Consider the following 60,948-nt stretch of genomic DNA (forward strand, 5'->3'; position numbering starts at 1 on the left):
TCAATCTACGTCCTGATTTGAAAAAAAATATTCTCTGAAACTGACCTTATCAAGATGAATGATATTTTGTATTGCAACATATCATTCGCGATTGTTTCACGTGTTTTCAAACAGACACACATTTAACCAAATGTGCTCCACTATTTGTTGATTTATATCCTTTCGCTCTTCTAGTGATTTCCTCTTACTTTTTTGTAATTATGTTGATCACATCATACCAATGCACTTGAATAAAAGATACCATTCATACTGTTAAAAGATAAGAAGATGTGTTATGATTACCATAGTGCAACAAACGACAACCACTGAATTACAGGTTCCTGGCATGGGACGGGCACATAAAGAATTTGGCGGGGTTGCATAATTTAGTGTCAGCTTCACATCTAGACTTACATCTTGAAATCGATAGTTGAGGCTCAGTTGAAAACTAAACTGTATGACAAAAAAGCTTTTCTCAAGGCGGCCATTTCTTCTCTGTGTAGCAACATTTCAGCAGCACTTGAATATGGAGTATTTATCTCCCAGGTGAGACGATATTCCACGGCACCCGTTACCTGTCACTATTTCTCATGTAGAGGATTGCTGCTACATGAAAACTATTGGAATGAAGGTTCATAATGGTTAAGCGGAAGCCATCTTTTCGAACTTTTAAAGGACGCCATAATTATTGGTTGACCGCTATAGAATATCTGTGTCACAAATGACCTATATGCACCAACTTTCTTGTAGCCATTCTCATATACTCTAGTACTAGTCCTCGATTGTGATCTCGCCAAATGCGCCTTATTACCTAGTTTTAACTTGCCATGAGCAACACCATGGTTGCTACTAATTGAGCAGTTACTGCTTCCGTCTCTGGATCACTTGATTTTTTTACAGGATTTTAGTGGAGTTCATGTTGCTTAATCTTTATCTTTTCTGTGTATTGTTAAGTAAATTGTTTGTTTGTGTTTTCAATGTTTTTTCTTTTGTCCATGGTGTTGTCTGTTTTTTGTTTTCGCGTTATGATTTTTGATTGCCCTTTTTGATATTTTCTTCTCCTTTTTATGTCCAATAAAATGCTAATGCACCATGCTCATTTAAATATAGATATATTACAGAAAGATCTGACACATACCAGGTGAGGGAGAAAGGTTGCTTCGAGGCTATAGTTTTGATTCCCCTGTTGTTTTATCACGCATGTAATTTATTTGTTTTAGTTTTTTACTCCTATATTTTGGTATCTTTAATATTTTGTAAGAATAAAAGGATGTTCTTCAGTTGTGCAGGGGGTTTCAGAACTCAGTTTTAAACGATTTTTACTTTTAGGCACTGGTTATTTAATTATTTTCTTGTGGCTTATCTGAAGTCCACATAAATTATTTTCTGTTCAAAGTACGTGATAATTGTTCTATTATGACAAAAACTCCCGGAAAATTCATCTTCCGGCAATTGACGTTCCATCCATTGGAACGAGAAGGTATCCCGTAAATGAACCATATATTTCATTGGCAGCTCCAAATAATCTTGTACTGTAGTCTTTCATGTCGATATAAACAATGTCCCTATATGCAAGTTTCAACACTGCGGCATTGCTGCCGTAAGAGAAAAGATGACCTTTGCCATATAAAGAATTAACATAGACATAGTTATGATACAGTTCAAGCCACATCTGTTCGCCTTCCTGTGATAGAGCATGATAGCTAAAGATATAAACACCTGGAACCGATGCAGTGAAAATGCCTGTGCTCATATTGAAATTGCCGCCATGGTTAGAGTACAATTTATCCCATACTACTTTTGTCGTATGTCTTCCATCATTTTGGTTTTTTGTTAAAACTGCGGAAAAGGCTTGGATCTGATTGGCATGATGACCTAAAATTTAAAGAATCATTAACTTAGAAATGCTATTGTCATTCTCATTCTCACATTCGAATAAATGCGTATGCTTTTAAATAATAACTGTTAATACTACCTTTCAAATGCATCAGTAAAAATATCACAAACAAGCGCGCCCATCAGGCAAAATAGAAAGAAAACACAAAAACTACACTACCTCAGAGATCAGCATTTCTCGTGCATTCATTATATTGTTAATTTGATTGGTTCTGATGTCACGTCAGATTAAGTGTTTGATGACGTCTCACCTCTACGTACAATGAAATTTACAGTCAGTGGACTATTAGGAGTGCATACACCAAACGAAATTCAAAATGGAAAATTCATTTTGCACACGGCTTCTCTCTTTGCCACCAGACATTTGGATATATTGATGACGTTATTTATCAGAGGAAGCAGCTGAATTTAAAAGGAACAGAAAAGGCCCCCAATCTCTCTTCTTAAATGAACGAAATACGCATACTTAGTTTGTACTTGACCATTAAGGATCAGCCTCAAGCAATTGGAAAAATGGGAATAGCTTATAATACCACCTATTTAAAATAGCTCGTAGGAGCAACTCGGTTTGTTATAGAATTCCTTTTTTGATAGATTATGATGGTTCCACTGCTAGACAGTTTATGCAATTTTCAGACAAATGAAACAAAAGCATCTAAATTTCATTTGAAAATATATATCAATGCTTTTAGAAATTATACTCAAATAGACGTTTCTATATCATTGGCTTTCAAATTTGTGGCTTTGGGCGTTTCTGATGAAGATAAATCTAGAAAATTGTCTCAGATGCACGCAATTTATAATTTGCTATTTGCTTTTACTAGAACAGGGTCTATACAACTGCTGACGGACTGTTAGTCATAGATTGTCTCATCAGCCCAGTAGACAGTTTTTCGATACTGACATGATTAACAACATACTTTTCTAAAATTCCCTGTTGGTTAATCAACAAATTATTTAGAAACTAATGTTATACTCCTTCAGACAAAGTTGACCTTAGATCAATATATTCTTATTTGGTACCTTTTGGTCATAAAGTTCCTCACATTTCGACGTATTTATACATCCAGTTCTAAAAATTTTGGCTTTGAGCCTTGCTGATGAACATCAATCTAGAAAAGCGCTACGGATGAACGAAATTTATAAAGTGTTAACTTTATTTCTCAATTATCATAGATTTATGCAAAAGAAACGCAGACTCCATCTATACTACTATTTAGAAACTTAAATATATATAGGTATATAACTAATTACAAGGAACATATAGTATTACACTACCTGATACTGCGGTGTTCTGTTCAGATAATTTCATGATTGAAAATGTGCAGTAAACATCATTAGGCTGTCCAGACAAAACCACACTTTCTCCAGAACGACTATGAACTCTTAATCTCTCTCCAGTTCTCATGTCCAATATAGCGCTGTTTCCTGCATTTGCTTCCCTGTGCGACAGTTGTCCAAACGCCGAGTTCACATATTTATTATTCAGATATAATTCTAGGAATATTTTCTGAAAGAAATGGGGAATACGTTATCACTGGCTAAGCCAATGGTAAATATGCAACTAAACATTTATAAGTCGTATAATTGATTCCTAGTATTCTTTTAAAGTACTCAGCAGTCAACATCAGGGATGACTATTTTGTACTTATATGAGAACACGACGGGTGCCACATGTGGAGTAGAATCTGTCTACCATTTAGGAGCACCTGAGATCACCCCAGGTTTTTGATGGGGTTCGTGTTTTTCAGTCTAGTTTTCTATGATGAGTTTGGTATACTGTTGTTTGTATTTGGTCGTTTTTGTTATGCCATGATGTTGTCAGTTTATTTTCGACTTATGAGTTTGAATGTCCCTTTGGTATCTTTCGCTTTTCGTCCATATAAACTAAAATCACGGGAAAGTTAGGGAGCGCATGGCAATCTACCGCAGGTCATGACAATATTTTCCCCTTACAATCTGTTCACGTACTGCAATTGTAGAATGCTGTACACTTATCCAAAGTTTTAACGTGCGTGATAAAGGATCTGAGGAAGGCAGTGGGGCGCATAACATTATAGTCTAATCATGAAACCATTTTTTCGATGCCCACTGTGCTGCTATTGCGATATTCACTTTGCGGAATGTACCATATTATACACATTGAAATTTTAGTAAGAAGCAGCAGAGGTATACATATGTTAAGAAATCGTAAATTCATTATTAAAATATAAATCAGAATTACAATAAATTGAGGGAAACTTTGACATGGTAAGAGTCACCTGTTGTATCTTTAAAAAAAGACGTTACCTGCTTATGGAGTAAAATCCACGGAAATATATTGATCACATTACGCTTAAACAAAGCTCATGGAACAATTTTACTCATTGCTCTATGTACAGTTTGTATGAATAATGAATCTAAAAACTAGATTTGCTGATTGGCACAGAATAACTAGTTGACGACCACAAAATACAAACTCTCAGTAAATATAACATGTTCTTGGCTATTTCTGACCAGGGGATTGAAAGCAATGACAAACTGTTTCCTATTAATCATTATATATATATATGTACACGGATAATGTTCACAAACATCATAAAGGCGTTTCATCAATATATTTAATGCTTCGCCTGACTCTGAATAAAAGATAGGCGAAAGATACCAATGTGATATTCAAACGCATAAGTTGAAAACAAACTGAAAATGCCATGGCAAAAAAATTAAAAAAAACGACCAAGACAAGCAACAGTAAACAAAACACAACATAGAAACTAGACTGAGCAACACGAACCCACCAAAACCAAGGGTGATCTCAGGTGCTACATAACGTGATAAATAATTAATAACATTAATTCAGTGTTAGTGAAAATTTTTCGGGTAAAACCACTTGGATGAAACATTGCTTAATTGATTTTTTATTTTCTACAGCTCCTAACAATTCTGATTGCTATTTGTCATTTATTTTTTTGTTTGCTTATTGGTCTGTTAGAATTAACTCCTGTTCTAAAACAAATACCTACATGTCCAGGTAGTGAACGTGCAAAGTAATGAATTAAGAAAGTTCCATCTATCGGTGCCTCAAAATATCCTGTGCTGCTATCATATCCATTTCCAAGGTTTGTGAAGACTTTATTAAAGACAACAGTGCCACCGTGGGGGAGGGATATGTCATGAGTAAGTCCGGCCGTGACGGCAACAGGGTTTGAAGCACCTGAAACAGTTCGGAAACCATTTGTAGATTACATGTAAATAAGAAGAAATAATTGTTAACCGATTTTCAAATCTCATAAATCAATTAAGAAGATACAAATCAAGACAAAAGAATAAATCTGAGGGAATCACATGTACATCAAAATGAAAGAGACAAGTGCGTCGAAAGGGCAAAGTCTGTTATGTTTGCATCATACACTCCGTCAAAATATCACAATCAGGAATAAATTATTAAGTAAAGACTTCATTTTAAATGTGAAGCACGTTTAGCAAAAAAGTTGTTAATCTCTCCTGACGCCCTCGTACAATAACATAACTAAACATTAATGATATCGATAAATACAAATCTATACGCAGACTTTGTGATGAAAATCGTAATGCTTCTAATGTTCATTCATCGTTGCGAGAAACTTACATTGAAATTATTGACAAGAAAATGCCGGAGCCTGGTTTTCGAAAGTATCCTAAGATTTTTCCTGAGATATATCTTATGAAAGACTTTGGAACTATCATTGTACCATCCTATAATACGTATTAGACTCTTAATCAAAGCTGTCCTAAGGTAGGCATTATCAGACTGGGTTATGGATAATCCTTAGTTATTGTTAAAAGCATTGTGTGGTCTTTTACATTAAAATGATACATGTACTATGTATCAAAGTAAAAATACATATCTCATCAGTAAATGTTTTTTCTTCTCGATTTAATTGTAATGGAAACCCATTCTGATTATCCTGAGACTATCTAAAGACACGTATTTTGATTCTCATTTAAAGAAATTTTTAGGATGCATCCTGACTTAGGACAATTTCAAAAAAAAAACTTTGGACTAAGATATGTCATACGATTCTATTAGGACATGGTTTATTCCTTAGATATCTTTGAAAGCCAGAGCCCTGATTCATATCCATTACTGCTTGTTACGTTCAAAATATGTTTGGCATATACCAGCATTTTATCATAATAGCCATTTCGTTTATTTGATATAAAAAATAGCCATTTCGGTTATTTGATATAAAAATTGTTTCATAACATTAAAATCACAAATGGCATGTCTGCAGTTAAGGACTAAATTATTTACTGTTATTCATAATGCGAATTGTGACCTTAACTATTCTGAATATTGTTCCATACCATTGAAATCACAAATGGCATGTCTGCAGAAAAGGACTAAATTATTTAATGTTTCATAATGTGAATTTTGACGTTAACGATTCTGAATGTTTTTGTATTGTAGCATTGAATAATAGTTACGTTTTTTCAAAGTTTTCTCCTTCGTTTATTTATTAAATGTACATGTTTAAAAATAAGGAGATGCTGTACAATTGCAAAAGAGACAACTAATCACCAAAGACCAAAAGACAAAGACGTAACCACCTATATGTCACCAAAGAGCCTTAGTTTTGAAAAGATAGTTAGTTTTATCATTTCATGATTTCTTATACCTTTTACTTTGCAAAGGATTTTTAAAAGAAAGGGCCTACTTAAAATACATTCATAGTTTAAGAAGAAAACAAATACTCCCAACACAGCATAGATGCATTTGCCATCATCGTTTTTTTTTTCTAGTTTGTTTTAAAAGTAAACTAGAGGCTCTAAAGAGCTTGTGTCGTTTACCTTGATCTATGTGCATATTCAACAAAGGACACCCTCCAACATTGTAGACGAGAATAGAATTCATGACAAAAATCTCTGTTTAGTTGATCTTGTATTGCTGATCATTTAGTCTGTTTAGTTTCTCTCTATCTTCTTTAGTTTTTGGTCAAAACACAAAAGAGGGTTAAAAAAATCCCCATTTAAGGACAATCACTCCTATGAAGAGTGACAGTCTACTAACTGTATCGGCAAAATTTGACTTGTTAGTAGATCTTGCCTTGCTGATCATTTTTTGTGATTTAAAGTGTCTATTTATCTATTATAATTTTTATCATACAAGCCAAAACGCAAAAATGATTAACATCGTCATTAAAGGGTAATAACTCCAATAAGAAATCGTCAGCCGATTTCCTCCATATTTCTTTATTGCAGGTCTTGTTTTGCTGATGATTTTTGCTTATTTAAGTTTCTATCTATCTATTATAAATTTCAAGTTATAAGGCAAAAACGCAAAAAAATGGTAAAAATTGCCATCAAAGGGCAACAACTCTAATGAGGAGTCAACTGACGATTTCAACCATTAGACTTAGTTGTAGAACTTGTCTTGCTGATCATTTTTGCATTTTAAAGTTTCTTTCTATCTATTATAGTTTTCAAGATAATATGCAAAAAAAAAAAACATGGTAAAATTTGTCATTTAAAGGCAATAACTCCTATAAAAGAGGGGCGAAAGATACCAGAGGGATATTCAAACTCATGAATCGAAAATAAACTGACAACGCCATGGCTAAAAAAGAAAAAGACGAACAGACAAACTATAGTACACAAAACACAACATAGAAAACTAAAGACTAAGCAACACGAACCCCACCAAAAACTGGGGGTGATCTCAGGTGCTCCGGAAGGGTAAGCAGATCCTGCTCCACATGTGGCACCCGTCGTGTTGCTCATGTTAGTACAAACCCGGTAAATAGTCTAATTCATTAGGTCACATTCGTGAAAAGGGAACGGGATTGTAGTTACGACATCAGGAACATATCCGCTATCATCTGTGAAACGCATATTCCATAATGGTCAACCAACTCGTGATGGCGTCCGTAAAATTTACGAAGGGATGATTTCAACTTCACCATTTAGAACTCTTGGTTTAATAGCTTCCTTGTGAGCAGCAACCCTCTATCAAGGAAATATAAGAAGTCGTCTGACAGTTTTGACGTATATGGACAATTGGTAGAGCTCAACATTTTAAACATTTCTGCTCTGGTCAGATTTCCCTATTGATAATGGTTTTCAAAATAATAGACAAAACTTGCATTTTCTCCCTATGTTCTATTTTTAGCCATGTCGGCCATCTTGTTTGGCAGGCGGGGTCATAAGAGGTCATCAGACACATTTTTTCAACTAGATACCCCAATGATGATTGTGGTTAAGTATGGTTAAATTTGGTTCAGTAGTTTCAAAGGAGAAGATTTTTGTAAAAGTTAACGGACGACGACGACGACAGACGACGGACGCCAATTGTTTAAAAGCCCACTTGGCCCTATGGGCCAGGTGAGCTAAATAGGGGTAGAATATTTTATTTTGAAACGTATTGTTTGAAGATGACATAGAGTTCAGATATTTGTTATAAATAAATAAAGGATTGTATAAACACCTTGGCAGATTTGCATTTATTTTTGCTTTGTGAACATTTGAAGAAATACATGTCGCCATCAACACTACAATTAAACTCTCACTTAAAAATATCAAAAACTCACTAGACCTTCCAGAAAATGTAAGTCCTCCAGTGAATGTGGCATAAATCTCTGCAACTCTACCAAAAACGGGGAAGCTAAAGTGATTTGTGGCCTGAACGTAAACAGTATCTCCTTTTTCCAACTGTAGTATTACTGTGTTCCCAGCTGTATCAGATTCATGGTGTTCTTTGTCGGCGTAGATAGAGACAAGATACATATCATTTCTGTATAACCTCATCGAATTTTTATCAGAATTACTAAATACGAAGAAATGGAATACATATATTCCTGGAACTTGGACCTGGAACTTACCATCACTTTTAAACAAAACATTGATATTGGTAATGTCTTTTGGATATGTAACTATTGTACTTTTTGTAAAATGTCCATCCTTGTCAAAACCTTTTGTGAATGCCACAACGTCTTGGCCGTAAGCTGAAACCAATCACAATATATGATGATATTGATTGAAAGTTTAAAAGAATTGCTATACGTATCCTGAATATTTATCAAGTCTTTAAAACCGAATTCTTGAAATGATTTTGTAAAACATGCATATGTAAAAAAATGTATTGATTCTTTTATCGTTGGTTAACTGCATATTAAAGTAAATACATATCTATACATAGGTTTATATGTTTTTTACAGACTTCCCTTCCCGGTTTACGTTATAAAGGAAATAACTCTTTTAACAGCCGACCTACACAAATCTGAGTACTGCATACATTCACGAATAATGAAACTGATTTCATTTTATTCCAATGGAAATTGTAAGAAACAGTGCGCTTCCCGATATGCTCAGTCTTTAGTTTTTCCATGTAGTGTTTTGTAAACTGTTGTTTGTCTTTTCGTTGTCTTTCATTTTATACAATGGCGTTGCCAGTTTATATTCGACATGTGAGTTTTAGATGTCCCTTTCGTATACTTTGCCTTTTTTTTTTACAACGGTTTTGATCGTAACCAAAAGTATGAGAAGCTAAGAAAACGGATATGTTATTACAGAATCAAATGAAAATGCCTAAATAGAACAGTTAAATTCGGTTAAGTTAGCGTTGTCAGTTTGTTTTTGATCTATGAGTTTGACTGTCCCTCTGGTATCTTTCGTCACTCTTTTATCTATGCCAGTGCATAAATTTAAATCTAAGTTGTTTTCCATTCGTTTGATGGTTTGAGCTTTTGATTTTGCCATTTGATAAGGGACTTTCCGATTTGAATTTCCTTGGTGTTCGGTATTTTTGTTATTTTACTTTTTATATAAATAAATCAATTTATTGTCTAGCTTACCGACTCCGAAACTAGCTGCACAAAAAATCCATAAAAGCATAGTGAATATTCTAGTACACTAAGAAACATGTTCTAATAAAGTCACTTGAAAGAGGTCAACATGATAACACAGAAATAGATCAAAGCAGATAGATATTAATAAGTACAAAAGAAATCCTTTGATAATCAACAAATATTAGTCCCTTCAAAGATTCTGCATTGTGTACAAGAAAATTTTAACAACCAAATTGAAAAAAAAGGAAAAGAAGCTCAGGTAAAAACTAAAGAGACCTATTAGATCTTTATGTAGGATACTGTCCTATTTATATGACAAAAGAAAATGTGGAATATCCGTCAATATGTTAGCAAAACACAAGCAAAATACATCTCTATGTTTACTACTTGGACCAAAAGTGTCTCGGTTCCTTAGTTCAAATTTAACATATATCTCAAACCTTCCCATTTTCAGATATCATGCTCCTTGTGGAGCGCTTATCATTGTTTTATTGTGTTCTTTAAGGCTAGTTCAACAGCACCAAGAAACCACAAAGTCGTCAATATTTCAATTCAGATCAAGGATAAAACGCGATAAAAGTTTTCGTATGACAAAAAACATGAAATAAGTTATCAAACATACCTGTTCGTCTAATATTATTTTAAGATCACGAAACTTTCTTAAATTGGATGAAAGCTTGATATGTATAAGCAATAGAATTAAAAGAATCGAAATTTTAGGTTAAATTATTCATCAATATTAAGTTGCATTATTGTTGCTACAATTAGCAACGGCTTATTTAGGTCTTTTCCCTACGTTATTGTTTTCCTAATTTATAGAATAATGTTCTGTATAAAATTGACTATTCGAAAACAGTAGCCAATGGGAGTGCACTATGTCTTCAACCGAATCTACTATTTCGCATGGGCAATTCTAAGTACAGATTTATTATATTTTTTTTATACTGATTGTCAATTTTCAACTTAACCAGTATACAAATAATCTCAAGTATAACTCTTTTTTAACTATAGCATGAAACGAAAGATACATTCTCAAATGATTTGAAGCCGCTATACAACATTTGTTTCAATCAAATTTAAATTTTTATTTCGGATCGATTGAAATATTTTACTTTCATTTAGCGGTTTGAAGATACAGAAAACAATTATGCTATGTCCCGCTAGCTCATGTGGATATACTAATGACTATTAATAAAAGCTTTGCTGACTATCAGTATGAATCGGTTTTACGATTCTATAGCTAAACAATGACCATCGATTTGTAAAGAAACTCTTCATAGTTTCAAATAGGAATGTGTATATTTCTTATCAAATTTAGGCAACATTAGTTTACCAATGTTCAACGCTCACCAATCGAAGAAAATAAATGAAGATAACACACAAATATTGAGGAAATTGCATGACCGAGCCCGGATGTGTCGACAGGGTAACCCGGAAAGCATGAACAAAGTAAATATATCATTTTCGTGCACTCAAATTAAAATTTATTGGGCAGCCTTCACATCAAGTACAGTCGAGTCAGGACATTTTTCTGTGGAAGCCTTCATATCAGGGACAATCTGGTTTGGATGTTATTGTGTGGAAGCCATAACACCAGGGACAGTCGCGTTTGGATATTATTCTGTGGTAGCCTTCATATCAGGGACAGTCGAGTTTGGATATAATTTTGTGGAAGCCTTTACTTACTACAGGTACAGTCGAGTTTGAATGTTTTTTATGGTAGCCATCATCAGGTACAGTCGAGCTATGACTTTTCCCTGGGTAGCCTAAACATCCGAGACAGTCGCATTAGGATGCTTTTCAGGGGTAACCTTCACATCCGAGACAGTCGAGTTAGAAAAACAAATATGTAAAACGTTTGATCAAAAAAATTTGAAGACGTTCAAGGACATATAAAGGAGAATTCATATAGAAACTTGTCAAAGACAAAAGGAAAAAGCATCTTGAAAAGTTCTTTAATTTCACTTTTAGATATATTGATGATGTTTTGTCACTCAGTTTCCTCACTTGAATGAGTGTTTACATCTTATATATCCAAGGGATTTTCGGATTTAGGATACTATCACAACTAGAGGGTCTGCTTCATATATGGATTTTTTTCTTGATATTGACACACACGGACGACTTTAAACAGGCTACCACAAACGTGATGTTTTCAACCGTTCCATTTCTCAGCAGTAACATACCCGTCACATCGAATGGCGTTTAAATATCTCAGTTGATACGTTATGCTCGATCATGTTCCCACTTTACGGACTTTATTATTAAAAAGGGTGTGTTCATTACACAAAACATGCTCCTTACAGAGTTATGGCAAAGAAAGACTGAAATCGACACTGCATTAGTTTTAGGGTCATCATCACGAATTGGTTGACTGGTATTATGTTTCGGTGGTTCAACTCGATACCGACATGTTTTTGCTGTCTTATATGTTTATATACCAGTATCGTCGTCTGATCTGCAATTTTACCGCGTCCTATTCCTGATTGTGAAAGTTTGACTGATTATGGATTCGCATAGAATACCTTTAAGACATTATTCCGATGAACTGTTCCTTTTGTGTTCTTACAAACCAGTTGAAGGTCATCGCGAAACGTAGTCCATATTACAATATAGATAAATTATACAGATAGAATAAAGGTTAACGTCATATTGAACTTAGAGAAGATAACCTAATATACTGATTATATTCGTGTGGATTAAAATGTTGTCTTGGATAAATTTACAAGGTGTTTGAATACTTAAAATTACCATATTTCTTAGTATTTGAAAAACATTTTCAAATAGCGCGCAAGGCAAATCTTTGATAAAAAAATCATTTAGATATAAACATATATAGGTAAACTCATCATATATACCAATACTAAAATTTAGTACGCCAAACGCCCGTTGCGTCTACAAAAGAAACGCGCGTTTGGCGTACCACTACTTATGTGTCCTACTCTACTGCGACTGTAGATAACAACTACATATGCATAGTACTCTACTGTAACTGTAGATAACCACTACTTATGCATAGTACTCTAATGCAACAGTAGATAACCACTACTTATGCATAGTACTCTACTGCAACTGTAGATAACAACTATATATGCATAGTACTCTACTGCAACTGTAGATAACCACTACATATGCATAGTACTCTACTGCAACTGTAGATAACCACTACTTATGTGTACTACTCTAATGCAACAGTAGATAACAACTACATATGAATAGTACTCTACTGCAACTGTAGATAACCACTACATATGCGTAGTACTCTACTGCACTAGTAGATAACCACTACTTATGCACAGTACTCTACTGCAACTTTAGATAACAACTACATATGCATAGTCTTCTATTGCAACTGTAGAGAACCACTACTTATGTATACTACTCTACTGCAACTGTAGATAACCACTACATATGTGTACTACTCTACTGCAACTGTAGATAACCACTACATATGCATAGTACTCTACTGCAACTGTAGATAACCACTACATATGCATAGTACTCTACTGCAACTGTAGATAACCACAACATATGCATAGTACTCTACTGCAACTGTAGATAACCACTACATATGCATAATACTCTACTGAAACTGTAGATAACAACTACATATGTGTAGCACTCTAATCTTGTGTTTCTATCGTAGGTATTACATGTATGACTACTACATATGCGTAGGACGACTTAACTGTTACTATAGCTATTACTTAGATCACCACTAAATATGCTTAAGCGAGCTGAAGCCTGTTTCTGTTTGCGGGATTTTCTCGCTATGTTGGAGACCCATTGGTGACCTTGGGTTGGTTTCTGCTCTTTGGTCGGGTTGTTTTCTTTTTGACACATTCAACGTTTCCATTCTCAATTTTAGTATTCTACTGTTGCTGTTTCAGCTTCTATTTCTTCTATTTCGACTAAACATCGCAAGCAAATCCTTAATCAGTGCATTGTATCATCCGACTTTTTTTTTAAACATCTGATCATTATGAGATATTGAAATTTTGTGTTCTTACAAACCAGTTGAAGGTCATCGCGAAACGTAGTCCATATTACAATATAGATAAATTATACAGATAGAATAAAGGTTAACGTCATATTGAACTTAGAGAAGATAACCTAATATACTGATTATATTCGTGTGGAATAAAATGTTGTCTTGGATAAATTTACAAGGTGTTTGAATACTTAAAATTACCATTTTTCTTAGTATTTGAAAAACATTTTCAAATAGCGCGCAAGGCAAATCTTTGTATTTTTTTTAGCAAATCACTTGGTATTTAGAACAAAATTTATCTTTGGAAAAATGTTGACCATCGAAATATAAAATTAAATTCTTAAATATTTCCCATCTTTTTTTGATAAAAAAATAATTTAGATATAAACATATATAGGTGAACCCATCATATATACCAGAACTAAAATTTAGTACGCCAAACGCCCGTTGCGTCTACAAAAGAAACGCGCGTTTGGCGTACCACTACTTATGTGTCCTACTCTACTGCAACTGTAGATAACAACTACATATGCATAGTACTCTACTGTAACTGTAGATAACCACTACTTATGTGTACTACTCTACTGCAACAGTAGATAACAACTACATATGCATAGTACTCTAATGCAACAGTAGATAACCACTACTTATGCATAGTATTATACTGCAACTGTAGATAACCACTACTTATGTATAATACTCTACTGCAACTGTAGATAACAACTACATATGCATAGTACTCTACTGCAACTGTAGATAACCACTACATATGCATAATACTCTACTGCAACTGTACATAACTACTACATATGCATAGTACTCTACTGCAACTGTAGATAACAACTACTTGTGTGTCCTACTCTACTGCAACTGTAGATAACTACTACATATGCATAGTACTCTAATGCAACTGTAGTTAACCACTACTTGTGTGTCCTACTCTACTGCAACTGTAGATAACAACTACATATGCATAGTACTCTACTGCAACTGTAGATAACCACTACATATGTGTACTACTCTACTGCAACTGTAGATAACAACTACATATGCATAGTACTCTACTGCAACTGTAGATAACCACTACTTATGTGTACTACTCTACTGCAACTGTAGATAACAACTACATATGCATTGAACTCTACTGCAACTGTAGATAACCACTACATATGCGTAGTACTCTACTGCAACAGTAGATAACCACTACTTATGCACAGTACTCTACTGCAACTGTAGATAACAACTACATATGCATAGTCTTCTACTGCAACTGTAGATAACCACTACTTATGTGTACTACTCTACTGCAACTGTAGATAACCACTACATATGTGTACTACTCTACTGCAACTGTAGATAACCACTACATATGCATAGTACTCTACTGCAACTGTAGATAACCAGTACATATGCATAGTACTCTACTGCAACTGTAGATAACCAGTACATATGCATAGTACTCTACTGCAACTGTAGATAACCAGTACATATGCATAGTACTCTACTGCAACTGTAGATAACCACTACATATGCATAGTACTCTACTGTAACTGTAGATAACCACTACATATGCACAGTACTCTACTGCAACTGTAGATAACAACTACATATGCGTAGCACTCTAATCTTGTGTTTCTATCGTAGATATTACATGTATGACTACTACATATGCGTAGGACGACTTAACTGTTACTGTAGCTATTACTTAGATCACCACTGAAGATGCTTAAGCGAGCTGAAGCCCGTTTCTGTTTGCGGGATTTTCTCGCTATGTTGGAGACCCATTGGTGACCTTGGGTTGGTTTCTGCTCTTTGGTCGGGTTGTTTTCTTTTTGACACATTCAACGTTTCCATTCTCAATTTTAGTATTCTACTGTTGCTGTTTCAGCTTCTATTTCTTCTACTTCGACTAAACATCGCAAGCAAATCCTTAATCAGTGCATTTTATTTTTTTTTTTAAACATCTGATCATTATGAGATATACAATCAACATTTTTATTTCTAGTTTTTTTGTCGATGCTTTTTTCTCGTGAATATATAAAAGTAAAATAACAAAAATACTGAACTCCAAGGAAAATTCAAAACGGAAAGTCCCTTATAAAATGGCAAAATCAAAAGATCATACACATCAAACGAATGGAAAGCAACTATCATATTTCTGACTTGTTACAGGCATTTACTTATGTAGAAAATGGTGGATTAAACCTGGTTTTATAGCTAGCTAAACCTCTCACTTGTATGACAGTCGCTTAAAATTCCATTATATTGACAACAATGTAAGACCAAAACAAACAGACAAAATAGGTAAAAGTGTCAAAAATTGGTGTAGAGCAGTCAACATTGTGCTATAATCTTAATCACCTAAAAAACAAACAACTATGGCAACAAAGAAAAACAAATTGGTATATAAACACTTAAATCATCTTTTACATGCATTCATATTCGTCTCAAGAGAAAACAAAACATCAAATGCATTCATAGGAAATGCATGCACAGTAAATAGGGAAACCTTATAACTAGATTAAATAAAATAAATAAAATAAGTAAATGAAACATATCGACAGAAAGCAGAAGGAAAGAGCAAAATAAACCACAAAGATTGAACAATATGAATCTAATGTCAGAGGGACGATGAAGTCGAAACAAGTTCCTGCACTACTAGTAGCACATTTCGTTGTGTAAAGGACAAATCAAATGATGTGCAAGTCAAATGATTTGCATGTCAAATAATGTGTAAGTCATGAACGTCGAAGAGTTACATGAATGTCACTGACTGTATGAACATAATCATGTACCGGATAAGAAAACATACCCTGGATAATAATATCAACAGCTGTGAAATATATAGTCTATATTCAGGTAAGGCTACAATGTTAATACACAAAAATGAAAGTTCAGAATAGAAAAATTGAAATCATCTTCTTCTTGCTCATTCTTGCTTTTAAAAGTTTAAAACATATTTATATCTGTGGTATCTTTCATTTTAGGTTCAGTGGGATAGATTCAATCTACAGAAGCAGTTAACAGTAAAAAGGACACTATCTTTATAATTGAACGGGAAGTCTAATAATTTTGCTACTCATATTTCAGTCTTCAAGAGATCCATGAATGAAGACTGCCTATGCGAACAAAAGTTGACGAGAAGAGGAATAAAAAATGAAAACAACACGTGATAAATTTCATGCGTCTGCAGCGCTTTACTGGATTTACCGTCATCAGCTGGAACGCCCAAAGCCGAATATTTGAAAGCATAGGAATTATAAGAACAGAAACAGGTGAAGAGCTATATGTCAAAAAAGAAATACAGTTGATTTCCATAGGAGATTGGACTATCTATACTTTCACGAAGTATAACAAGTGCCTAAGATATAATATCAAGGATTTAAATAAAGGCAACAGTAATATACGGCTGTTCAATAGTCATAAATCGATTAAACGAAAACAAATCCTGGTTACAAACTAAAACCGAGGGAGACACATCAACTATAAGAGGAAAACAACGGAATAACAGAAACACTGAATGCAACAAGAATAAACGCCAACATACATAGAAACGGACTATTTGATAACAACTGCCATATTCCTGACTTGGTACAGGACATTTTAATTAAAAAATGGTGGGTTGAACCTGATTCTTGGCTAGCCAAACCTCCCGCTTATATGGCAATGTTAAAAATACCGCTAAAATGGCAACATTACGTGACAGGAATACAGTACAAATAAACGTAAGATCACTCAGGACAGATATATACATAAATAAATAATATAATAGTACATTACAACATTTAAACCGCAGAATAACAACGGACACTTCCCATGAATTTACGACAGTAAACCAGGACACCACAAACGAAGTATAAACTGCGTGTCATACGAATGTATCAACGCCACAGAAAGTGACGTCATTTTTGTGACGTTTATATTATCACAGGTAAATTTCTAAAAATAAAATAGATATGTTTTATTATAGACACGTACAAGAATATGAAATTGGGATTAAGTTTGTTATGGTTTTATTTTATGTATTTTCTAACCATGACAAGAATATTAAAATCGAATGTGTTTGTAATGGTATTATTATTTGTATTTTCTAACCTTGTCGGGTTTTCTTCTAAATCAAAACTGTGTATAAACAAAAAAAATCCTGTGCATATATTTGCTTTAAACTTAAAATCATATAAATGAAATAGCTGATTTATAATCTTAACTTTTACATACATATAGAAAATAATAATAAAATAACTGTAATATAAGACAAGATCATGTAAGACCGAACATTAAACGCACTTGGAAACAAACAACATAAAACAAAAACACTATAGACGAACCACGAGTAACTCGACTATCCTGACAAATAAGACATATGTGAAATGTACCGAAAATACAGAATTCAAACCACAAACATGACACAATATCTAACCAGACTTACAAAAGAAACATCGTAACTAAATACATGAATGTTGGATGTATAAATACCGAGACACGTCGTATAGCAATGTGAATTCACACTCGGCAAAACAATCATATTCGGGAATAGGTCACGTTCGGTACTTAGCAGACCAGACGACGTAGATGGTAAACCACAATCTGAGACGTGGTAAAAATGTCGTTAGTTAGTTTAGACAAAGACACATCCTATAGATCAACCAATTCTTGATGGTGTCCATAAAATTTACGGAGTGTCATTTTTAATCTTTCCTCCTCATAACTCTGTTGGAGCAGTTTCTGCGTAAGGAGCACACTCTTGTATATGAAGTCCGTATATTGTGAACATGCACGTGCATAACGTATCAATTGAGATATGTAAACACCAAACGATGGGGCAGAGGGTATGTTACTGCTGAAAAATGCAAAATTGATAATTGGGAAGTTGAAATAATCATGTTTGTCATAGATTTTAGTGTGAAGTCGTCCATCTGTGTCAATATTGATCGAGGAAAAGATCAAGGTATGAAGCAGTCCTTCTAGTATCAGTAGTATCCTTAATTTCAAGTTCACTGGGATATATGAGATGCAAGTACTGACTGAAATATGGGTTATTCGGAAATAGGACATCATCAATATATCTGAAAGTAAAATTAAAGAATTTCACAAGGTGCTTTTTCTTTTTGTCTTTTAAATGATATTAGCATCAGAGAATGATTTTAGAAGCAGACTAAGGATATATTTTTTTTTAAAAACATGCTTTTTGTATCTGCGTTATCTATTTAGAAAACAAAGTTGCATCTATAATTTTATTCTACTTTTTATATCAACATTACAGAAGGAAGAACATTTGGTTTTAAGACTGAGAAGTGCAAAAGTAAAACTGTTTCAGAAGAAAGTCTTTGGTTGTATGCATTCTAACAAATTATGTGGATTTACTATATCAAAATCTTTTCTCTGTTCTACATCTTGAATCAATTTTTATATAAACCAAAGTGATTCACGTAATCCAAAGAGTGGTTAGTCAAACATTCACTTTTATAGAGCACTATACTGTCTTCAACAATGAGCAAAACCCATTTGTACAACGAGCTATATAACGTGTAATAATTCAAAATATAGCTCATTGTACAAAAAACATAAAACCTAATGACAGAGAGCAAACAACTACAACAACTGCACGATCCTAACTTATGGCCGCCATATAAAGTATGTGGTGGAGTTTAACATAATTTGAGTGCTCAACCCACACCCGATCCCACCCTTAACCAGGGACGGTGGTATAACAGTACATATCAGAACAAACTTTTAAAATCAGTTGGTAAAGTTTTAACTCGTCAGATCGGCACTAAGAGCATAAGAAAAAAAAAACAACAAAAAACAAAACAAAAGTACAGGTATGAGTACTCGCAGTTACTGAAATCTAGTTCATGTTTTCCATTTACTAAATGAGTGTTTCTATGTTGAAACTGTTTTTTTAATCTAAGATTGATGCGGATATACTCTTACTTGTTGAAAAGTCTATGAATTCGACGCTGTAACTGGTGTTCTGTTTAGGGAATAATTATAGGCAGCTGTTTCAAATCTGTTTTTTTTTATTAAAAACAAAGTGTACCTGGCGTGAAAATGTTTTGATTTAAGGTTGATATCTGATAACAAAAAGTCACTTCAACCGAACTGTCGACTTCATTGAAATGCAAACATTAATTTGAAATTGCATTTATAAAATTCGACACAGGTCTCAATTCATGTTAAGACAAGTCCTGAAAAAGTGATGAATTTTCTAAAAAGAAAAAAAAAAGGATATGATCTTTGCACGTAAATGCACCCTTGCAACCACTCTTTGAGGGGTCCGTATGTGATTTGCTGCAAGGCACGTCTCCTATTCAACATATCTTCATTTTTCAGTGACAGTCAAATTCCACTTTTCATCCCGGTCAACCCACTTTGCAGAATAAAAAAGTTGGAATGCCAAATCAAATACGAAGTTGATGCGTATTAAAAACCAAACATTCCAAAAACTGTAGAAATTATTCGAAACATGCATAGATAGCCTCAGTCGAATTTAGCACAACTTTTCGGAATTTATAAGCTTGATATCTTTGGTAAGTTTATATAACTAGTTGGTCGATGCCAATGCTTGTGAACGTTTCGTTCCCTAGGGCATCATCAGTCCAGTAATCAGCACTTTGTTCTGACATGGTATATCATTGATATTTCTGAAAATTGACCATTTTTTTTTAAATGAATGTAAACATTACTAGAAACACTTAATGTATAGATAACCTTAGCAGCATTTGATTGTCAATGCCATTAAACTGCGTGTTTGATTTGGCCTTCCATCTGTTTGAATATGATTAGAGAGCAACTGATGAGTATTATCTAGACGAAACGGAAGTCTGGCGTACCAAATTATAAACCTGGTATTTTTTATGAGTTTTAAGATACAACCTCTATAAAACATATATATATATATATATATTGTTTTTTGTCTCGCCTACGACGAAATTCGCATAATGAGAGACCGGGATTACTATCCGGTCGGCAGCGTAAACTATTTGTAAACAGTTTTATTTCAGATGGTAGAAGACCTGTTTGCTTCATACCTTGTACGCAGATGCCTTACGTTACGAAGTTTCCTTCTGTCATATGACCATTGTTGTTGACCACACTTCCAATTCCGTATCTCAGATCCTATACATAATAGGTCAACTATATGTGATGTGCGGAATGATTGTAAGGTGTACATGTCAGACTGGCAGGTTTCATCTGACCTTGACCTCATTTTCATGGTTCATTCTTCAATGTTAAGTTGTTGTGGATTGGTTTGTTTTTCAGATACTATAAGCAAGGTATCAGCTGTATTTGGTTTAAGGAATGATCGTAAGTTGTACATGTCTGTCTGGCAGGTTTCATCTTACATTGACCTTTTTAATACATGTTTCATTAAACAATGTTATTTTTTTCCGGTTTGGTCAATTTCTTAAATACCATAAGCAATAGGGCCACTATATTTGGTGAATGGAATAATTCTAATGTGTATATATCTGTCTGGCAGATTACATCTGACCTTGACCTCATTATCTTGGTTCATTGGTTAATGTAACGTTTTCATTGTTTTGTCTGTTTATTGGCTACTATAATCAATATGTCATCTTTATTTGGTGTATGAAATACTTTTTAGGAGAACATATCTGTCTGGTATGGTTCATCTGACCTTGACCTCATTTGCAAGGTTAATTAGTCAATGATCAGTTTTCATGGTTCATGGTTTTCGTGCACTTTTTCTTCAATACTATAAGCAACAGTCAACTATATTCTTGGTATGGAATCCGATTGCAGGGTGTTCATGTTGTATGGCAGGGTTCATCTGACATTGGCCTCATTTTTATTGTTCATTGGTCAATTTTCAATTTTTGTAATTAGATCTGTTTCTCAGATACTCTAAGGCATTAGTCTAACTATAGTTTGTGTATGATATGAAATTGAATCATAATGAGTAAATTTTATTTTAGATGTTAACTCTAGTAGGGGTTTTTCTTCTGATATATCATTTTCATAAAAACGACAGTCGGACTATGAGTATTATAATATAATACTATTCAAACCTGTGCATTGCCATTTCATGTCAAGTGTTTCTATTATAAAATACTTTAAAATGGGTCATACAAAATATTCATAAACTAATGTTTCTAAAAATACATTATAAACTTACCTCTAAATTGATAGAATTTGATTGCGAGTTTGATTAAAAATTCACCCAATCAGAATCCACATTTCGTTTAGACTTCGGTTAATTCAAAAAAAAATGCTTGGAGAAGGTGGATTCTTCTATTCTTTGTATGTTTCTTTGGTTTATATCTATAGCTCATTGACTTTCAATTGTTTTGGGGTTTGAGTGTTTCTGATGAAGGTAAATCCAGGCTTTGAACGTACCAAATTCATAAAGTTTTATTTCTATTTTGACACCTTCGCCAAACTATGAAATAAGTCAACTACATTCAGACTATGATTATCATAATATCATACTATTCAAAAACTGAGCTTTGTCATTTCATGGCACATGTTTCTGTTCTGTAATACTTTAAAACGTGTTTTACATTTGATATTAATAAACTGATTTTTCCAAAATATACATTATAAATTCAATGTATACATTGCTAGTATTTGATTGCAAGTTTGTATGGAATTAAATCAATCGGAATCCAAATTTCGTTTGCCCTTCGGATAACTCGACAAAATTGATGGAGCAGTTATGAGCAGACGATTTGAAGAACATTTGGCAAAGACCTGTTGCACAATGTAGTAGCAGAAAAGTCACTTTTATTGAAGTTAAAATATTTAGAGCATGTTTTAGTAAAAAACAGACTTTCTGCTGTCTCTGGGCATTTGAATAATGCTACTGCATGATATTTCAATTCTAAGATTCGAGAAAGAGAACTGCACAAATGATCACGATGATGCTATAACGACCGTATATCCTGAAACTCAGAGTGTGCATATAGGATTTTATCATTTAAATTATTACATACTCTAGTCACTGCTTGTTCATAGTTTGAAATGGATAAAAAAAAAACGGAAGCTCCAAAGTGTGGCTGGAGAAAAGTCCATATTAAACATTAAGGGAAAAGTGAATAAAAATAGACAAATGTTGTAGTTTTTAAATAATATGATGTTATATTTCATATATCGGTCAATACATATTTTCATCGATCCATGGAAGTATAATTATCAACTACGGACTACGTACCTCCCCAATCGATATCCTTTCTTCGGTTGATAAAAACATGTATTTAACTCATCATAAGGCTATAGATATATAATATATTCTTCTTGTTATTTGTGAAAAAAAATTTAATCAAGAAAAAATAAATCACTCCTCTAAGACAATGAAGATTAAAAATACTTAGACTAAATTTTAATACAAAAATTTACAATAATTGCTATTACATCGTTTATCTTATCACCCATAAATGTTACCACTAAAGCGGTAATCACTAGCAGATATTTAGATCTAATTATCCAACAATCGATGCTCCTCCCATAGGAGCCAGCAGATATCCAGAAAAGGAACAATAGATTTCATCAGCTCTACCATAAATTTTCGTTTTATGTGCTTTCATATCGATATAGACAGTGTCTCCTGCTGCTAGTTTCAATGCTGCACTGTTGCTACCACCAGCCCAGCCATGAGGAGCATGACCATACAACGAATTAATGTACATGTAATTGTGATAGAGTTCCATCCATACTTCTTCGTCCTGTTGAGCTAGTCCATGGTAATTAAAGACATACACTCCAGGAACTTTGGCGGTGAAAATACCTGTTGTTGCATTGAAATTGCCACCTTTGTTGGAGTAAACTTTATCCCAGACAACTTTTGTTGTTGAACCATCATTATTCTGATTCTGTGTCAGTACTGCAGAGAAAGCTTGAATTTGATTAGCATTTGCACCTAAAATAAGGCAAAAACATTTAATCAGAAAAAAATATTTTTAATGGATTTGGTTTCTTTTTTATCAGAAGTTTGAACTTATTAATAAAACAATCTACAGAACAAATATAAACCTTGTTCAACTACTAAAATTCCAAAACATTTATTTAATTAAGTACAATGTAATTGAAACCTAAGATGGTTGTTGTATCTACACCATAAACTGATATTGTTGTCGATTCCTTATTTTTTTAACTTTGAACAGTAAATGTTTAAGAGACTTAATACCTTATTGATCGGTTTTCACATTTGTCCCTAAATGAACGCCTTTACATTTGCTTTACAATTTACCTGAGGTTTCTGTATTCTGTGATGATAACAGCACACCCGAGAATGTGCAGTAAACTTCATCGGGACCCCCATATACGACCACATTCTCCCCAGCACGACTACGGACTCTTAACCTGTCTCCTTGTTTTAGGTCTAATATGGCACTGTTTCCTGCATCTGCCCATGTGTTAACTGCTTCTCCGTAGGCAGAGTTGATATACTGGTCATTTAGATAAAGGTCTAAAAACATTTCCTGAAATATATAAATCTTTATTGAATAATACGTAGTTATAATCAAAATAGAAATAAGAAATCAAAAAAAGACATACAACATCATACTCAAAAGAAAAGAATTGAAAAAAACATCAGTCGTCCAATTTTTTCACAGAAAAACCTGAGACGGAGAAACGCGAACCCCACAAAACAACCGGGGTTAACTCATGTGCTCCTTGTGGATAATTTGTTCCTTCTCTAAAGTGGAACTCGTTAAGCAAAGGTTGTATAAAAGGAAAGCATATTATTATTTCATTTTAAAAGAAACCACGTTGACCCACTTAACATCTGTATAACGGTTTGCAAAAAGAGGATTTTATTCCCAAGTATGTTAGTTGTCATGACATCAGTATAGGGAAGATAACAGTTTACAATCAGACTACAAATAACCATCATAACTTTATAATAATATTCCCTTTGACCTCCAATTGTGTTATTACATGTATCATTTTGCCTAGTTGGTTTTCAAAGTGATATCGTTGTTACTTACACGACCTAATTCTGAAAGTGAGTTATAATGAATCATGTATGTTCCATCAGCAGGTGCTACAAAGTCTCCGGAATTCACATCATAACCATTTCCAGCATTGGTTAAGACTTTGTCAAACAGTACTGGGCCACCATTAGGCAGTGACATGTTATGGGTAAGTCCAGCAGAAAATGCAACAGGATTTGCACTACCTGCAAAACAGTAATTAAAACATCAAGCATATTTGTAGTATGTGAAAAATTTACCGTACAAAAGATAAAATATAGATACGAATTGTCAGCTTGTACTAAGTTAAAATTCTATTTCGCAACATTTTATTCAATAATTTTCATTTTGAATTTCGTTACTTTTTCAGAATAAATTTCCCCGATAGCATTCTCTGAAACCGTATGATTCCATTCTTTAAATGTATTTTCTGAAATAAAATGTAATATTCTCGAAAACAATTAACTCACCAGATGCTTCAGAGAACAAAAGTTCTCCAGTGAAAGTAGTATAAATTTCCCCAGCAGCGCCATACAATGAGTTGTCATAGTCGTCTGCTGCTTTGACGTAAATTGTATCTCCCGCCTGCAGTTCTAAGATCACTGTGTTACCGGCATCAGCCCAATCGCTAGCTGTGTAGGCATAGATGGACACAAGATAGTCTTCGTTCTTGTAAAATTCCAGCCAAATTTCTGAATCGCTCCTACTTAGGGAATAGAAATGGAAGGAATAAATTCCCGGAATTTGCACTTGGAACTTCCCGTCACTTGTGAAATTGGCATTTATGTTTGTTATGTCTTTATTGTAGGTGACTATCTCACCCTTCGTCAAGTGCGCATGGGCAACCAATCCCTTTGAAAATGCAACTACACTTTGAGCAGAAACTAAAACCAATAGAAAATGCAAAGATGTAATTAACGTATGCAGCAATAATGTATACAACATTATATTGGAAATATATAAAAATTTATATGTAGGCATAGTGAATAAAACCAGATTGGTGAATTGCTGACTAAAAAAAAAGTCAACTCGTAAGTTTTTATATTTTTTATGGAAAATTGTCAGTTATTGAGTGGCTGATATTTGATTGGTTCGGTTAAATTCTTTCCCTACTTTTTTTACTGTAAATTGTTAGTTGTAAATATCGGACATTTCACACGTTTCTCTCAATATAAAATTGGTTTTACTCTTTGATATATAGTACACCCACTTCTCTTGTTCAACTTTATTTATCTGTTACTGTAAGCTATGACCTCTTATCTAATCAGATCAAAAACCTTCAATTGTCGCGTAAAGATTACAGATTTGATTTCTGATCAAATTTAATGAAGTTCAGAATACAAGACAAATTTATTCAATGTAAAACAAATCCATGAATAATTATAGAGACATGAAAACTAACTTTGAAATATTTCATTAAAATGAGAATTACCATACGATTTGGGACCATATTTATTGACTGCACATATTGATTATTAGGTCCACACTATATCAGTCTTTTATGATTTTGCATAATTTGGAATCCTTTACTGTCATTGATTATAAGAGCTTCCGGTATTTTGATTTTGGTAGTTAATTTTAGCATGATGTTTTGCAGGAGGTTTTGAAGCTGGTGAATGTTTACAATCGACAGATAAAGAATTATAAGGACGAAACACATTTTTACCGGAATTTATCAATGTAAACTTGGAGAATTTACTCCCAATATATCGTTTATTCCTTTATAGTTTGCTGTTCTATTCACAAGTCTAGCATTTGTATATCAAATTGTGACATAGGTTTATATACAATATATAGAAGTCAACAAAAGTAACGATACACAAGTTTGAACTCTAACTTATCATAGAATATAATAAATAGGAAAAACTGTTAAATTATTCAATGAAAAGCATTCATTTTCAAAGCAAATGCATATGAATAAAAGAATCTGACCAAATTGGAAAGTGAGAAAATACCGTGTTATTGAACACACAGGGGTCAAATTTATTTTGCGGAAAATGATGACCAAAGTCGGCACTTAATTTCGAAGATGAGAATTAAGTATTCAAATATCTGCACAGGCATTCAAAATTTTAGGCACACCATGTTTAAGTTTAAAGTTTTAAGTTCTAATGTCGATTTTTGAATTTTGGGGTGAAAATACGATTTTTGAAATAACAAAAATTGCAACAACAAAAAAATCGCGTATTTGCCTTAAATCAATGGTTTTGATAATAAATAACACTCTGTAAATATTAGACCAATTGGGCAATTATTTACCTTGGTACAGTGTATCCAATTTCATTATATAAGAAAAATACATTGCCTTGTATCGTTTCTTTTGTTGACTGGTATATGTTCATTGTTGGAAAATATCAGTTTTATTTGTATGAACTTTAGAAACAATATAAAAGCGACGCTTACCGAACTTTTCTCAACTTATATATATTTTCCGACAATGCAAATATATTGTTTTTATCCTGCAATTTAATATGTGCATTGACGCTCGTCGTTGATTTAAATGGAAATCGGCATGGCTTAAAAACGGACTGCGAAGAAAACTCTCAAAATGAACTTTTTACTTAACTTTTAAATTACCGTTTGCTCAACACAGAATAGATATAGGAAAACAAAAGACTTTATTTGTACAAAATATTTATACAATAGTTGAATGATTGTTGTGTTTAACAAAAGTACAACGCTATATTAGAACAAGACAACAAATAAGGAAATTTAGAAAGTGAATGCCGTCAGTTCTGTCATCTCATCCTCTAAGAGAAATCTCCTCTATATTTTATCATAAATCTTTGAAATCGGGATTGATTGTCTCTTTACAGTTGTTTTTAAATTTTCTATTTTTGAAATTTTTTTAATGCTCAAGGAATTTGTTTTTTTTTCTTATATCTAATTGCTAAAATGATATTTAGGTCTACAGCAAAGTATGCAGCGTCATTGGTGTCTTACATTAACAAAAAATGTAAGAAGAATGAGGGAGGTGGTATTCCATCACTACATTCAAAATATTCATTTCTGTATTTGTTCTCGTACACGTATTCAGCAATTGAAGTTGTATAAAAAAAGCCTGTTAGTTTTACTCATAAAAGAGCTGTGAAATATACGCCAATCATAGAGCAACCAGACGAGGCAAAATCAGAAGGTATCTTGGTCCACATATGCTTGAATTACAATCAAAATGGAATATAGATCTTGCGTCAACGATTCGCCTACACGGACCTGAAAACGCTCTGTTCTACTTTCTGTTCTGAAAATTACTATTTAAAGAGTGAAAAGTATGCTTACAAATTTTGTAAGGTGTTTTCAATAAATCAGAGAGAATATCGATTGATTGTTGGTTGCTTAATATCCAGTATCAAATAGTTCATGCATGTTCAGAACGAGTTCAAATTAACAAGAAATACAATAGGTAGGTCCTGTAATAGAGGCGGCCCTGGATGAAGGTCGGGGAAATTTGGACTGCATGTCACTAGAAAATTAGGGTATATTAGATAGAGACAGACTTTTTTAACGTGCAGATATCATGGCAGTCTCTCTACACGAAGCATCGGATTTAACTTACCCATTCTGACCGGACGTTGCTGCGAACTAGTATATCCCGCACAGCCAAACGGATGCCACACTTTGGTAAGGGTTTTATTCCCGGTCGGAAGAAGACCAAGGGTTACCATATTTCTATTCCCCAGTCACCCTTAGGGTCGGGGAGGATAAAGATATCATAGCATAAAGTATTATAGAGCATTGCTATACCCTCTTACGCGAAGCTTAGGACTCATGGTCGACATTTTGATCAGTTTGGTTGAATTAGTACAAATAAAGCAATTAACTCTATAGAATTGGTATTATAGACAACAAAAATAAGCAGGTAAAAGTAAGTCAATAATAAATGATATCGTATCTAAAGATTATGGCTGTTTAATTCTGATTGCAAGATCAAAGTACTGAATCGGCTTGTAAGAAAACAGGTTGTCCTACACTCTAATCATAGCAAATTTCATACAGCAATGTCATGGACAGTGCAGGAAGATAAGATCTTGTGTTAAGTCCAAAGTAAAATTTAAATAGCATTTAAATGCAGAAATAATAAAGGAAACATTGAAGCCTTGTATGAAATTATAATTACTCGATTCGATATAAGTCCACAATACACGAACTTTTTATTTTATATTTTCTTAATAAATACAGTCAATTTATGTATGTGTTCTACAGAAGACCCGTTATCCAAGTTAACATCGCTTACCTCCTGCCAGAGTAGCAACAAAACAAAACCACAGCAACATGGTCAATGGTTAGTATAAGAAATGACAAAATTTAGAATAGTTAGAACATTTATTATACTATTAGGTCAATATGATAACGAAGGGTACATGTATCTAATCAGTCAAAGAGTTCATGCCTACATGTACTGACTAATTCAGTACTAAAACTGAATTCCATTCGCCAAGTAATAAGCTCTTAGGAATTTTTATTATGTATTTTTAATCAATTCTCGGTGTTCTTTTTAAGTTTGCATTTTGTGTAACGTACATAAATAGGTGTCCATGTTGTGTTATATTTAAATGTATTATAAATTGAATATAGATTATTTATATTGCCGGAAAAAAACAGAGAACAAGAAAATTAATATAGAGTTTTGAAATAAAATATTCAATTCTCGCTAAGCATTCCTAAATTACGTTTTATTTCCGTATGTAGTGCAACATATATGACCACACGTGCTCTTCATGACAACATTCCAACAGTGTATAGAAAAACTAGCGAAACTCTTAATTTAATAGTTATAGCATTTGTAAGTAATTATGATAATTGTATGCCTCTGTTTTTAAATTTTTTCTAGCACTCATAAATTTTTATTGCACTTTTTAAAATCTTACACAGTCGTAAAATTGATGTTCGCGTGCACTTTTTAAGTATAAACCCCTTACAAAATATGCGTCGGGCAAGGCTTTTACACCACAATAAAACTACAAAAAGATGTATTCATTACTTTAATATATCATGCTTGAATACGCCCATTATTACTTTGATAACTATAACAATGTTCATTATTACTGTTGTTTTCGGCAAAAACGTTTACCTATTATTTTAGGCATTAGCTGTCAAATTCTTTTTTACGGACTTTACTCAAATTCGTATAAATATTGATAAATATATGCAAATTACAAAATTAAGCAATAAACAATGTATGAACTCTTTATTATGCATCAGCATTTTTTTAATCATCGAAATGACCTCCAAAGAATGCCAATGATCAAGGAAATCTTTCAAACAAGTCAAAGTGACGTCTTCAGATTAAAGATTGTAAAGATGAGATTGCAAAGCTCTAGAACATAAGTCGTTATGTCGTTAGTGCATACTTGTCATAAATGAGAGGCGCCAAAGGGATATTCAAACTCACAAGTCGAACTGACAATGCCATGGCAAAAAACAAAAAAAAACAAAAACAAAAACAAAAACAATAAAAACTGAAGACTGAGGAACACGAACCCCACCAAAAACCGGGGATGATCTGAGGTGCTCCGGAAGGGTAAGAAGATCCTGCTCAAGTAGGTACAAATTCGGTGATAAGTCTAATTCGGTAGGTCACATTCGAGGAAAAGAGGACGATTATGGTTACGACAATTTGAACATCCGTCATCATCTGCGAAACAGATATTCCATAACGGCCAACCAACTCGTGACGTCGTCCGTAAAATTTGCGAAGGGATGATTTCAACTTCACATAAACATGCATAGGTCAATATTTGACATATCACGATGTCCATATTATTAAAAATTCTTTCAGCAGCCTATCCACGTTATTGTTGTACCAATTAAACATATAACATTAAACTACTTGGACGGCATTTTGTTGGTCAATGCCTATTCTATACTTTGAATAAACTTATACTGAACAACACACCAGTAAAATCTTTAGATAATGTTTTTATCGGTACTAACATTGATTTTGTTTTTGAAAAATTAAAACATTACATAATATCTGTTGTATTCAGTAAAAGCGAGTATTTTTATGTTAGTAGCGAGTATTTTTATGTTAGTTGTTTTTGTGCCTCGTACCGATCTTTTAAGTTTTGCCGATTGCAACTAATTTTTATGATTTGTTCGTATATTGTGCTGTCGCAGGTTAGGTGAAGGGTTGACCGCTCACATACATGTTAACCCCGCCACATTCTTTATGCATGTCTCAAGTCAGAAGTATGTAGTTCAGATGTTGTCTTTAGTCCATGTTTGTCATATTTGTTTTTCGTAAATTGTTTTGTTAAAAATTAGGCCGTTAGGTTTCTCGTTTGAATTGTTTCACATTTTTCATGTCGGGGCCTACTATATAGCCGACTATACGGTATAGGTTTTTTTTTATAGTTGAATGTGATACAGTGGCCTATAATTCCGTATTTCCACCTAAATTGAACTCTGGTGGATAGTTGTCTCATTATCAATCAAACCACATCTCCTTATTTTTATATCAACTTCGAGTTGAGTATATGTCGTGCATATGTTCAGGACGGGGAAAAAATTCTACGAGGTGTGTCGACTAGGATGAAGAGCCGGATATTTGGAAATCCAATGGAAAATAAAGGTATGTTGGATAAGGGTAGAACGTGTGCATTGCAACACGTCCCCTTCGGATCCCTCAGAGAGGTGTTGCTAGGATTCTTAAACGTTCTTCAGAGAGCGTAGTGAGTACAAATTCGGTAATCAGTCGCATTCTACAATTTCCAGTTCTAGGTATAAAGGACCGGGTTGTTGTTACCACGAATAGACATATCCATAGTCATCTGTGACACATATATTTCATAATGGTCAGCCAAATTATGATTGCGTCCATAAAACCTTTAAAGAGATTACTACAAATTTACCGTTAAGAACTCGAGATTCATCAACTTTCACATGCAGGGGTTGTTTGAATATCACTACACAGAAATGGAAGCCTTTATATTGAAAATGTAATGGAAATGAAGTGCTCAATTAACATAGTCCCCAAACTCTAATTAATTCAGTGAGAAGACATCTTCTATATAGAATGTAAAGCTAAAGAATAATGCTGGCTTCTTTTCATTCTTCTTGAGAAGCTCCTGCATGAAGTCTGTCTCATGCGAAAAGGGAACAAAACACCAAGGAGAAAAGCACAGTTGGTTTCTTTATGGAGGCTAAGTATTGGAAGGAAAACACGTCTAACAAATGTAACAATTACTTTGTCAATAGAAAAAAAATCAAGCACCTTGCATTGGTGATGTCATTGTAAGACAATTGGTTTTCTTTAATTCGGAGTGGATTTTACAAAGTAGTACTTGTCCTTTCCTAAAGTGACATTAAACAACAATTAATCAATCATATTGTTCACAGATTTCCAAGAGTCTGTACTTTCACAGTTACACAGATGTACGATTTTAATAGCTGATAAAATAGATGTAAATAATTTTGGAATTAATCTTGTTTGTATGGACACTTACGTTATTTAAATCCAGTTTCCAAAAAGAAGATCAATTGGTCTTTAAGGAAAATTCTAAATGAACATAGATTGAGGCAACAGTAGTTTGCCGATGTTCAAATATCATAAATCCGTTAAAAGATACAAATCAAGGAAAAAAACAAAACTGAGGGAATTTCCAAAACTCCATGAGGTACCGGGTGCTTTGAGGGGGTCAGCGTCTCCTACTATTATGTACATCATCCAGAATGCCAATCCGAACTTAGTCAAAATGTAACAATCAGGAATAGGACACATTCAGTAGATTTACAGATAAGACGACTATTCTTGTATTTAAAGAAAGACCGGTTGGACAAAGAAACATCGTATCCATCAACCAATTCGCGATGGTGAGCGTAAAACTTTAGTCGTGTTCGATTTCAGCCGTTCTTTTTGATACTGTTGAACAGTTTCTTGTTTTAGGAGCACACGTACGTATAGTGAGTACTTGCACGAGTATTAATCAATTGAAATATGTAAACGCAATACGAAGGGGCAGAGGGTATGTTACTGCTAAGAAATGTCAAGTTGCAACAGACCAATTCAGGATTTCCTATTTAGTAAGTGTAAGGTAAGTATCTCGCAAATAATCGGAAACATATTTCTCTTAGTGTTTCATCATTTCAGATTGATGGCGTGGTCAGTTTATTTTCGACTTATGAGTTTGAATGTCCCTTTGGTATCTTTCGTCTCTCTTTTACCCTAACCGAACACAGGCACTTGTCTCAGAAAAAAAATCCTATATACCTTGTTATATTAAGGTATATAGGAATGTTTTTCTGAGACAAGTGCCTGTGTAACCGAATGAATAAATATCGGGGTTGGTTACTGAACAATCAAACGGGTGTCGTGTGGAAAGCGGAATATGAAAATACTTTCGCAGTACCTGATATCACTCATGGTTTTAAAGGGAGTTTATATTGGTTAAAGTTTTAATTCATTTTTATCGTTTGTGTCTTTTGTTATGTTAGGTTGTGTTATAGTTTAGACAGTATCCGTAATAACATTAACGGTACCAGTTTTACTGCACCAGGTGCGCATTTAAACCAAAAATGTCTCTTCAGTGATACTCTAAGCCAAAAGATTTGAAAGTCTTAAACTTTATCTATGATAAGTTTATCTAATACAAACGTTGAAGAGCTGATCAAACAAAATAGGACCAAAAGGAAAAAAACAACCGGACCCGGACAAGGAATCTTATTAAGGTGTCAGACCACCAATTCACTCCCTCCAATTTAGAACGATAAAGTAGCCCTACTCTGACACAAAATAGTCCGTCTGATGTCATTGTTTACTTAAACTAACCAACAAATTTGCAGAAATGAAACTTTTGGTGAAAGAGAAATATATTTAGACCATTTTGAGCCAAAATTTACTTGTCTATGAGTTTGCATTAACAATTGAGGATTAATGCGCTCCATAGTATACTAATTTAAGATTTCGAGAAAACCAGGGGTTATTTTTAGTAGTACATGACTTCCAAAAGGCAGTTCTAGTTCTTTCTTAGAAGACTTTAAACATGGGTTGAAAATTGGCATGTCGAAAGGTGATAATTGTACAATTCAGGAAATACCTGGTTTCTATGAAGTTAAACTTAAGGTAAAATATTATGAAAGCTGTGAAAATTGCAAAATCTGGTTGAATAGATAGGGATTTTGAATTGGTGGTCTGACACCTTAATGACTTGACACAGACGTCGAAACCAATCACGTCATCACATAACACAGCAGGTTTTGTAAGGATTTATAAATTTCTTAATTCAACGTGTCTGTAACACAGAAGTGAGAATCTCCAGAGGGTTAATCCAAACAAAAGTACCCATTAAAAGATATAATACTCCAATGTAGACCTGTTAATGCCATAATAATTTTCTTCTAACTATATAAATACGTCCATCAAATCTAATGAAATGTCAGTGCGTCCTTACAATATTACCAGTCTTGTAGCATGTCAGCTAAGAAATCAAGAAGATTTTCGATTTTTTTTTCTCTCTCTTTACGTTGCAAGAGGTATGGCTATTCCTTTTGATTTGTTTCACTCACTGTCAAAATATGAAATTTGATGAATCCTATATGATCCTCAATATGAGAGTCATTCAATAGTACGCTCAAATTTTTTTTAAATATCCAAAGAGAAAAATTCACTATGCATTGTGGTTGAAGACATTTCACAGCATTGCAAATCTTTCATGTTTCTGAATTTTTGTATTTTATGTGTCTGAAAGACAATACTTCCGATAGAATTTTGGTTTTGGTTAGAAATGTCACATTTTTTTTTTTTTACATAATTTTATATACCCTGAAATTTGTCAAAATCTATCAATATTGCAGTTTTTAGCCATTTTAAGCAATTATGATTTCGTCACATCTTAACCTCATTGAGTAGTTAGACACATGACGCTGTGGTTAGTTGTAAATTTAGTAATTTAAGCTTGTGGTTCAAAATGAATTCGTGGAAAAGGAGAAAGGTAAATTTTCACTGAATTTGGTTCACCCAAAGATTCACAAATCAGAATGTTGTTAAAACCCACTTGAATTTTAATATTAAGGAGTCTTTTTTATAGTACTTAAAAAAAGACTCCACAATTTTATGTATTTTCATACTATCAACATAAGGATTAACGTGTACCTGAGATGTAATATGTAGAGCTTCTTGTGGTTAGTAATAATGTCTTATCTATTCACTTTTTAAATAACTTCTAAAATTTTGCCAAATTTTATCAAAATTGCTGTTTTGAATCAGCTTTATGCTTTTTTAATTTGGTCACATGCTTGGAAATACCCCCCAAATGTTGTTGAAACCTTAAAGAACTTATATGAATCTATAACACAGCGAATTAGCCTATTTTTAACCTTTACTGTTTAGTCCATTTTGGTAATATCCTTTTGGCGTGGCTCGGTATTTATAAATCCCGCCATTGTGTTATTGTGCTATGGTAATTTTTTGCAGTTTTGTCAGGCTATATGCCATTTTGTTTTTCTTTGTTGACGTAGTTGTTTGTTTTTATAGTGATTAAGATTATAACACAATGTTGACTGCTGTACCCCAATTTTTTGACATTTTTACCTATTATTTTTTTGTCTGTTTGCTTTGCTCACACATTGTTGTCAATATAATGGAATTCTATGCGAATGTCATACAGGTGAGAGGTTTAACCGACCATTTTCTACACAAGGAAATGCCTGTACCAAGTCAGGAATATGACAGTTGTTTTCCATTCGTTTGATTTGATAAGAGACTTTTCGTTTTGAATTTTCCTTGGGGTTCGGTATTTTTGTGATTTTACTTTTTAGAATAAAGATTGAAGGATATTTAGAAAATGGCCCGTGTGTGAAACAAATTAAGGAGAATTTTTTAAGATCGTCCCTCCCTCACAGAGATATGGGATTGGCGATTTACATAATAGGCAGAAGAGGAACTTGTATAAACTCCGTGTCAGATTTTGATGTCAGCTCATATCAGATATGCAACAATGCAAGATCAAGGAATGTAAACACGTGCTGTATTTTGTAATGAAATTTTGGTTTATTTCTTCAGCTTGGCTTGTCACATGCATCATTATAAAACAAATAATAAATCATCCATATGATTTATTTATCTTCCAACAATTGGACTTCCTTTAATCATAGGTGCTAGAAGATATCCAGAAAATGTACAATAAATTTGATCAACATCCCCATACATTTTCGTTGAATGGTCTTTCATATCTACATAGACAGTATCCCCTGTTGCCAAATAAAGCGCAGCGGAATTACTGCCGCCAGCCCAACCATGAGTTGCGTGTCCGTAAAGGGAATTAACGTAGACATAATTATGGTATAGTTCCAGCCAAACCTCTTCATCTTGTTGTCCCATGCCATGGTAGTTGAACACATAGACACCAGAAATTTTAGCGGTGAAGACACCACTTGTTTGATTGAAATTGCTACCATGGTCTGTGTATACTTTGTCCCACGTGACTTTTGTAGTTGTTACGCCATTGTTTTGATTTTTTGTAAGACCTGCAGCAAATGCCTGTATTTGCCCAGCATTCGCACCTGAATAAGATGCATATAAAAGTAAACTTGATATCAGATATACACAGTTTAAATATTTGAGCGTTTAATAATGTCTTTATTGCGTAATAATTAAAACTTTGAGTTGAAAAAGCCTATATCCACTAGTCCCTGTACTACTACGGAAATTTAGACGACGGGAAAATGAATTTGTACTTTTCGTTAATATCGCGTTCAACAATAACGTGTTTGTGTAAATTTAATCCTAATACACATGCACTTGTCTTTTTACTTAACAACGAGATATGACCTCGATTTCGTCTACTTTATATTGAGCAAGGACATTTAAAAAAAACACGGAAAAGGATCGATCACTGCAATTTATTTTATTTTCTTGGGTCTGCACGAGTGCAGAAGACTTTAGTATTGGTTGTTATATTTCTAAATAAAACTGACCATTTTATCATTTGGTTTAAAACACAAAATTTAAAACTGGTAAAAGTAATTTCTTTCGGTTGCTACCTTTATTTAAGTGAAAAGAAGGGATGTGACGTATTTATTATCACAAATCAATGTACGCACCCTGACATAACCAAAATTAAAGGAACAATGTGTTAATGCTGTTCTTCATCTCTATAGTAAGTATGGCTTTCAACAAGAAGAACTCACATCTCACTACTAAATAAAGACTGTCCCTACAACAAGTTTGAGCATAATTCTTTGATGGATGTTATCACGCTTCACGTGTGCTTTGAAGAACACATTTAATCATTTAGTTTATAACACAAATAAGTGCTTTAAAAATACAGACGGAAATAAAATTTTACCAGCTGCTGGAGCGTTCTTCGCTGTCAACATAACACCAGAAAAGATACAATAAATTTCATCTGGCTGTCCATACAGGACAATGTTTTCTCCTTTTCTGCCTCTCACCCTTAATCGATCCCCTGATTTCATGTCCAAGATGACACTGTTTCCCGCATCTGCCCATGTATGGGGAGCTTGACCATATGCGGAGTTGATATATTGATCATTAAGATATAGTTCCAACCACATTTCCTAAGAAAAGTAATTTAATACAAAAAAAAAAACGTTTGATAAAAATAAAACTTAACAAAATAATAAAAGCATAATCTGTGATTAAAGCATCCTTCCATTTTTGAAATTTTTACCTATTATGTCTGTTTGTTTTGCTCACACATTGTTGTCAATATAATGGAATTATATGCGACTGTCATACAAGTGAGAGGTTTAGCTAGCTATAAAACCAGTTTTAATCCACCATTTTCTACACAAGGAAATTCCTGTACCAAGTCAGGAATATGATAGTTGTTTTCCATTCGTTTGATGTGTTTGAGCTTTTGATTTTGCCATTTGATAAAGGAATTTCCGTTTTGAATTTTCGGAGTTCGGTATTTTTGTTATTTTACTTTTTTTCCATACAAATAAATATACAAAAACATTTTTTTTTTTTAAATAGAGCGACACATTGTAATAATATAGCACAATAATACAACACGCGTACTATGCGAAGCAATTAGTTGTTGTGGAATGAAAAGACATTTAAAAAAAAATATTACATAATACTTTACTAACATGCTAAAGGGTAAATCGCTTCAGTTATTTTGAACTGCTGTAAATGATGAGCAGTTTGACCAGAACTTTCAAGAAGGGTAATTGTTTAATTTGATCAACACTTCGATAGTCGAATGTTTGCAAGTGTTGAATAATCTGTTGTGCATAAACATAGACAATATATAAAAAAAGTGGTAAACGGTTTTTGTATATCTGCCCTATTAATTCCGTAAGAGTGTACCTTAAGGTAACTAATGTAGTTTCGTCTTTAGCTTGCATGTATAATGTCAGCCATTGATTGACCCATGGTTTCGTATCCATTTTTATATATTTTTCTTTCGAACAATAAGGTTTTCACTACCTTTTTTGTTTTGCATTTCGCTACTGGTGCGAAAAAAAAATTATGTTGTCATTAGATATTTACAACCAACTTTCCTTACCAAATGCCTGAAATGACTGTAGATATCAAATACTTAAGATGTTGATTCATCCATTCTGAGTAAAGGAAAAACAACAGATTCCCTCTCTTTTCCTTGACGCGCAGATTTAATTGTCATCTTAAACGTAAAAATAACTCAAACATACCATTCCTAATTCTGACAAAGAGTTAAAGTGAATCATATAGGTGCCATCTTGTGGGACCACAAAATCTCCGGTGGTTATATCAAAACCATTACCAGCATTTGTTATAATTTTATCATACAGTACATTGGTTCCGCTTGGCAATGAGATGTTTTTCGTGAGTCCGGCGGAAAATGCTATAGGGTTTGCAACACCTAAAATGTATATGTCCACACATAATTATAAATACTATAAATACCGTCAATTATTTAAGTAAATGTTTGCCTCACTTTTCCAGTTATATTTATTACACCCAGTATAACTGATACTAGGACCGTCTCGGAACAATAATTTTGCACCCTTTCCTCCTTTGAGTCTCATTTTTCAGTTGAGACTATTAACTGCTTCTGAGCTATTGTTCTTTGATTTGATATGGTTTTGAGGAATGTTTTAATTATCTGTTCTGAAACTCTGTATTCAAAATAATAAAGTTTATAATTGACAATCATCCGTTGTTCAAGTTCAATATTTTATTGTTAAAGGGGCACTAGCTACGAGATATATAACAAAATGTAAAATACGATTTTTTTTTGTTCAATCATTAATGAAAGTGAAATAGTGAAATAATATATCGCTTTTAGCAGCCAGTATGGTTCAATTTTGTCAAAATAAGCTAAGAAACATTGAGGATGAATTATTCACTTGCAAGTGAATAATTCGACCTCATTGAATCCGTATTCATGTGAACTTCAATTTAACCCCTTGGCTAGAGATGGATACCGCATGCATTGTGCGTGTTCAATTATTTAAAGGAAAAGAATGTCAACATTGAAAATGAAACAAAGGTAAATATTTGATTGACTGATTCGATCCACAAAAAATCTTTCTTATACAGGTAAAAACGATGATTAACATATATTTTTAATCTATAATATGAAATTAAACAGACCTAGAAAAATCCAAATGCACGATTCTGCTATCTATTTATATCTTTATTTATGTTTATATCGCTTATATGGCAATCGGAGGTCTTCGGGGTCAACTCGACAGTTAATTAGATGGCGTCTAGACTAAAATACACACGAAACGAAGCTACATATTATCGAGCCCATGCCCGGAATATTTTTTATTTTAGACTTTTTATAATTTGGATAAATGTTTTACATTGTTATAAATCAAATATGAGAATTTGAGTCAAATCGGTGAACTTGAATTTGACAGCTAGTGCCCCTTTAAGTAAAGTCGCTAAAACAGTCAGAATAATCAAGTTAGATTTTGTACAAATGATTACAATGGTTACAATGATTTGGTTACAATTATATTTATGAATTTTTGTGAATAGAGGGCTTATATAGATATAAGAAGATGTGGTATGAGTGCCAATGAGACAACTCTCCATCCAAGTCAAAATTTATAAAAGTAAACCTATCACTCTGCTTCTCCTCTGTAATAAAATAACCCATTTAAAATATAGATGTACATTGGTTTTATTACAGAAGATAAACGAATGAAAATTCGAGTGAAAAAGAAAAAGATGAATAAAGAACGACTGAAAGAACTAAGACATAGAATAGATAAAACAATAAGGAGGATCGATACACGATGAAAAAAGAAAACACGAGAAAGAAAAAAAAAATATTCCTTCTCTAAACACTATAATATAAATGTATATCATTTATCAAATGTCGTTTTACTTGCCAGATTTTTCAGAAAACATAAGCTCTCCTGTGAAAGTCGTATAGATTTCACCAGCTGCCCCATATAAGGAGTTGTCGTAATCCTCAACAGCTTTGACGAAAATTGTGTCACCAGCCTGTAATTCCAGTACTATGGTGTTCCCAGCATCAGCCCAATCACTAGCTGTGTAGGCATAAATAGAAGCAACGTAGTCTTCATTCTTACGAAACTCCAACCAAATCTCAGAATCGCTTCTACTTAATGAGTAGAAATGGAAGGAATAAATGCCTGGTATTTGGACTTGGAATTTCCCATCGCTTGTAAACACGGCATTGATATTTGTAATGTCCTTGTTATAGGTTACTAAGTCGCCTTGTGTTAAATGGGCATGGGCCACCAAACCTTTAGTAAATGCCACGACATCTTGTTCACCACTCTGAACTGAAAAAAAATATAGTTGGAGTTAAATAAAGATATGAGTTGTTGTATTACCGCGTGTTAAGTATAAAAGAAGTTCGAAATTGACTGTTCATGTACCTGGTGACTGCAACTTTCGGGTAAGATTTCCCTTGCAATTTCAAAAAACGAAATCAAAGTTAACTTGATTCCAGAAGGAAAAACATCTTTGTTTAATTCAGATTCTGCTGTTAAAAAGGACTGCTTAATTTGATTTGTACCTTTCAGAAAAAAAAATTAAAAAAAAAAGACAGCAGTTTTCCATTGATTATCATCTCTGTGCTGCTCTTCTAAATGCTTTGTTCTTGTATCCACACGACGTAGTGTTTTTAAGAATTTTTTTTGATAAAATTGAAAATTCGAATTATCAGATCTGTTAATTTCGCGTTCAAATATACTGAGTATGATGTTTGCTTTTTATATAAATCTACGTTTTGCTATTTGAATTCAAATAATATATCCTTTAGAGATTGGTTTAAAAGAGACTAAATAGATACAGGTTCTTCAATTTTTAATTGACAGCTGGCGTTCCAAAACTAGAATCTATAGTAAACGAAACAGATTTTTTGTTTGATTGACTCAAACTTTAAGATATTGTATGCCAAACGATGAGTATTCTGAGGTAGATATCTGAAAAAAAAATAATAATACACTACTTCTTAAGACTTTGTCAAGCTTCATAGGTGTTCTGAAAACATTTTTATATTGAAACCAAAGTTTTGAAGAGAAATGTCTCAATACCTAAAGCTGGAATATTATCTTCTGCAGATTATAAATACTATGGATGAAATTAACTGAAACAGTTTTATAATGACGTTATGTACAATGTAGTGAAGTGCACTTTCTTGGAAATCCCCATTGTATTACCTGTCAGTTTTAGTGTACATTACAATACTTTATTTGAATGTGTGTCCATTTTTACAAGATTTTTTTCGAATTAAATAAAAACTAGAGGCTCCAAAGAACCCGCGTCGCTCACCATGGTCTATGTGCATATTCAACAAAGGACACTCCAACATTGTAGACGAGAATAATATTCATGACAAAAATTCTCTGTTTTGTTGGTCTCAAGTTGTATTGCTGATAATTAAGTTTGTTTAGTTTCTCTCTATCTTCTTTAGCTTTTGCTCAAAACACAAAAAAGGGTAAAAAAAATCCTCATTTAATGGCAATCACTCCTATAAAGAATGAAGTCTACTATCAAAATTAGCAAAATTTGACTTTTTAGTAGATCTTGCCTTGCTGGTCATTTTTGTTATTGAACGTGTCTATTTATTTATTATAATTTTTATTATATAAGGCAAAACGCCAAAATAATGGTAAAAATCGTCATTAAAGGGCAATACCTCCAATAAGAATAGTCGGACGATTTCTTCCATATTGTCTTAATTGTAGATCTTGTCTTGCTGATCATTTTTTGCTTGTTTAAGTTTCTATCTATCTATTAATATTTAAAAATCGTCTTCAAAGGGCATTAACTCTTATAAGGAGTCAACTGACGATTTCGACCATGCAACTTATTTGTAGAACGTGTCTTGCTGATCGTTTTTGCAATTTAAAGTTTCTCTCTATCTATTATAGTTTTCAAAACAAAAGGCAAAAATGAAAAAAAATGGTAAAATTTTCTTTTAAGTGCAATAACTCTAATAAGGAGTCGTCGGACGATTTCCTCCATATTGTCTTAATTGTAGATCTTGTCTTGCAGATCATTTTTGCCTATTTAAGTTTCAATCTAGATATTATAATTTTAAGATATAAGTCAAAAACGCAAAAAATTGGTAAAAATCGTCATCAAAGGGCAATAACTCTTATAAAGAGTCGACTGACGATTTCAACCATCAGATTTATTTGTGGAACAAATCTTGCTGATCATTTCTGCATTTTAATGTTTCTCTGTATCTATTATAGTTTTGAATGATAATAGGCAAAAATGGAAAAAAAAATGGTAAAATTTGTCATTTTTAAAGTGCAATAACTCGTATAAGAAGTCGCCTGACAGTTCTGACGTGTACGTATAATTGGTAGAGCTCAACATTCTGAACATTTCTGCTCTTGTCAGATTTTCTCTATTAATAACGGTTTTTAAAAGAATAGACAAATATTGCGTTTTACTCCTATGTTCTATTTTTAGCCATGTCGGCCATCTTGGTTGGATGGCGGGGTCATCGGACACATTTTTTAAACTAGATACCCCAATGATGATTATAGCCAAGTTTTGATAAATTTAGCCCAGTAGTTTCAGAGGAGAAGATGTTTGTAAAAGTTAACAGACGACGACGACGGACGACGACGGACGACGGAAGCCAAGTGATGAGAAAAGCTCACTTGGCCCTTTGGGACAGGTGAGCTAAAAAAGGATAACAGGAACCAGTTTTATATACCCCTTTTGTCTATCTAGACCATATGTCGTAAAACTCTATGTCGGGGAGGTGTGTCTTTGATCGAGGAATTTGCATAGGTCACATATGCCGACAGGAAAATAATTTGACCGGTCACATTCTCTTCAAACCGCCTGGACCAAATCTGGAATACACAATCATTCTCCAGTTGTTTATAGGTCAATGAGATGAGATAATCCCAATTTATTGTCAGATAAATTCATTGTGGTTCATGAACACACGAAATCCAGGGACACATTCGAGTATTAACCAGAAGATTGATTGATTGATGGATTGATTGGTGTTTCACGCCACTTTCAGCACTATTATGCTATTTCGTAGCGGTCAGTTTGTATTGGTGGAGGACGCCGGAGAGAACCACCGACCTTCAATTGGAAAACTGACAATCCTAGCTTCTTAAGATTGGAGTCGAACGCACCTGCCACATGCCGGATTCGAACTCACAACCTCGGTGTTGACAGGCTAGTGATACAATAGTTCGACTACTTAGACCACTCGGCCACCGAGTTCCCTGAACCAGAAGAATAAATGCTTCTAGTCTATTTATAGAGCCCAATAACCGATGCTTAATCTGCCTAATCGCCCAAACCTTTGTTTTGATAGTACACAGCGATAAGACAAGAGTTCTGAAATGGTGACCTGATTAGCTTGTCCTTGAAAAATGTGTTAGGCTCCGACGGAACATGCTGATAAGAATGACACATTATCCTGACTAAGTAGAATGTTACTATTCCTTGTTCATAATGTCGCTCTACATTTCCTTTGATCACGTGATTAATATAGCAATCGATGATTTAAGGATGTATGAAAGAAGTTTCCGAGGACGAAATGTGTGCTTTATTTTCATTTTCTTCGTAAGTCACATGCTTTGTGAGATTAAACATTCACTATTTTTGTAAATTTTCTATGATATCATATTTTATTGCACTTCACACGCATGCTTTCATAAAAAAAAATCATTTTAATGTGTATTTCAGAAAGTGAATGAATTTTAGATAATTTGTACAATGAGTAAATACTCACATCTTATATAACCCAGCAAAATTGATGAATTGACCCAAATAGACAACTTAATTTACTACCAATTCAGATGTTATAGCATTGTGCGGTTATCGTTGTTCCAAGGATGATAAGGATAAGTAAGACTTTGAATTATGAACTATACAATACCCAACCATTATGACGTAGCAGACATATGTTCATAAGTAAAGATATTACTGCGATATCAAAAAAAATATGACAAAGACAAAAAAGGTGAAACCTAGAATTTGCCACGTTTCGAGCTATAGACCTATCTGTATGTACCAGAAACGTTTTAAGTCAAAGTTTGAAAGCCGAATATGTAAAAACACTTCGTCTTATTAGCTTAACTCAGTGGCGTAGCTTGCCCTCTGTTATTACCGAGGCAGGGGGTCTTGGGGGGCGCTCCCAGAAGCTACAGAGGTTTTGCAATTTCAACAAGCAGAATTAATAAAAAATGATAGTGGTTGTTTAAATCTATTTCATCATAATAATGTTAATATGCCTTACACTTAGTTATACTACAGATTTATTAGTTGGTAACTGGTACATACGTCATTTTCAATGTTCAGATAAATACAAATATATTTTCAAAATCGAATCCTTTCAGTGAACTTCAAAGGTTTTATATTCATTGCGAATAAAAGGAGATGGATATGAGTTATACGTTAATGACACAGCAAGCCAACAATACAACAAAATTAAAAGTCATCTAGAGGTCGACATACGGTCTCAAACAATATATATATGTCCTTACAATATGTCAAGCTTCGTGGAAGTTACTTTTTTCTTTTCTCTTTGTTTGTAAGAGACTGAATACGAACCACGTGAAGTTACCACATAAGACAACCACTGACAAGTTTCCTGAAAGCCAATTCAAATACTTAATCTGACGATATTTTTCCATGCGATCGTACACTCTTATATTGGTGGCTGTACCTCACTGTGACATAAGCTTGAACGTCATACCAGAAGGGAGACAAGACCTTGTTCGATGACAAGAAGAAACCTGTACAGAATTTGCAATGCAAAAAAACGAACGAACAATTAAGGTTTATTTGAAATAATTTTTGTGATGATAATTTATTCGTTTATTCGTGGGCCACGAATCTAGGAAATAACCACATGCTACATGTAAAGTGCACCACGGCACTTTCATTGGTTGTGTTTCGCCCTGATATTTCTTGGAAGGTCTTCAAATTCTTATATGGTTTTGAAATTTTTCCCATGGTGAAAATGACAACCGGCGAAGTACTAACGGAACTATTTACGCTATTCTGAAGAATATATGAAAACAGTATTTGGTTGACATTTTGAATATATAAACTGACATCGTATACACTAACAGACATATACCATATATATATGTCTCTGAAATTAATGACTCCTTTTAATATTCAAAATTCCCTGCTAGTGAAAAAATATAAATTTAAAATAGAGAGAAGAAAAATTTTAGAACAACATACACATTATTTTTTGTGCATGTTGAATGATGTATATTTTTATTTTGATTGGTATCAAAGTCAATGAAACTCTGAGTAATTGTACTAAACGTAGGGGGAAATATCAACACACAACGATGTTTCAATTTTAGACGTTACCCGTTATATGTATGAGGGTTTGAATAGGGGTCTTCAAATATTTATTTTTAATTCCTTTCGCCCATAATCTCCTTTCTTTTATATTTTAGCACCCTCTTAAATATCTCTATTCCTTTTAAGTGTAAATTAATTTCAGAGCATATTTCTGTATTCTGTAAACCGCACCCAGACCCACATGTACTAGAAATTATTCCCACACAAAAATAATAATTTACCTGACTGGTCAAGATATTCGATCGGAGAAGGCTCGTGAGCTGGATCATCATCTATTTTACTGATTTTGCTTGGGTTAGGATTAAATATATCAGATTGCTTCAATTTTGTCGATTTCTTTGACTCCGACATATTTATATTACTGAAAACTACCGCAAAGGGGATTTCCAATTACGGAAATGTTCCATAAGTCTTGAATTCGCAAAGGGGATGAATCAATAACAGCAATATGACGACACAAGCGTTAAGTTAGCGAGTCTGCTGCATAAGGTGGAAATTGTATAAAAGATTATTATTTTTTTCTTTACCGAGGAAACTGCCTCGGTTTTCTCAACGTAAGCTACGCCAATGCTGAGTGAACTCACAATTGCAAACTTAGATTGTGTAATCACTCCGCAGAATTTTTCAAAAACTGTTAATCATAAACGAAAATAAACAGGGCACCTAAAACACATTGCAGATAAACGCTTTTGAAAAGCCAACCATTATGTTGTTACATTGACCATTGACAAAATCAGTGAACACTGAAAAGTCTCTGCTTCAGCCAACTGATGCGTCATATTCAACAACGTGGTTACAAACAGACATGTGCATGGCAAACAAGATGATTACATAAAGAGAAATAAATAGAATGCTAATTCAAGTTGTATAGCCAAGTGTGGATTCGCTGACGTAAGCATGATGTCTTACAATAAAATTTTCATTGCAGTGCGCTAGAAGCGTTTGCATTTGTGTTAAGTACATTAAAAAAAGATACTAGTACATACGATCAATAAATAAGACAAATTGTATATTAAATATGTTTCTAAATCGTGTTTACTATGAAAATACTTGATATAATGGGTAGCATCTTTTTTTTTTCGTATACATTTGTTCATTTTTATTACATATATATTTGTTTTGTTACATTTTATAACTATTTCATTAAGAATATTGCACTTTCATTTTCAAATTTGCCAAAATATCACCCCCACAAAAGTATCTAACTATATGATTTATTGATATAATATGGATGTTTGTTAACTTTGAATTTTGTATGTTTGTAAATATTGTCATGTTTGTCTTGGTAACACTCCAGTATTTGGATTTACACCAATAAATAATTTGATTTGATTTGATTTATATATTCGAAAACTAGTGCATGGTTTAGATGAGAAAACATACTTACCTACTGCTATAATAGCAGCAAAACAAAAAGCAAACATCATTATCAATATCTACCACGAAAATGGCTCTGCTGGTTCCTTATCATCCCGACCTTTCACAGGGATAGTAATACGGTCACGGACTAAAACCTACAAATAACTGTAGATCAGTCAAAACCTGATGGATCGTGTCTTACCAGCTGCATGTTAAATGGAACGAGGGGTATAAGGGTGTCAGTGGTATCACAACCACCTTATAAGTTGGGCGTTAGAAGGACTGTCTCTACAATTTCCGACATTCAAACAAAACAAAAACCGAAAGGGTCATTGTTAATACGGAAAATTCCATGCATTTCGTATCTATTTAATTGTTTCTCTACTTTCTCTCTTGTACTCACGCATACACGTCGTGATGTCTCCCCAATATATGTTTTTCATCCGTTTGCAATTTTTAGACTGTCCATACTAGATAAATATACTATATGAAATAGCAGTAAAAAGTACAAATTGAGACAACATTAGTTTACCTATGTTCAAATCTAATAAATCAATTTATAATCAAGGTTACAAACACAATCTTCGGATGTCGCTTCAGCTCCTGGAGGGGCGAGACCTGGTGTTTTGACAAAGTAAAGCCTCTCTTGCTAAACATGCATCACCCGGCATGCGAATCCACATTCAGTCAAAATTTCACAATTGGTAAATTACAGATCAGACGACTATTCTGGTATCTAAATATTTAAGACTGCTACATCATGTCGCTAGTGAGTTAAGACACAGATTTATTCTATAGGTCAACCAATTCGTGATGATCCCCGTAAGACTTATGTGGTGTCGAGCAGTTTTTATGTAAGGAGAACACACTTGCTAATAAAGTCCGTAAAGTGTGAACATGCACGTATCAATAGAGATATGTAAACGCCATACGATGGGACAGAGGGTATGTTACTGGTGAAAAATGGGAAATTGACTTTTGGAAAGTTGAAGTCATCCATCTGTGTCAATATCGAGGGAAAAATCAAGATATGAAGCAAACCTTTTAGTGTCGGTAGTATCGTTAATCTCAAGTTCACGCGGATATATGAGATTCAAGTATTCAATGAAATGCGAGTTATTGAATCACAGGACATCATCATGGTATCTGAAAGTGAAATTAAAGAACTTTTCAAGATGTATTTTTTTTGTTTTTGTATGAATTCTGCTGTATGTGGTAACCAAAACTAGTCGGCCAGGAGAAGTGCATAATTTGTACCCATTAGAATACCGACTGGTTGTTAAAAATATTAATCCACCAAACTCAACAAATATTTTGTCGATCAGAAAGTCTTGCATTTTGATGACAGCATCCTCGTTGTATGTGTTTTTGGAATCAGCGCGGTTCCTCACAACGTTTTTTCAGGACCTGAAGAAGAAATCTTTGAGGAAAAATATCTGTTGAATGAGACGATGTATGCGATCTTTAAAATGAGCATGGGGAACAATAGTTTAAAGCGTAGAAAGAATTTTTTTTCCTGCAAAATTATAAATATTATGATTAATGATTTTTGAGTAGATCTTTTTAATAAGACTACATATCTTGACCACTGAGCATATCAATATTTCTGAAGGCCATCTTTTAAAAGAAAGAATGGTGGTACGAACGTTCGTAATATGTTTATTGGAGCATCTTGACGACCCGGCTATATATCGTTCTTTAATATTCTTAACTAAAATGTAATTTCGAATTTATAGATGCTTTTGAAATATTTTAGAATTATCTTATTGTATTATTTAATCTGTGTAGGAAGACGAAGCATCCATATCAACATTAGGAATCTGATGTTCAGTAGTTGTCGTTTGTTGATGTGGTTCATAAGTGTTTCTCGTTTCTCGTTTTTTTATATAGATTAGACCGTTGGTTTTCCCGTTTGAATGGTTTTACACTAGTAATTTTTGGGGCCCTTTATAGCTTACTGTTCGGTGTAAGCCAAGGCGCCGTGTTGGAGGCCGTACTTTGACCTATAATGGTTTACTTTTACAAATTGTGACTTGGATGGAGAGTTATCTCATTGGCACTCATACCACATCTTCTTATATCCATGTTAAGTACTTTAAGGTATCTGTAAGTATTATTTGATACGATATTAATTAGTATAATGTATTATACATGTACTTGTGCTTTGTTGTTTATAATACCGTCAGCTGATGCATACATAGCAGGAGAGGCTTACCCTGTCGACACATCCGGTCTCACACCTTTAACAGTTTTTGCGATTCCCTCTGTTTGGATTTGTTACCTTGATTTGTCTCTTTCTTCTCGATTTACGAGATTTTAACAGCGTTAGTCTGCTGTGGCCTTAATACATATATAAAAATTGTATTAGGTTATTCCAATGATCGAGAGGATATGTTTTGAAAAATGTAAAACTCGACTCAAGAGGCAGATAAATTTCAGTGATTATATTTTTTTTCGTTTTTATTTAATTTGTTAAAAATATTTGAGAACCCAGTCAACTGTTATTTCAGGCCATGTGTCCAGATATTCTGATTTATGGACATAATTCTCCAGGTCACACTCCTATAGTCGTATTTAGTGATAAGCAATTTATGAGGGAAGACGACATTATGGCGGTTACCACAATTGGACTTAAAAAATATCAACTGTGACAAATAATGCATTCAGTAACTTTATCACATAAATCGATTAAGCAGACAAATTAAGGTAACGAACAAAATATGAGTGAATCGCAAGAACTCAAGAAGGAGCGACATTAGGTGTTATTACCCAAAATTGAAAGCCAAGAATGTATAACGACTTAAACACGTGAAGAGCAATATGATCAAAAGGAGTTTAAACGAATAATAAAATTCATCAAGGTCAACTTTGCCTGACTAGACGATATGGGTTTGGCTCATTGTTGAATGCCGTACTGTGATCTATAATTGTTTACATCGACTTTATATGGAATAATGGTAGATACTTGTCTCATTGGCAATCATACTTCATCTCCTCATTTTTATATTATGACCGAACAATATGTAAATCGCATGTAGTAACGTTTTAAAAAATGTTCATGACTATTTCAGTTCTGGTATTAATAACTTCAAATGTAATCTTATATACATGCACTATATTTGATTTCTTATCATTGCTTCACAAGTTACCTTGAACTTCAGCAGAAAACATGCCCATAACATCATAACATGCATACAAATTTATATTTAGCCCTGACACATGTTTAAAGTGAGGAATTCCACCAGCTTTAAAGGGTGCTGAAAAACATTTGGCCAGTTTTTATGAACTTCCCCTTTTGAATTTACCATGGAGTTCGTTATTTTTGTTAATACTTTTTTAAAACTTGCTTTTGATTGTTGACGATTATTTACCGCTGAAGAAAGTAGTACTGCCTTGTCTTAAGGAGGAATAGGTCGTACTTTGTAAAAAATCACTCTGATTAAAAAAAATTCTCTGAAACTGACATTATCAAGATGCTTCATTTCTTGATTTACAACATATTTGTTACGTTTGGAGGACGTGTTTTTTTTTCAACAAACAATCGGCATTCCCATAGGAACCAACTGTACTCCTCTTCTTGTCTACTTGTTCCTTTATTCATATGACGTTGACTTCATATAGGAGCTTCTTAGGAAATAAGACAAGAAATTAGCATTATCCTTCAACTTTGGTTTTCGGTATATAGATGATGTTTTCTCACTAAATAATTCAAAGTTTGGTGACTATGTTGAACGTATCTATCCCATCGAACTTGAGATTGAGATAAAGGATACAACCGATACAGTTTAGCCTGTCTCATATCATGACTTACATCTAGAAATTGACAATGAGGGTGGGTTGAAAACAAAACTAAACGACAAAAAGAGATGCTTTCAGCTTCCCAATTGTGAACTTTCCATTTCTACGTAGCAACATTCCAGCAGCCCCTGCATACGAAGTACATATTTCTCAATTGATACGATATTCCAGGGCTTGTATTTCCTATCATGATTTCCTTGATAGAGAGTTGCTGCTCACAAGGAAATTATTAAACCAAGTGTTCCAAGTGGTGAAGTTGAAATCATCCCTTCATAATTTTACGTTCTCCATCACGAATTGGTTGACCGTCATGGAATATCTGTTTCAAAGATGACGACGGATATGTTCAGATTGTTGTAAGCACAATCCCGTCCCTTTTTCCCGAACGTGGCCTACCGAATCAGACTTATCACCGGGTTTGTACTGACATGAGCAATACGACGGGTGCAACGTGTGGAGCAGGATCTGCTTACCCATCCGGAGCACCTGAGATCACCCTCGGTTTTTGGTGTTTTTCGCGTGCTCAGTCTTTAGTTTTCTATGTTGTGTTTTGTGTATAGTTGCTTGTCTTTTTGTCTTTTTCTTTTTTTTGCAATGGCGTTGTCATTTTTTTCTTCGATTTATGAGTTTGAATGTCCATCTGATATCTTCCGCCTCTCTTGAAATCATCATGTATTCATAGATTTCAAGTTTGAAGTCGTCCATCTGTGTTAATATCAAGGAAAACATCCAAATACGATGCAGAGATTTTACTTTCGGTAGTACCTTTAATCTCAAGATATAGGAAATATTAGATGTAAATAGATATAGGAAGATGTGGTATGAGTGCCAATGAGACAACTCTCCATCCAAGTAACAATTTATAAAAGTAAACCATTATAGGTCAAGGTACGGCCTTCAACACGGAGCATTGGCTCATACCGAACAGCAAGCTATAAAGCGCCCCAAAAAATTACTAGTGTAAAACCATTCAAACGGAAAAACCAACGGTCTAATCTATATAAAAACGAGAAACGAGAAACACGTATGAACTACATAAACAGACGACAACTACTGTAATCAGATTCCTGACTTAAGACAGGTGCAAACATTTGCAGTGGGATTAAACGTTTTAATGGTACCAAACCTTCTCTCTTTTCTGAAACAATAGTATAACATCACAACATAGAAAAACACACTATAAAATATCAATTGGAAGGCTTAACTCAATCAAAAAACGTAAATAAACACACAATGAACGAATAAATTTGACCTGCGACACCTGAATGCAAATACACAGTTAATAAAAAATTACAAGGGATAAATAATTAAAGTCAAAAGTTAATAAACAGGTTTAAACAAAGTTAAAGTATGATATCACTGTGAAATGTCAAATAATTTTTAGAAAATCATCACTTTTGAAGAAACCTGCGTCATATTATACACAGGTAAATGAAAATAATTTTGTTGTTAAGTATACTTCTTCTTCTGTGTGTATAAAGTCTTCCGTTTAGGAATACCAAGAAATTTCTTTAATATCAATAAAACTATTCTAACACTTGGTACATATGGGGTGAATATCAATAATAAAACTATACAATTAGTGCTAGATAAAACTTCCTGTACAGGTCCAAGAACAGCATCTAAGGAAAAATGAAATAATTTTGATGTTCATAGTACGAAGAAGTGAAAATTTGTAGTGATACCAAATAATCAAAGCTGGTATATAGACAAGATCCATGTTAACATCAAATAACAAAAAAGCATTACAAATAGTATCAACAGGTCAAATAAAAAAGAAAGTACGATTTGAGAGTACTAGCAGTTACTGGCAGCTAGTTAAAAGCCAAAAAATTAATAATAAAAAATCATGCATCAGAGACTAAAAAAGCATGTAATGTGGGTTATTGAGTTACAGGATATCATCGATATATATATATATATATATATATATCACAATGGAAGTTAAGAACTTTGCAAGATTCTTGTTTTGCTTGCATTTGAGAAGGTTCTGAATAAGGTCTGCATCATATGAGTACAAACACATGTGGACCAGTAGTACCCATATGAATGCCGACTGTCTGCTGAAATATCGATCCAAAAAACGCCAAAAGTTCAAGTCTGGAAGAACATGATGTATTTATTATTTGTAATTAGCTTTGAAACTATTTTTTATTAAAAGAAAAGAACTGTATATAAATTAAATGGTTTTTTTCTCTTATATATTTTCATAGTTTGTTCATGTCTGTCATATTTGCTTTTCGTAAATTGTATTGTTATATATTAGGCCGTTAGTTTTCTCGTTTGATTTGTTTCACATTTTAAATGTCGAGACCTGTTATAGCTGACTATACGGTATGGGGTTTTTCTCATTGTTGAAGTCCGTACGATGGCATACAATTTCTTACATTCACGTCATTTGCAATCAAAGCACATTTAATTTTTAAAACAAATATATTGTCGATCAAACAGTCGAGCAATATGATAACAGTTTCTTCTGTGTAATAAGTATTTGTTGTGGGAATCAGTCTTGTTTTTTACAAATTAAGATTTTTCATGACCTAAAACCAGGAATTTTTATCGAATTTTTCCAATTTTGTATTAAAATCTCTGTTTGATGAGACGATGTAGTCGATCTTCCAATTGAGCATGGGAATAGAAGTAAAATGAGTAGAAACAAATAAAAAAAGGTTTTGATAATACTGCAAAATTGTGAATATTGTGATCGAAGATTTTGGAGTAGATCTTTAGAATATTTATAAATCCACATCTGATTGACATCGCTGGTTGAATTAATAATACCTGAAAACAATATCTCTTAATGTAATACTTTACTGTAGAACAAAATGGTGGTATGATCCTTCGAAAGATATTACATCAAACATTTTGACGATCCAGCTATATGTCGTTTTTTGATTGGGATTTTGAAGGTAAAAACGCAAAATTTCATATTTCATTTCTTTTCTGAAAAAATCAGAAAGCCTTCTAACAGAAAAATGTATAAGTTCTCTTTAGTTAATATGCATTTACGTGAGTAGATGCGATATTCTTTTTTAAAAAGCCTTTACGAATGTAACAGGGGGTAAAATACAAAAGCATCGTTTCATCTCTTATTTTTTTATTGATAAATCCTCCTATCCTTCTGCCTAGTCTAGCCTTTGTATATTATATTCTTGGACGTGTTTTGGTACAGAACGGATTTAATAAACTTCCAGATTAGTTTCACGTCTATATTATATCTTTTGGGCCTTAGTACTGGTTGTAGTTTGACCTTAAGGCAATTTGCACAGATAAGATAATATATATTTAGAAAGACATACGGTCATACTTCTCATTGTTTTAGAGGTATCGGAAATCTTTATTTTGCAAGCATTTCTGCTACAACTAATAGATGATGTTTGCTTTTTGTATAGCTGTTTGTGTTGCAGTCGGTAAGATATCATAGTTCTTAGATTTTCTTGATATGATGAGACATTTTGTCAAGAAAATAAAACAAAAATATGCCATTGACAGTTAAAAAAAATGTTTAACCCCGACACATTCTTTATGGGACTGTCCCAAAACAGGAGCCTGTAAATCAGTGGTTGTTATTGGTGCATGTCTGTCATATTTGATTTTTGGAAATAGTATTGTTTTAAATTAGGCCGTGAGTTTTCACATTTGAATTGATTCACATTTTTCATGTCGGGGCCTGTTATAGCTGACTGCAATGTATGAGTTTTTTTCTCATTGTTGAAGTCCGTACGATGACATTTAAATGCTTACAACCCCGTCCTATGCAATAGAACCACATTTTCTTATTTTGTATTAAACATATTGTCGAGCAAAAAGTCCAGCAATGTGATGATATTGTCTTCTGTGTACTAAGTACTTGTTGTGGGAATCATTCTTGTTTTTTTCAAATTAAGATTATTCATGACCTAAAACAAGGAATTTTTATCGCAGTTTTTCAATTTTATATTAAAATCTCTGTTTGATTATACGATGTAGTCGATCATCCAATTGAGCATGGTAAAAGAAGTGTAATGCGTAGAAAAAAATAGAAAAAAGGTTTTGATATTACTGTAAAATTGTAAATATTATGATCGAAGATTTTGGAGTAGATCTTTAGAATTTTTAAGAATCCACACCTGATTAACACCGCTGGTTGAATTAATACATGAAAACAATATTTTTAAAGGTAGTACTTTACTAAAAAAAGAATGATGGTAGGATTTTTAGAAAGATGTTGCAACAAACATCTTGACGATCCAGCTATATCTCGCTTTTATTGGGATTTCTAAGTTAAAAAAACAAAAATGACATATTTCATGTCCCTTCTGAAAAAAATCACGAAGCTTTCAAACAGAAAAAAATTTCTTTAGTTAATAAGCCTTTACGGAAGCAGCGAACATGACGGTTAAATGTGATATTGTTTTCTTTAGAAATGGTTTAAAGGAAGTAAGAGGGGGTAAATACAAAAGCATTGGTTTCATCTCTTATTTTTCACTGATAATCCGTCTTCCTAGTCTAGCCTTGTATATTATATCCTTGGACGTGTTTTGGTACAGAACAGCATTATTAAACTTTCAGATTAGTTTCACATCTATATTATATCTTTTGTACCTTGGTACTGGTTGTAATTTGACCTTAAAGTAATTTTCACTGATAAGAAGTCTATATAAGGAAAAGATTCAAGGTCATATTTCTCATTGATTTAGAGGTATCGGAAATCTTTATTTTGCAAGCATTTGTGTTACAACTTATAGATGATGTTGCTGGTTATTTGTATAGCTGTTTGTATTGCAGTCGGTAAGATATCATAGTCATAAGATTTTCTTAATATACTGAGACATTTTGTCTAGAAAATAAAACAAAAATACTAAAAATACCATTGACAGTTCAACTAAGCTTGAAAGTCCGAAGAAGACAATTTTTGATATAACGTTAAGACCCTTTTTGGTGATTTGATGCTCTTAATGATTGAAATTATAACCGGTTTTCCCGTGATCCAGCCACTGCCTGACCTTTTATTTGTATACAGTAATCTATAATTTTGCGTGTTCTCAAAAAGATCCAATGTAAAATAAATTCTGAGATCATTGGTTAGTCTTTCTGATATAAACAGTGAAATTAAATCTGTAACCGTCTTATAAAATTAAATAAGTATAAAAGAATACTTGAAAAAAATACCAGTATTTACTTTGATATTATTGCTTCTTTTTACAGTCGATTCTGCTAATGATGCTGTTGCATTCACAAAAGGTCTTGCTTCACATGCACACTTGACAAAAGGCGAAATCATACCATTTGACAAAAATATTACAAATATCAACGCCGATTTCACAAGTGACGGAAAGTTTCAAGTACAAATTCCGGGTATTTATTCTTTCCATTTCCACGCCCTCAGTAGGCAAGACGAGGAAATATGGATAGACCTATATAAAAACAAAGAATATATCGTATCAATATATGCTTCTACCTTTAATGATTGGTCGGATGCAGGCAACACAGTTGTCTTAGAACTACAAAAAGGTGATCTTATTTTTGTTAAGGCCGTTGATGATTACAATAACTGGATTTATGGTGCTGCTGATGAAGTTTATACAACATTCAGTGGCGAACTGGTGGTTCCTGAAACGACAGGTAAAACATTTATTTCAAAAATCATTCTATTCTTAAACTGTTTGTAATTAATATTTGTGATAAAAATAGATAGATAAACCGAAAGACAACAAGAAAGCACGAGTCATAGAAGATGAGACAACATCGTCACCAAAATAGAAAGACAAAAGAACAAACAAGAGCACAAATTATATTACCAAAAAAAAAACTGAACATCAGGCGACACAATCCTTTCCTAAACCAGGGTTAAACTCAGGGCTACAGAAAAATCAGTCCTACTAGCTCCAATAGTCACCCTTGTCATATGGCTCGTGATATACACTAATCTTATCACAACTTGTATTCGATGATGCCATAAGCGATGAGAGAGATTAGATAATCATTTCAAAGATACCAGGCTTATAAATCTGTACTTAAAAGAGGGACGAAAGATACCAGAGGGACAGTCAAACTCATAGATCGAAAACAAACTGACAACGCCATGGCCAAAAATAAAAATACAAATAGACAAATAATAGTACAGATGACACAACATAGAAAACTAAAGACTCAGCAACACGAACCCCACAAAAAACTGGGGGTGATCTCAGGTTCTCCGGAAGGGTAAGCAGATCCAGCTCCACATGTGGCACCCGTAGTGTTGCTTATGTTATTACAAATCCGGTAAATAGTCTAATTTGGTAGGTCACATTAAGACGCGCGTTTCGTCTACGCAAGACTCATCGATGTCGCTTGAATAAAAATAGATATATGGCTACAATCAAGTTATAAGTTAAAGAAGATTTAGGACCAGACAATTCGAAGATCGGTTGTCATCTGTGATAGAGTTATTTTGTAACGGTCGACCAATTCATGATGCCGATTGTAAATATTCAAACATATTATCCAACGTTAGTATAAATAAACCCTGTTTGAATAGCTTATTTTGAAGGAGCTATCTTCAGTCAAGTTTTGATACAAAAATCAGATTGTGGAAGGAAAAGGTATCTTGCACATAGGTTAAATTAGAGGGTGGTCAAGCATTTTTCCCATTAAAACATATTCTTTTATCTTGAAAGTATTAGGTTACATACACTTTCATTTTTTTTGTCTTCCGATAAAGTATTTTAAACGCTAGCCCACTTTTTTATTTGGTAAAATTTTCTACTTATGTCTTTGTGACATGTAACATTGAAATATGTTTTGTTACAGGTAGGGGACAAAATCGGTATATTTAGTGTCTACTCGAGATATGTTTGCTTTGTGAACCACCTTTATTGAGAAAATGCAATTTGATTTGGTGTCATAGGGTATATTCGACTTTGACCGGTAATTTGGTTCGCCCTATAAATAAAAAAAATAAGAAGATGTGGTATGATTGCCAATTAGACAACTCTCCACCAGAGACCAAAGCAGTAGAAGAATTCTTATAAAAACTATGATGAACAGCCCGACAGAATGATGTCAGTAAAACATATAACAAACACTGTTATTTCGTAGTGCATTTCTTTTCTTTTTTTTAACGTAACAAATTTTGTATTGCACATTTATTGTAACAATTTACTAAGTTTACAGCTTTTAACTTAGTTCCCCTGGGTTGATTAATCAAATCGTTAAGGGAAGAACTATTTGGTATTATATAAACTCATTCATTATTTTAGCGTATAAAATATTACAGTTTTTATGATTTCATTACAATTTTTATAAATTAATTACACAATTGTACTTAATAAAAGAATATAAATTATTTATATGTTTCGGAGTTTAGTGTGACGTCCATTTTCGCTGAACTAGTATACATCTTTGTTTAGGGACCAGCTGAAGCCCGCCTCCGGGTACGGGATTTTGTCGCTGTGTTGAATACCCATTGGTGGCTTTGGGCTGCTTTCTGCTCTTTGGTAGGGTTGTTGTCTCTCTGCCACATTACACCGTTTCCTTTCTCAATTTTATACAGATTTAAATTTTTTTTGATTTTCCGGAATCAACGCCGTATTCGACTTGAACCGTGTTTTAGTTATTTTTGGGCACAACACATCTGAGACAACATGTGCTCTGTGTTTTTGATTTGATATTTGTGATTTAACATTTATTTCATTCGTAATGGATATTTAGACAATAAACGCAAGTCTTTACATTCAAAGTTATATTAACGAAATGAACGAACTTACCCGTTTCGCTACTTTTGGAGTTAATCTAATTCTCTTAGTTTTTGTTTGTTTTGATTGGTCTCTTCTTAATCGATTTACGAGATTTAAACATAAGTAAACTACAGTTCCCTTATTAATATTACCGGAAAAAAGAGTTAAACGGACTTTTGTTTTATTCCTAATTAGAAACAATAAAAATATTTTCGAATACTTTGTGCCAAAATATTATTTTGCTATCGTAATATTTTAAACAGTAAGTAGATGGATACCAATGTGTGAAATATGCATTTTGATTAGTAATTGATATTAATACAAAAGCTGTCAGTGATTGGTTTAAGAATATCAAATTAAATGTAACACTACAGATATATTTTCTTTTTTTGCAGCTGCTTCTTCAGACAAAGTTGCATTTTGCGTTTCTTTAACCCACAATATGACGTTAAACGGTGACCGTGTTGTCTATGATAAAATATTTACCAATGTTGGGAAAGGCTATGATGCAAATACGGGAGTGTTTACTGTATCAGTACCAGGACTTTATATGATTCATTACCATGCGCTTGCGGAACTTGGAGAGGTTTGTTATTTACGGATTTTATGTTGTATCGTTCCCTAAAATGTAGATTCAAATTAGAATTTATAAATAAACAAATGCTTTCCAGTTCGTAGAATATACATTCAACAGGAAAAGCTACGAGGTGTCCAGAGTCACATCGAACAAAGAACATTTCGGTTACGGAGTTCGCTTCCGGGAAAAAATCCAAAGATGTAGACTCAATAATTTGTTGCAATAAAAATTCATAAACAATATATGTCTTCTAGTTTTGTACACAAGACAGGAGCTGTGTCTAAATGAGAATAATCAGTTGTGCTCGAATCAAAACAGTTGAAGAGCCAAATCAAATACGAAGTTGAAAAGCGGTGAATGCCAAACATTTCACAATTATCTATACTTCGGGTAGGAAACCCTTGTGTTTCGAATAAGTACAGTAAAGAAATGTGTAATGTTAAAAATAAAATAATCTCGTTATACCAACTTACTTGAAGAAATCTTGGAATGAAAATTTAACCAATATTGACATTGTTTGCTAATATACAATCGTGTGAACGTTTTTGTTTTTGTTTTGATATGTTATTGCTCTATTCTTTACTGTGAGGCAACGATGACTTTTAAATCACACATATTTTAGTTCAACAAACAAGGAATTTAAAGAAAAAAAGGATAAAAAAAATCAAAATGAAAAATGATAAAAAGTATAACAAAAATACCGAACTCCGAAGCAAAAAGTCCAAAAAAACTGACAAAATGAAACGCTATCAATCAACGCACACACACACAAGCACATGCATATTTAGGAGCAATATAACATACACAAAATCCGTAGTTTAATGATTGTAATTTGAATATGATGATGTCATGCAAGTTCAGCAATTTTTTTAAATTTTGATAGACAATGTGGTTGGACTTGTATCATAATGACAATTATATAAATTCTGCCTTTGGAGAGGCACCTAGTACGTATGCAGATCATGGTAACAGTGCAATTTTAGAACTGCACGCTGGAGATCAAATTTCAGTGAATGGAAAACCCGGAAATACGGTCATTATATATGGAGATGCATCGGATGAACAACTGTATGCAACCTTTTCAGCTTTTCTTCTTTCGTCTGACCTGAATGGGGCACCCGCAACAGGTAAATAACAAAGTTTTTCTCCAAATACATTTCAATCATCTATTTTAACCTGAAAATATGCAATTGCAGAATTAAAAATTTCAAGTGTTACTACAATATGAAGTTAAATAATTATGTTTGTCATTTTTGACATTCTTTGACACAAAAGAAATGTATAACCTGGAAATAATTGATATATAAAAACTTATTCCAGAAGTGTTTGGCTGTTCCTCTTTCCGTTTTGTTTCCCACATTTTTGTTTATTTTATCATTCAAAGCTTTCCAATGTACATTGGAGTGTATTAATTTGTTTTGAAAGAATAATATTTCCTTCTAAAAAATGTAATTAAATTCCATTTTCTTTTAATATCAGTGGGCAACAATAGAAAAGTTCCGGCTTTCTCCGTTGGATTAACCCGAGATGAGGATAATACTGGATCGACGGCACATAACGTGATATTTGACAGAGTTTGGACAAACCAGGACGGCGTTTTTAATATGGCAACAGGAGTATTTACAGCTAAAATTCATGGCGTATACGTTTTTCATTACCATGCTCTATCTGATAAAAACACGGAGGTACTAATAGACCTTTATCATAAAGATGAATACATTGACTCACTGTATGGTCATCATAGTAATGGATGGGCAGGCGGCAGCAACTCGGCTACCCTCCAACTTTCAGTCGACGACACTGTATATTTATCTATTGCTACTAACTTCACCATTGCAATGTCTGGAAATCCGAATGACATTTATACCACATTTTCGGGATACCTTTTGTCACCAATTATAAATTGACGTAGTATATTCTAAATATGTAATCGTACTAGATTCGTTTTACTTTGTAAGTGAATGCAAGATTGATAAAGAATTGTTTGGCCTTATTTCGTTTTAAATCTCATAATACTTAATTATCAGAATTAAGTCAGTAAGCATTAATAGTAAATAAGAAAAATAAGAACGGAGTTATATAGTAGAAACTTGTTGGTGGTAAATTATGGCAGCAGTCGTTTACCGAGGTTGAAATCTTGTAAATCGATTAAGGATAAAATTAAGGATG

The 60,948-nt window shown here is 33.4% G+C and overlaps 3 protein-coding genes across 3 annotated transcripts; all 3 read right to left on the reverse strand.

The window, feature by feature from the left end:
• Positions 1 to 1,417: 1,417 nt before the first annotated feature.
• On the reverse strand, positions 1,418 to 6,700 carry LOC127702882 (collagen alpha-1(VIII) chain-like). Its single transcript, XM_052207186.1, has 3 exons — positions 6,685 to 6,700; positions 4,874 to 5,068; positions 1,418 to 1,854 (listed from the first exon to the last, which is right to left on the reverse strand). The coding sequence occupies exons 1-3, from the start codon at positions 6,698 to 6,700 to the stop codon at positions 1,418 to 1,420; spliced, it is 648 nt and encodes a 215-aa protein (XP_052063146.1).
• Positions 6,701 to 22,996: 16,296 nt separating this feature from the next.
• On the reverse strand, positions 22,997 to 28,879 carry LOC127702883 (complement C1q tumor necrosis factor-related protein 4-like). Its single transcript, XM_052207188.1, has 5 exons — positions 28,840 to 28,879; positions 25,076 to 25,489; positions 24,621 to 24,811; positions 23,879 to 24,110; positions 22,997 to 23,548 (listed from the first exon to the last, which is right to left on the reverse strand). The coding sequence occupies exons 1-5, from the start codon at positions 28,877 to 28,879 to the stop codon at positions 23,112 to 23,114; spliced, it is 1,314 nt and encodes a 437-aa protein (XP_052063148.1). The 3' UTR covers positions 22,997 to 23,111.
• Positions 28,880 to 35,661: 6,782 nt separating this feature from the next.
• LOC127702655 (uncharacterized) lies at positions 35,662 to 46,772 on the reverse strand. The gene is made up of 5 exons (XM_052206945.1): positions 46,733 to 46,772; positions 39,897 to 40,316; positions 38,223 to 38,413; positions 36,890 to 37,121; positions 35,662 to 36,104 (listed from the first exon to the last, which is right to left on the reverse strand). The coding sequence occupies exons 1-5, from the start codon at positions 46,770 to 46,772 to the stop codon at positions 35,662 to 35,664; spliced, it is 1,326 nt and encodes a 441-aa protein (XP_052062905.1).
• Between the last annotated feature and the right edge of the window lie 14,176 nt (positions 46,773 to 60,948).

Source organism: Mytilus californianus, unplaced genomic scaffold, assembly GCF_021869535.1.
Source record: "Mytilus californianus isolate M0D057914Y unplaced genomic scaffold, xbMytCali1.0.p SCAF_5, whole genome shotgun sequence".
Taxonomy (NCBI): Eukaryota; Metazoa; Mollusca; class Bivalvia; order Mytilida; family Mytilidae; genus Mytilus; species Mytilus californianus.

Coding starts and splice junctions, on each gene's coding strand:
- LOC127702883 (XM_052207188.1), bottom strand. CDS start 28,879: ATGTTGCTGTGGTTTTGTTTTGTTGCTACTCTGGCAGGAG. Junction 24,111..24,620: donor CACTTTCAGAATTAGGTCGT/GTAAGTAACAAC, acceptor TATATATTTCAG/GAAATGTTTTTAGACCTTTA. Junction 23,549..23,878: donor ACAGAATACAGAAACCTCAG/GTAAATTGTAAA, acceptor GCCTTATTTTAG/GTGCAAATGCTAATCAAATT.
- LOC127702655 (XM_052206945.1), bottom strand. CDS start 46,772: ATGATGTTTGCTTTTTGTTTTGCTGCTATTATAGCAGTAG. Junction 37,122..38,222: donor CTTTGTCAGAATTAGGAATG/GTATGTTTGAGT, acceptor TACTTTTCTTAG/GAAATGTGGTTGGAACTATA. Junction 36,105..36,889: donor GAAGAACGCTCCAGCAGCTG/GTAAAATTTTAT, acceptor CATCTTATTCAG/GTGCGAATGCTGGGCAAATA.
- LOC127702882 (XM_052207186.1), bottom strand. Junction 1,855..4,873: donor TTCACTACCTGGACATGTAG/GTATTTGTTTTA, acceptor TTTAAATTTTAG/GTCATCATGCCAATCAGATC.